This window comes from Harpegnathos saltator, unplaced genomic scaffold, assembly GCF_003227715.2.
Source record: "Harpegnathos saltator strain DR-91 unplaced genomic scaffold, Hsal_v8.6 scaffold26, whole genome shotgun sequence".
Lineage (NCBI taxonomy): Eukaryota > Metazoa > Arthropoda > Insecta > Hymenoptera > Formicidae > Harpegnathos > Harpegnathos saltator.
The window spans coordinates 692,021-764,109 of NW_020230050.1; the positions used below are offsets into that span (position 1 = coordinate 692,021).

Here is a 72,089-nt window from a genome sequence, read left to right on the forward strand (position 1 = left end):
CTTCAATATAGTCTCCATTAACTTCAATACACTTGGCCTAATGGCTCTCCAATAATTTTATTCCATCGCGGAAGTGTGTTTCTGGAAGGTCTGCGAAATATGCCTCTACGGCTGCTATAGCTTCTTCATTCGACAAAAAATGCTTTCCACGGAGGAATTGTTTCAGGTTTCAGAACAGATAGAAGTCGCTGGGTGCCAAATCTGGCGAATACGGTGGATGATCAAGCAATTTGTACTTCAATTCATTGAATTTAGACATTGACAAAACACTTTTGTGAGCAGGTGCGTTGTCTTGGTGAAAAATGATTTGTTTGTGCTGCAAACCAGGTCTTTTCTCACGAATTTTTGCGTCCAATTGATCCAAAAGGTTACAATAATATTCAGAGTTAATTGTTTTACCTTTTTCCAGATAGTCAATTAACAAAATCCTTTAGCATCCCAAAAAACTGATGCCAAAACCTTTTTTGCCGATCTTTCATGCTTTGTTTCTATTGTAAACGTTCCTGCCTTCAATTTAGGATATGGTGATAGATCCAAGTCCATAGTTATAAAACGATGCACAAAATCGGTTTTATTCTTCTTAAAACTATGATCCAAATGACGCTGAGAAATTTGCTTTCGAACGAGTTTTTGTTGAATTGTTAACGTATGCGACACCACTTTTCCAAACACCTTTACATTTGTAATTCTTTATACAAAATATGCCGTACCCGTTCATCTGAAATGCCTATGGTATGAGCAATTTCACGCGTAGTCACACTTGGATCTTCAGAAAAATAACATGTATTTGCTCAATGATTTCTGGTGTTGATGCGCTTTTTAGACGTCCACTACGTGGGTCATCTTCAATGCTTGTACGACCACGTTGAAACTCAAATGCTCATTTACAAACCATTGTTTTTGAAGGAGCAGATTCCCCTAACACATTTACCATCTCGGAGTGAATTTCCATTGCCTTTAAACCTTTTTCAACAAAGAACTTAATCACTGCATGCTGTTTCAAATTTTCCATTGCAAACAAATATACTGACACGTCAACTTCAATTGGCTTGTAAACACAGAAAGAATTGACAGATGGAAATGAAACCTAACCTAGGTTCATGTGAAGAGTGATTCTATATAACCGACTACAATTTATAATTCTACCGTTTACTTATAAATGTCGCTCCGCGAACTTTTCACGCAACCTATAGAATTATGCGAAAACTAACGAGAATTATCGCTAGATCTGCGGAAATAATCAGCACGTCGCTTCTATTTGGAACGACGTACGAGGGTAGTCCCAGAAGTACCTGACCTGACGTATAGATAGCGGTTGTTGTTTGGAAAGAATGACTATGGTAGAAAGTACCAACCTTATAAAGCTAAGTTTGAAGTTTGACGACGCTACGTTGTTTAGTATTTGTTTGGTAGCCATCAATAGTGAACGCTCTCGGGGAATTTGTAAACATGGAAAAAATTGATCATCGTTATGTGATATAATACTTTCATTTGAAAGGCCTCAGTCCAAACCAATATCAAAGCGGAGCTAGATTCTACTCTGAGGGAGTCTGCTCCTTCGTTACAACAGTAAAATATTGGGTGGCAGAATTTAAATGGGGCCGTACGAACTGTCAAGACGAACATCGCAGTGGTCGGCCAAATGAGGTGACCATGCCAGAAATGGTGAAGAAATCCAACAAAATGGTATTGGGATGACCGTCAACTGAAAGTGCGCGAGTTAGCAGACATGGTAGGTATTTCAAAAAATGCTGTACATCGGCATATTGACTGAAAATTTGGACATGAGAAAGCTGTGCACAGGATGGGTGCCGCGATTGGAACAAAAACAGCGTCGTGAGGATGTTTCAATCGAGTGTTTGGCGAAGTTTCGCAGCAATAAAGCCGAGTTTTTGCGTCGATTCATAACCATGGATGAAACATGGGTCCATCACACCTAAGACGAAGGAACAGTCAAAACAATGGATCAAGGTGGCTTGATGGCTATTTTGAGGAACTCGACGATTCCTACTATAAAACAGGGTATCGAAGCTATTGAACATCGCTGGGAAAAGTGTATTGAGCTAAAAGGAGACTATGTAGAGAAATAAAGATATTTTTTCCCAAATTTTTGTGTTTTCTTTGTTAGGTCAGGTACTTCTGGACTACCCTCGTATGCTGACATGTCGACGCGTTAGATCGCGAAGTTAGCACGTTGCCTCTCCCTCTAAAGTATAAGAAGCAATCAAATATTTCAACTTCTGGCAATAGTTCCCGCAATAATTCCTGGCAATAGTTAGTTTTATCAGAGTTCTGTCTCTGAGTGCAAGCATAAAAAAAAAATGTCAATATTTAACATTTTTTTTTGTAGATTGTTTCATCAATAATTGTTGAAAATATTTAACGACTGGAACTCTTTGTAAAACTGATCGCAGAGCATAGAATTCTGTGAAATGCATCTAAAACTGTCGTTAGAAGTCAAGAAATTGATCAGCACGTCGCTTTTATTCTGAACGACGTACTGGCACGTTTCATTAGCAATTGTATAATAATGTTTAACGGTCGGAACTCTTCATAAAATGATCGTGAGATATAGAATTGTGCGAAAACTAAGGAGAATTATCGCTAGATCTGCGGGAAATTATCAGCACGTTGCTTTTTCCCCAGAGGATGCATTGCAGTATTTAAAATTTACAAAAAAATGTTAAATGTTGAAATTGTTTTTATGCTTGCACTCAGAAACAGAACTCTGATAAAACGATAAAATTTCTGTTTAAGGGACCCACCTCCGATGACCTTGTCTGTTAGATATATTATCAAGGAGACCCTCCTGAGTCATAATCAAAAGGTTTTAGCCGTCGCTCATTGTTTATTAAAAAATAATTAACAAAAGAAATTTCATAAATAAAATATAATTTTCCGACATTGTGTACATACTTAAGGAATGAGCACATGTTATACATGTCCTATACATGAATATATTCACCGTTACTACTGACCTACAACTTCATCTGTTCTTTTAGTCGCAAAAAATTTTTTGGTAATTACGCAGAAATAGGGACCACCTCCCGATGTCAATAATTTTTACATATGTTATCAAGTTCTGTAATGTTATTCTGTTAATGAGTAATGTTCTGAAAGTTTTAACCCACGCTAATTGGTTTATAACAAAGTATGAACAAATGAAGTTTTCATAAATTTTCCATACAATTAATTCAAACACAGTGTATATATAGAAATGTAAGAAACAGTACATATAAGCGAGAGAGGGCTTCGCCCTTCCCCCCGCAACCGCTCCCCGAATAAATCCTAATCTAACCTAACTTATTGCGTCTTTATATATTTTTGGACATTGTTGAACAAGTTCTCTTAAGATCTATCACCTAACCCAGAGCTCGGCAAAAAATGCACGCGACGGCCGATTTTCGACTATCTCCGCCCACGCTGTCCCTTTACCTCGCCACTCCGCATGCTGCCTACAAGCCGCTCGAGCCTCAGGAGCGTGTTTCCAACAGTTTTCCACATCACCCATGAAGTACTATTGTTGACGCGTTTTTCTTTAAGTGGTATCCCCAGTAGGCCTAATTCACTGATGACTGTAACAACCCGTAACTAATTGAACAGAAGCGAAATAAAATATGTTAAATGAAAGAATATTTAATTCGTTTTTCGGCGTCTTTTATTAGTAAGAGCGGAAACGTCAATTTGCATATTGCATGTAGCGAGCCGCATAAGACGTGGTAAGGAATCGTCGTTTAAAGAAGAACGCTTCTCATTTTTTATAAACTTCATTTTTGAAAATGAAGTTTCACACAGATACGTGGATCCAAACATAGAATGAATGCGAAGTCCGAAATCCCGAAGCTTGGGGTATAATGACTTTTCCAATATTTTGTAAAGATCGACAGCGGTTTTCTTTAACCGTTTTGAACGAAATATCGTTTTGCAAATCGCACAATTCCTCCTGCAACTCGAGAGGCTGTTCGTCGATTGCCGCTGTAAGGGGATTCGCGAAAAGAATTAATTCCTTTCGAAGGTTTTCGAAGCAAGTAAAACGCGTATCGAATTCGTCTATGACAGATTGTATAAAATGATTATACTCCTTAAAATTACAGCTATTGCCGTATTCTTCGAGAAGAACTTGGCAAGAAGGAAAGAATTGAAAAAATATCATTATTTAAATGAGATTTTAATAACTGTAATTTTGTTCGGAAGGAATCAATGTGACTCACTAATTGACAAATATTTTGACCCGTTCTTTGCAGCTTTAAATTGAGAAGCCTAAGTTGATTCGTGATGTCGGTAATGAAGGCAAATTCGGCAAGAAATGTGACATCTTGTGAAACGAATATATACTCCTGAAATTTCGGGTTGTTTATTTCTTGCAAGAAAAGGAGGATCTCTTTTCTTATGGAAAAAAATATTTCTAAACATTTAGCAGCACTAAGCCAACGAACCGGGCAATGAAGTGGAACATCTTTGTGAACAGCATCATGTTCATGAAGAAGTAATTGAAATTTGTGATGAGTAAGGAACTTATTTCCACCTTTAATAACGTTAATTATTTTTGTCACAGTCTCCATAGCTGTGGATAATTTTACTACTTTACTACACAATGCCTTCTGATGAATGATGCAATGTATAACAGGGATATTGATATTTCGCTGCTTTAATTGCCCGGTGAACCCTATCTTTATACCCGTCATCGCTTTCGCGCCATCAGTTGTAGTCGAAGAACATTTACTGAAATCGACGTCAAAATTTTTAAGCGATTTTTCAACTGCTAAAAAGATATCAAGACCCGTTGTTGTGTCATGTAATGAGACGAAATCTAGAAGCTCCTCGGTATATGAAAAATCGTCTTGCACGATTCGAGTAAAAAATACTCAATTGGCTCATATGTCGAATATCGGTGCTCTCATTGATACATAAAGAAAAATATCTACATGACTTCAGAAGATCCTTTAAGAAGAGTGTCCTTTATAGAATCACTGATATCGATAATTCGTGACGTTATAGTTTTTGCACTAAGAGAAATGCTCGCTGCTTCGTCAAGAGTCATGGAATTGCCGAAAGCCTTTACCGCTTCGATAATACAGCTTTTTACGAAAGAATCTTCGATAAATAGTTTTGAATGTTGTGCTATAAGCAAAGAAATAGCGTAAGAGGCTTGTAGGGATTTTTGCGAAGATGAAGAACAAATAGAAGGTATTAAACCTTCCTGTTGAACTAATTTCAATCCGTCGATAATTTGTAATTTTTCAGCATTAAAATAATTTGAATATTGCATTAGAATAATTTGAATATTGAATATGATAACGTATGAAATGCCTTTTAACTGCAAATTTTTTAACTACCGCCGGTTCAAAACCGCAAAGTAAACAAATTGTTCGACCTGAAATATTACTGAAGAAGAAGTTAACTTCCCAAGATTCATCAAAAATTTGAACATATCTCTTTTTGTCCATTCTGGAAATTAATAAAAGAACAAGAAACCTATTAATCCTCGTCGCTATGGAACGGCTGCTGCTTCGATCGACCGATGTATCCGCTGTCATCCAGAGAGGTTTTTATATGATATGTAACACTGATTCACTCTTAAAAGTATGAGAGACAAATAATAACCAATTCTGCAAGGTCGCTACTGTCTTAAAAATGCTCCAATGTATCCATGTACGTTAGAAAACAAAAAGTTGAAAATGAAAAGAAAATCGTGTGTAAACAATTGCTGGCGACAAACGCTGGCGTATCTCTCGCACGTTGCGTAGGAAATACACACGATTTTCTTTTCATTTTCAACTTTTTGTTTTCTAACGTACATGGATACATTGGAGCATTTTTAAGACAGTAGCGACCTTGCAGAATTGGTTATTATTTGTCTCTCATACTTTTAAGAGTGAATCAGTGTTACATATCATATAAAAACCTCTCTGGATGACAGCGGATACATCGGTCGATCGAAGCAGCAGCCGTTCCATAGCGACGAGGATTAATAGGTTTCTTGTTCTTTTATTAATTTCCAGAATGGACAAAAAGAGATATGTTCAAATTTTTGATGAATCTTGGGAAGTTAACTTCTTCTTCAGTAATATTTCAGGTCGAACAATTTGTTTACTTTGCGGTTTTGAACCGGCGGTAGTTAAAAAATTTGCAGTTAAAAGGCATTTCATACGTTATCATATTCAATATTCAAATTATTCTAATGCAATATTCAAATTATTTTAATGCTGAAAAATTACAAATTATCGACGGATTGAAATTAGTTCAACAGGAAGGTTTAATACCTTCTATTTGTTCTTCATCTTCGCAAAAATCCCTACAAGCCTCTTACGCTATTTCTTTGCTTATAGCACAACATTCAAAACTATTTATCGAAGATTCTTTCGTAAAAAGCTGTATTATCGAAGCGGTAAAGGCTTTCGGCAATTCCATGACTCTTGACGAAGCAGCGAGCATTTCTCTTAGTGCAAAAACTATAACGTCACGAATTATCGATATCAGTGATTCTATAAAGGACACTCTTCTTAAAGGATCTTCTGAAGTCATGTAGATATTTTTCTTTATGTATCAATGAGAGCACCGATATTCGACATATGAGCCAATTGAGTATTTTTACTCGAATCGTGCAAGACGATTTTTCATATACCGAGGAGCTTCTAGATTTCGTCTCATTACATGACACAACAACGGGTCTTGATATCTTTTTTAGCAGTTGAAAAATCGCTTAAAAATTTTGACGTCGATTTCAGTAAATGTTCTTCGACTACAACTGATGGCGCGAAAGCGATGACGGGTATAAAGATAGGGTTCACCGGGCAATTAAAGCAGCGAAATATCAATATCCCTGTTATACATTGCATCATTCATCAGAAGGCATTGTGTAGTAAAGTAGTAAAATTATCCACAGCTATGGAGACTGTGACAAAAATAATTAACGTTATTAAAGGTGGAAATAAGTTCCTTACTCATCACAAATTTCAATTACTTCTTCATGAACATGATGCTGTTCACAAAGATGTTCCACTTCATTGCCCGGTTCGTTGGCTTAGTGCTGCTAAATGTTTAGAAATATTTTTTTCCATAAGAAAAGAGATCCTCCTTTTCTTGCAAGAAATAAACAACCCGAAATTTCAGGAGTATATATTCGTTTCACAAGATGTCACATTTCTTGCCGAATTTGCCTTCATTACCGACATCACGAATCAACTTAGGCTTCTCAATTTAAAGCTGCAAAGAACGGGTCAAAATATTTGTCAATTAGTGAGTCACATTGATTCCTTCCGAACAAAATTACAGTTATTAAAATCTCATTTAAATAATGATATTTTTCAATTCTTTCCTTCTTGCCAAGTTCTTCTCGAAGAATACGGCAATAGCTGTAATTTTAAGGAGTATAATCATTTTATACAATCTGTCATAGACGAATTCGATACGCGTTTTACTTGCTTCGAAAACCTTCGAAAGGAATTAATTCTTTTCGCGAATCCCCTTACAGCGGCAATCGACGAACAGCCTCTCGAGTTGCAGGAGGAATTGTGCGATTTGCAAAACGATATTTCGTTCAAAACGGTTAAAGAAACCGCTGTCGATCTTTACAAAATATTGGAAAAGTCATTATACCCCAAGCTTCGGGATTTCGGACTTCGCATTCATTCTATGTTTGGATCCACGTATCTGTGTGAAACTTCATTTTCAAAAATGAAGTTTATAAAAAATGAGAAGCGTTCTTCTTTAAACGACGATTCCTTACCACGTCTTATGCGGCTCGCTACATGCAATATGCAAATTGACGTTTCCGCTCTTACTAATAAAAGACGCCGAAAAACGAATTAAATATTCTTCATTTAACATATTTTATTTCGCTTCTGTTCAATTAGTTACGGGTTGTTACAGTCATCAGTGAATTAGGCCTACTGGGGATACCACTTAAAGAAAAACGCGTCAACAATAGTACTTCATGGGTGATGTGGAAAACTGTTGGAAACACGCTCCTGAGGCTCGAGCGGCTTGTAGGCAGCATGCGGAGTGGCGAGGTAAAAGGGACAGCGGTGGGCGGAGATAGTCGAAAATCGGCCGTCGCGTGCATTTTTTGCCGAGCTCTGGGTTAGGTGATAGATCTTAAGAGAACTTGTTCAACAATGTCCAAAAATATATAAAGACGCAATAAGTTAGGTTAGATTAGGATTTATTCGGGGAGCGGTTGCGGGGGAAGGGCGAAGCCCCTCTCTCGCTTATATGTACTGTTTCTTACATTTCTATATATACACTGTGTTTGAATTAATTGTATGGAAAAATTTATGAAACTTCATTTGTTCATAACTTTGTTATAAACAATTAGCGTGGGTTAAAACTTTCAGAACATTACTCATTACAGAATAACATTACAGAACCTTGATAACATATGTAAAAATTATTGACATCGGGAGGTGGTCCCTATTTCTGCGTAATTACCAAAAAAATTTTTTGCGACTAAAAAGAACAGATGAAGTTGTAGGTCAGTAGTACGGTGAATATATTCATGTATAGGACATGTATAACATGTGCTCATTCCTTAAGTATGTACACAATGTCGGAAAATTATATTTTATTTATGAAATTTCTTTTGTTAATTATTTTTTAATAAACAATGAGCGACGGCTAAAACCTTTTGATTATGACTCAGGAGGGTCTCCTTGATAATATATCTAACAGACAAGGTCATCGGAGGTGGGTCCCTTAAACAGAAATTTTATCGTTTTATCAGAGTTCTGTTTCTGAGTGCAAGCATAAAAAACAATTTCAACATTTAACATTTTTTTGTAAATTTTAAATACTGCAATGCATCCTCTGGGGAAAAAGCAACGTGCTGATAATTTCCCGCAGATCTAGCGATAATTCTCCTTAGTTTTCGCACAATTCTATATCTCACGATCATTTTATGAAGAGTTCCGACCGTTAAACATTATTATACAATTGCTAATGAAACGTGCCAGTACGTCGTTCAGAATAAAAGCGACGTGCTGATCAATTTCTTGACTTCTAACGACAGTTTTAGATGCATTTCACAGAATTCTATGCTCTGCGATCAGTTTTACAAAGAGTTCCAGTCGTTAAATATTTTCAAACAATTATTGATGAAACAATCTACAAAAAAAAATGTTAAATATTGACATTTTTTTTTATGCTTGCACTCAGAGACAGAACTCTGATAAAACTAACTATTGCCAGGAATTATTGCGGGAACTATTGCCAGAAGTTGAAATATTTGATTGCTTCTTATACTTTAGAGGGAGAGGCAACGTGCTAACTTCGCGATCTAACGCGTCGACATGTCAGCATACGAGGGTAGTCCCAGAAGTACCTGACCTAACAAAGAAAACACAAAAAATTTGGGAAAAAATATCTTTATTTCTCTACATAGTCTCCTTTTAGCTCAATACACTTTTCCCAGCGATGTTCAATAGCTTCGATACCCTGTTTATAGTAGGAATCGTCGAGTTCCTCAAAATAGCCATCAAGCCACCTTGATCCATTGTTTTGACTGTTCCTTCGTCTTAGGTGTGATGGACCCATGTTTCATCCATGGTTATGAATCGACGCAAAAACTCGGCTTTATTGCTGCGAAACTTCGCCAAACACTCGATTGAAACATCCTCACGACGCTGTTTTTGTTCCAATCGCGGCACCCATCCTGTGCACAGCTTTCTCATGTCCAAATTTTCAGTCAATATGCGATGTACAGCATTTTTTGAAATACCTACCATGTCTGCTAACTCGCGCACTTTCAGTTGACGGTCATCCAATACCATTTTGTGGATTTTCTTCACCATTTCTGGCATGGTCACCTCATTTGGCCGACCACTGCGATGTTCGTCTTGACAGTTCGTACGGCCCCATTTAAATTCTGCCACCCAATATTTTACTGTTGTAAACGAAGGAGCAGACTCCCTCAGAGTAGAATCTAGCTCCGCTTTGATATTGGTTGGACTGAGGCCTTTCAAATGAAAGTATTATATCACATAACGATGATCAATTTTTTCCATGTTTACAAATTCACCGAGAGCGTTCACTATTGATGGCTACCAAACAAATACTAAACAACGTAGCGTCGTCAAACTTCAAACTTTAGCTTTATAAGGTTGGTACTTTCTACCATAGTCATTCTTTCCAAACAACAACCGCTATCTATACGTCAGGTCAGGTACTTCTGGGACTACCCTCGTACGTCGTTCCAAATAGAAGCGACGTGCTGATTATTTCCCGCAGATCTAGCGATAATTCTCGTTAGTTTTCGCATAATTCTATAGGTTGCGTGAAAAGTTCGCGGAGCGACATTTATAAGTAAACGGTAGAATTATAAATTGTAGTCGGTTATATAGAATCACTCTTCACATGAACCTAGGTTAGGTTTCATTTCCATCTGTCAATTCTTTCTGTGTTTACAAGCCAATTGAAGTTGACGTGTCAGTATATTTGTTTGCAATGGAAAATTTGAAACAGCATGCAGTGATTAAGTTCTTTGTTGAAAAAGGTTTAAAGGCAATGGAAATTCACTCCGAGATGGTAAATGTGTTAGGGGAATCTGCTCCTTCAAAAACAATGGTTTGTAAATGAGCATTTGAGTTTCAACGTGGTCGTACAAGCATTGAAGATGACCCACGTAGTGGACGTCTAAAAAGCGCATCAACACCAGAAATCATTGAGCAAATACATGTTATTTTTTCTGAAGATCCAAGTGTGACTACGCGTGAAATTGCTCATACCATAGGCATTTCAGATGAACGGGTACGGCATATTTTGTATAAAGAATTACAAATGTAAGAGGTGTTTGGAAAAGTGGTGTCGCATACGTTAACAATTCAACAAAAACTCGCTCGAAAGCAAATTTCTCAGCGTCATTTGGATCATAGTCCAATTTTAAGAAGAATAAAACCGATTTTGTGCATCGTTTTATAACTATGGACTTGGATCTATCACCATAATCCTAAATTGAAGCAGGAACGTTTACAATAGATTGAAGCTGGATATTCAGCTACAAAGCAAACAAAGCATGAAAGATCGGAAAAAAAGGTTTTGGCATCAGGTTTTTGGGATGCTAAAGGGATTTTGTTAATTGACTATCTGGAAAAAGGTAAAACAATTAACTCTGAATATTATTGTAACCTTTTGGATCAATTGGACGCAAAGATTCGTGAGAAAAGACCTGGTTTGCAGCACAAACAAATCATTTTTCACCAAGACAACGCACCTGCTCACAAAAGTGTTTTGTCAATGTCTAAATTCATTGAATTGAAGTACAAATTGCTTGATCATCTACCGTATTTGCCAGATTTGGCACCCAGCGACTTTTATCTGTTCCGAAACCTGAAACAATTCCTCCGTGGAAAGCATTTTTTGTCGAATGAAGAAGCTATAGCAACCGTAGAGGCATATTTCGCAAACCTTCCAGAAACACACTTCCGCGATCGAATAAAATTATTGGAGAGCCATTGGGCCAAGTGTATTGAAGTTAATGGAGACTATATTGAAGAATAAAATCACTTTTAGAATTAGGTATTCTTTATTTCAGTTTTGCTCCGCGAACTTTTCACACAACCTGTATATCTCACGATAATTTTCAAGAAGAGTTCCGGCCGTTAAACATTATTAAACAATTGCTAATGAAACGTGCCAGTACGTTGTTCAGAATACTAGGTGCGCAACTAAGTTTCCGGGTTTTTTTGATCAATGAAAAATGGAAAATTTCAAGAGAAATACAAAAATGGTTTATTCAAAGTATCGTCCCTCGCTAGTTACACATTTTTGCCATCTCTCTGGCAATACATGAATACCGCGACGATAAAACGACGCGTCTTTGGACCGAAACCATTCATCTAACCAATTTTGCACTTCTTCGAAATTGGCCAAGTGTTGCCCAGCCAAGTCATACGTCATCGACCGGAACAAGTGATAATCGGAAGGGGCCAGGTCTGGCGAATACGGCGGGTGCGGTAGCAGATTCCATTTCAGCGTTTTGATGATGTCCTGGACGATAGAAGTGCAATGGCACGGAGCGTTGTTGTGCTGCAATATCACTCATTCCATTCTGGCCGTTTTTGGAACAATGCATGGTTCAAATTGATCAGTTGTTGTCGGTAGCGATGCCCATTGACAGTTTCGCCCGGTTTCAGCAGCTCATAGTATACGATTCCTTTCTGGTCCCACCAAACGCAGAGCATTGTCTTCTTTCCGAAGCGATTTGGCCGTGCCGTCGATGTTGATGCTTCGCCAGGTAAGCCACGATTTTTTGCGTTTGGGATTCTCGAAATATATCCACTTCTCATCGCCAGTAACAATTCGATGCAGGAAACTCTTTCTTTCATGCCGCAAAAGCAAAATTTCGGAAGTGGCTCTTCGATTTTCCATCTGTCTCTCAGTCAACTCATGCGGCACCTATTTTCCTTCCTTTTGAATTTTTCCCATAGCATGTAAACGTTTGGAAATACCTTGGCGAGTCATGTTTAATGCCTTCGCAAGTTGATCTTGTGTTTGCGTATCATCTTCATCTAATAACGCTTGCAGATCGGCGTCCTCCGGCTTGTTTTTGGTCTTCCGGAGCGCTCCTTGTATTCAGTGTCGAAATCGCCACTTTTGAAGCGTTTAAACCAATCTTCACAGGTAGTTTTCGATGGTGCATGTTCGCCGTAGGCCTCCTCAACCAAACGACGTGCTTCAGCTGCACTTTTTTTCAAGTTAAAGCAAAAAATCAAAGCTTCCCGCAAATGCTGTTTATTTGGCACAAAATTCGACATCTTCGTTGTTAGAAAAAATATTTTTGTGTTGCGATATGTGTTGGTATTACGACTGGTTATTATTAACAGATGTCCAAGCTATAAAAAAACACAACTTCAGACATGTATGTCGACTACATGTGTCGTTAGCGCCATCCATGTGTGAAACCCATTCATGTGTGAAACTTAGTTGCACCTAGTAAACCTTAGCGCACCTAGTAAAAGCGACGTGTTGATCAATTTCTTGACTTCTAATGACAGTTCTAGATGCGTTTCACATAGTTCTTTGCTCTGCGATCATTTTTACAAAGAATTCTAGTCGTTAAATATTTTTAAACAGTTGATAAAACAATTTACAAAAAAAAATGTTAAATGTTGAAATTTTTTTATGCTTGCACTCACAAATAACATTACCTAACTGTCGCTCTCTGATTCGCCAACTCTGATTCGCGCGTCATATAGTCGGTTCGTTTATACCCGCATGTTTATCTATACTTAACTTACCCGATAGGATAGCCTACCTTTAATCGGCTAATTTCGGGATATTAGTCTTAAAAGATGGAGTTATAACAAAAAGTCGGGACATTCCTATCGATATATTGTATCATAAAATATTAATATATATCTTTTTCTGCTTTTATCACCGGGTGAGTCAGTTAAAGATTTACAGATTTATATCACGGAAATATTTTAGAAAAAATGTATCAGACGAAAGTTATATGATTTCAAAGGGATCATAAAACAACTATATCAGTTTGTTTATAGATGGCGCCACTTTCGAAATATTTAATGATCATTATTTTTCTTAAATAAAAATCCCAGTTTTTTATTATATCATCTTTTTCTACCAATTAATTTGAACAACAATTGAACAATTAATTTTTTGTTTGAAACATATTTTTATTTACTTAATATTTTTTGAGATATTTAAGAAAAACTCAGTAACTTTTTCAATATTTGACTTATAATATTTCGCTAACTGTTTGTCGGAAGAAAAAGTAGTGCTGGACTTTTTACTGTATTTGATCTTAAGAATATATTGTTACAATAATGCCCTAACTTTTATTAACTTGTCGACTTTTGGAAATTTCAAAATCATCAAATTAACAAAAGTCAGGGCATTATGTAACAATATTCTTGAGACTAGTAGAGTAAAAATGTCTATATCTTAATGAGGGGAGGAGGTAGTATAACATATCAAATTCATCGTAATTTGAGAGTGAAAATCCTAGTCTTTCCCTTATTAATATTAAATTTGTATACTGAATATAAACGTTCCCTGAGCTGCTCATAGTGAACGATCATCATTTTTGTAAGCGTAATTTTACTTCTTACGCTCACGTTAAGTTTGTTTAACTCTATAACTTATATATTGGTATATCCTTAGAGGAAATAATACACAAATATGAAATAAATATTAAAGAATATTTATAGATAAATTATTTTGTATCACAGATTCAGTATTACGTGGGATATAACCACAGCTGTAACATTTATGCTATGTGTTAAATCGAATCCACTGAAATGATAATAAAAGTATATATGATAATAAATGATAATAAAAACTAATAAAAGTAATGTTTTCATGCCTTCGTAATTTTCGGACTGATTTTACGTAACAAAGATAAACGTCGCATTGACTCGTTTTTTATTTGGAAATATTTTTGATTAAGCTCGATCAAGTACATTTTAAAAATATCATATTTATATTGTTGCGCTCACTCTCGCACTCGCACTTGCACTCAGCAATGAATAAATGAAAACACTCGCGTAAAAATAACAAGCTTTACTATATACAGCGCAGCTCACTTAAGCTTTAAACAAGAATAATTCTCTGATCTACAATTCTCGCGTCTGTCTACGATGACAGCTTACCAGAGACTCTCTGTCAGCTGTTGTTGTTTTCTTCTTATCGATTTTCCGTCGTCCAGAAATCTTCGTTCAGTTGTCAAAATCAGCATCAGATGCCTAAGGCTCACGGACAACGGACGCTGCCACAAACCTTGTGGCTCGGACACAACAATATATAGAAAAGAGACTCCGTTGATATGTAATTATATAAAAAATATAAAGAGAATTTGTGTGCGCGCGCGCGCGTGTGTGTAAACCTGTCTACTTATCTTCTAATATCTCATAGTGTCTTATCTAATCCATACATTTATTTTCCAGTATCATATGGTGTTTTATCTAATCTATTCTTATGGTCTCCTTCTTCTTCTTTTTCTATTTTAATCTCCTAGGAATTGTTTATCCTAACGAGTCTCTATCTTTTCCTTGGTCTTCTTGATGATCTTCTTCCTCTTGACGACATGTCTCTTACCATTCTTAAGAAACTGTCCTGATTCCTTCTTGTAACGTGATAATTCCATTCTGTTCTTCGTGTTTATACCCACTCGGTGATTGTCTGTATTTCACATTTCTTTCTGATTTCCTCATTCGTTATGCGATCTAGCTTCTTTTCTCTGGCAATTTTCCGTAGTGTCTGCATTTCTGCTCTTTCAAGGGTTGTTTCATTTTGGCAGTGTCCGGTCGTGTCTCTACCTCATATGTCAGTACTGAATGTATGACTGATCTATATATTCTTACTTTGGAGTTTGTCTTTAGGTATTTATTATACCATATAATGTCATTCAGACATACCGAAATTTTTGTTATTTTTTGTGCTTGATGTATTACTTTCTGGGTGAGTGACCCGTTGCTAATTATAAGGATGCTTAGGTATTGAAATCTCATCATTTATTCCATTTGAATATAGTTGTAGTTTACATCGGAGTAAATTTCTGCTGATTGTCATCGTTTTCGGTTTGTCGATATCTGTAATCCAAATTTCGCGTGCGTTGGAAAAAATATATAACACATCGATCAATAAGTCCCGGGACTAACCAACAAATGGCGCCTCTAATAACAAATCCATATCATTCTCAGTTAGTACCAACCTTTAGAAGTTACGTGCCAAATTTTCATGACGTTCCGACATTGTGTCATTGAGTTACAGTGGTTTTAGTGACGTTACACCATGTCACAAGCCGATGGTAACGATGGCCAAATTGCATGAGTTGAACTTCGAATTGCTTCCGCACCTACCGTATTCTCCAGATTTGGCCCCCAGTGATTATTGGCTGTTCGCAGACCTCAAAAAAAGATGCTCCAGGGAAAGAGATTTGGCTCCAATGAAGAAGTGATTGTCGAAACTAACACCTATTTTGAAACCAAAGATCGTTCTACACGGCTGGCATAGAAAAGTTAGGAAAGCGTTGGAATGAATGTATCGCTCTTGAAGGAGACTATGTTGATGAATAAAGAAGAATTTTGGCAAACGAATGTTGTTTTAGTAGTTAATCCCGGGACTTATTGATCGATGTGTTAGGAGTCGTTACAAGTCGTCCTCGTTATCAGCGATTAATGTTATATCGTCCGCGTAGCGTATTAATCGGACCTCCTTATTTCCCATCCTGTAACTTCTGGGGCATCTTTCTAGTGTTATTCTTATTATTTCATCCATTATTATATTGAATAGAAGAAAGCTCAACGAGTCTTCCTGTCTAATGTCTTTGGTTATATTTATTCTTATGGTGTTTTCTAATATTTTATATGATCTCTCGTTGTATAATAAAATCAAAAGAGACGCATTGATATTCGATTTCTTATAAAATTGAAAAATTTATTTTATTCTTATTATGTCCCTTTTTGTAAACATTTTAAACTATCATATCTTGCGGTGCTTGTATAAACTGTTTTTCTTTCGAAATCAATAATACAGCTTGTAAGATTTCTCTCGAAATCAATAATAATATGCGGTTTGGTGCCACATGTGTCATTTTTTTTATTGGGAAAAATTTCAAAATATGTTACGATTACGACTGGCGTAATTAATGGCTGGCGAACCTGATTTTACGCTGAATTAAGTTATCAGTTTTGATAACAGTGCATAACAAGTCATAACGATGTGAGACACTTATTATCGGACATTGGCAGCTTCGTATATCTATGCAAATGCTATCTGCTGTTCAAGTCTCGTCTTATCATTTATGGAACTTTTCCGGATATTATGATTGAATTTCTTGCAGTCAGCTGTGTCTATAAATTCATTTAATACTATTTAATTAATACTATTTAAGACTTTATTTAATCGGGTATACATATTAATTATTCTATTATTAATAACAGCAATGAAATTAATAATATTAATTTCATTACCATTATTAAAAGTATTAGTTAAATTAATTTTAATATTTCTACGTTAATATTATTAAAACATTTGTCTTATTAATTGTGAGACTGATCGAGATATACAATAACATGGTAGCCAGTATGCCTTCATTAATTATTTATTTGATATTCGATATTAATATAATATTAAATTTATGTTATCTTTTCTTTTTCCAGGCTCGACATTGGGCAAGTTTACGAATGTTTCAGTTTCAAATTGTCGCACAAGTGACGAAAAGTGCATTTTAAAACGTGGCAACAATGCGACTATATCGATCAAATTTATACCAAGTAAGTTTCCAAGAAGTCGAATATTTCGCATTTACTTAATACAGATAAATTATTTTGATATAATTTATTATAATATTTGAATTGTATACTCAATTAAATCATATTATAAATTACATTTTATGCGTAAATTTCCTCATATAAAAGCTAATTTAAATTTGATTTAATTTTGCTTGAAATTTTATTTAAATATGATTTAACATTTGTATTTAACGTTAAAGCCTTATTAAATGATTTTAATTGTTATTTGCTCTATTTCAGTTATTTCTGCGTTTCATTTTAATATATTTTCTTCATAGATATGGACATTTCATCAGTCGATGTGCTCGTGTATGGTGTGATGCTCGATATTCCTATACCTTTCCCAATAGAAAAACCTGATGCATGTGAGGATCCTGACAGCGGAATACATTGTCCTTTGAAAAAGAATCAGGAATATTATTATACGACCACAATGTTCGTGCAGAGAAAGTTTCCTTCGGTAAGCGTTGTTACCGTTATCATTCAAAGTGAGTCTCGTCAAAGCAGATTAATGAATTTCCTTGTTTTTTGCAGGTGAGCGTAGATATTAAATGGGAACTTGTGAATACGGACAAACAGAAAATAGTGTGTATCTTATTTCCGGCCAAAGTTGCGACATTCCTAAGATAACACTTAGATTGGTCTGAAAAGATTGTTAGAGGCACTACATGATTTAACACTTTTATAATTTTAATATTTTTAAATTCGATATTCCTTTTAATTGAATATTTTCTTTGATTAAAGAAATGAAAAAAGATTGACATTCCTATTTTCGATAAAGCAAAATGTAATAATAAAATTGATTTAAAATATTTATATTGTAATATGACATATATCTTTATGTGCGTTTTATATGTGTGCATATAAACGATTGTGCACGTTCATTTGCGTGATATTTCGGAATCAACCGTAAAGACATATTAAAATATAAAATTAGAACTCTTTGTCGCGTGTTAAAGCTTGTCAAAAGATGTAAGCGCGGAATGATAAACGAAAAGAGAAGGTTGAAAAATATTTTCTAGATTCTTATCTTACAAGATGTTTCGTAATAATAACCATAAGCAATTTAAAGCTATAAACATTTTTAATAATAAATGAATAGAAAATATGTTATCAAGAAAGTAATCTATTTTTTATATAGAAATTAATTATTGATATAGAAATTAACATAAATTAATTTTAAGACTCTTAATTTGCCGATGTGGACATTTTGATTAATAATGTTAAATAATCATAATAAGTTAAAATACTATAAAATAAGTTAAAATAATGTAAAAATAATAACATATTTTCCAAATAATATTGACGGTCGATTAATACACAGGTTAATAAATAAAATATTAAGTGTACAAATCAGTAACCCAAACTCTTTTAAGCGGCTAAGAAATTAAGTTTAAAATAATCAAATTTTCCCGCTCTTTTACGGTTATGTAGTATTGACATATAGCTATTAAAAATTACATTTAGTATGGCGGGAGGCTCAACACAATCTCAAAAATTATTCAGTTCACAGTGAAAAATGACAACAGATAAGATGCATATCCGACACTGCATTCTTTACGAATTCCAACAAGGAAAAAATGCTGCAAGAGCATATGAATCAATTTGTTCTTTTCTTGGCGAAGGTATTATATCGTACGATGTGTGTGCATTTTGGTTTAGACGGTTTAAATGCGGCGATTTCAGTCTGAGTGACAAAGAACGTCTTGGAGGCCCTTAGAAGTGCGGCAACGATGATTTGGAGCAACTGCTCGCTGGGAATTCAGCACAAATGCAAAAAGAGCTTGCAAAGCAGTTAGGAGTAACGCAACAAACTATTTCCAAATGCCTACACAAGATGAAGAAAATTCAGGAAGAAGAAAAATGGGTTCCACATGAGCTCATTGAAACCAACAAAAATCAACGAGTGGCAGTGTTTTTCTCTTCTTAATAAGCAGCCTTTCTTGTGGAAAATTGTTACGGGCGATGAGAAGTGGATACTCTATGACAGTTCGAAACGCAAAAAGTCATGGGTAAATCCCGGCGAACCATTAACATCAGTCGCAAAGCCAAAATACGTCGGAAAGAAAATTCTGCTTTGCATTTGGGATGTGAAAGGCGTGATTTATTATGAGCTCTTAAAACCGAATTAAACAATTACTGCAGGCCGCTGCTAACACTAATTAATCCGTTTGAGTCAAGAATTAGAACGAAAACGTCTATATAATTGCAAAAGAGAACATCCTGTGAAATTGTTGCATGATAACGCTAGGCCACATATTGTTTCTATGACAAAAGACATCATAATAAATTTTGGCTGGGACATCTTGTATCATCCGATATATTCACCAGACATCGTTCCTACCGATTACCACTTGTTCCAGTCGATGCAATATGCCTTGTCTGACACGCATTTCAAATCAGTGGATGAGATCCGAAAATAGCTTGACGACTTTATCGTATCCAAAGACACAACATTTTTCCGACATTCATCAACTGTTTGAAAGATGGCTTAAAGTTATAGAAAACAACGGCGAATATTTTGATTGGTAAATTTGTTTTACTTTCTTTTAAAATAAACCTTGCTGAAAAATTTGGATTATTTATTTGTACACCTAATATTTCAAAAATTTCCCCTTTTCTCTAATGATTAGAGATTAGAGGTGATTAGAGAGCTAATAAACAGCCATAATATTAATAAAGTAGTTAAAAAATTATACGGAATACTAATTTTTCAAATATTCACTGATTGTTATAGCTAACAAAAATTTCTCGGAATATTTTACAACTTTAATCATACATTCATTCGCTAATATTGTTTAATTAACCCTTTGCATTTGGATGTCCTCTTTCAGGGGACATAAAGATGTTATTAGTGATTATATACAGTGCCTACCAAAAGTTCCGGGCCACCTAAATAATTTTTGAGTAGTTTGAAATGTAGAATTGAAATGTATAGGGTTACAATGGGATCACAAAGTCTATTATTTAACCACCAAAACACCCACCTCCACACCCCCTTGGGACGGGGGAAGGGGAGAGCCAAGAAATCTTAAATGGTATGTGCGGTTGAGTGAGGGCTCGTTCGAAAAGGCTTTCTGAGATGAAAACAACACGAGATCGCCGAGGCCTCTACGATTTTTTTTCGCAGAGTTATGATCATTTGAACATTTTTATTGAGATTTGCGATTTTTTGCGATAGCGAGGGTCCACGGCGACAACAGAAGAAAGATAAGGCTTCACGCGGGCACGCGCGTTCCTGTGCGTGCGTATGTGCGTTGTTGAAGTGCTCGTCCGAAAGTCCGTGTGCCATCGATCTGAACAATTGATAATCGGATGGAGCGATGTCTGGTGAATATGGCGGGTGAGGTAAAACGTCCCAGCCAAGTGCTCCCAAGGTGGCCTTCACAATCTTTCCAATATGTGGCCGAGTGTTATCGTGCTGGAAGATCACTTTGTCGTGTCTTTTTACATATTCCGGCCGCTAATTTTTCAATGCGTTGTTTAAACGGATCAATTATTGGTTAAGTTCGGCAGTGATAGTTTGGCTCTGTTTTAATAGTTCATGATACACTACACCCTTCTGGTCCCACCATATACAGAGCATTACTTTCTTGCCATGAATATTCCGCTTTGGTATCGATGTGGGTGGTTTTCCTGGATCGCTAATGGATCCTTCGTTTTTGATTATCGAAATATATCCACTTTTCGTCTCCAGTCACAATACGATGCAAAAAACCTTTTCTTTTTTGCCTGGCAAGCAAGATTTCAGACATGGCTTTTCGCCTCTCGATGTCTCTTTCTTTCAGTTCGTATGGTACCCATTTTCCTTCTTTGTAAATCTTTCCCATGGCTGCCAAACGCACAAAAATTATTGATCGATCAACATTCAAGAATTGCGCGAGCTAGTTGAGATTGACACGGATCTTCGTCGATTAGCGCCTGCAATTCCTCGAACTTTTTCGGCTGACCTGGACGAAGTTTGTCATCAACATTGAAATCATCACTTTTGAAACGTCGAAACCATTCTCTGCATGATTTATCGGTGGGAGCACTTTCACCATAAGCTTCTACAAGCATTCGATGAGCTTCAGCGGCTGTTTTCTTCAAATGAAAACAGAAAATGAGAACTTCCCGGAAATGATGCTTTTTTGGCTTGAATTTCGACATTTTCGAATTAGATGAACATGATGTTATTGTTACAAATCCAGACGTTTATCAATTGAATATTATTGCCAGATATCAAAACTAAAAAATAAAGCCTTTTGCAGACATTAGAGGTTAGAAAATTATATAGTACAGCAATTGACCGCCAGATGAACCGAATTAATTCACCATCTAATAATTGGACTTTGAAGAATCGATTGTGAGGCTATTTAAAAACAAATCGGATTAGTCAATGTAGTGCACTGCAACGTAATCATTATATCATGATGGTAAGATAATTTTACTTTCGTTCAATTAGAAATTTCGCGTAAATATGTACACAGTCTATTTAATAAATAACCAAACTGATGCTATAAAACATGAAGCAATAGTCGTATTGATATAAATCTTTTCTTTTTTTATTCGAAATATATTCCTTTTGCGTCAATATAGCGTTGGAAATAATTAAGTAATGAGCAGATTTTTTATCTCTCTTTTTATCTCCCTCTATTCTGCTTTCGAATCAGGCGTTGAAGAATCGCCTCTAGCACCATTCCCATGGTAACTTTGATTGTTTCAATATCACTGTATCGAGTTTCTTTCACATCGGCATTTCCAGTTTTGAAAACAGAAAATACTTGCATACTTAGTGCTAAATCTGGAAAATGAAATAGATGGTCGAGAACGCATATTTGTTTTCAAACCAGAAACTACTTGACAGTCTTGTACGTCAGTGCATTGATAAATCTTCCGTTTGTTTAAATTTGGAGGAAAAAATTCATGAATCAGATCTTTATCATAATTCCTCTGCCATTATTCGCAATGCCACATTTGAATAAATAGCGATATGTTTATGAATTTTTTTCATGAATTCGTCATTATTCGTCGACTACAGATGACTTGGCCGTTCGTTATCGTCCAAATTTTTCCCAGATAGACAAACATATTGACATATTGACAATATTGACAATAGTATGCAGATATTCAATATATATTATATAACACCATTGAAGTGGCATAACATAATATACTTGTTGTAAAAAATATATATTTATTACTCCTACTTTCCAGCAAAATATTAGCTTGTTATATTATTGATTAATTGTATCTTCTTGCCGACACAATACATGGTATGTTGTAATTTTTATAGCATCAAATTGCTTCTTTTATATATTACTACAATGCTTGAGGATGTATCTCTACGTATTTATGTTACACTATTTTTAATTTTCGAATTCAGTTTCTGTGTCTGAGTCCTCAATTGTCTTTAAAGCATTAGTACCACTCAAATACTTGTGTATACAAACAGAAACAATATTAGCTGGCAATGACAGCTAATTCAACTGCGCATGATATGCGCTGCATATTTATCGTTTATTGCCAAGTAATATTGATGCAGAACTTATTGATGAAATCTTAACTGATCAGTGATTGTCGATAATTAATTATTAGACAACATATAGCAGATTAGAATTGCGGTAACTACCAATGCAGTATATAATAAAAATTGGGACTTTATGCCATTTTTTTCGATAACGATAAGTTATCGAATCACGACCAACGACGAAATAAAAAATATAAAAAATAAAAAAATAGAAAAAATAAAAAAAATTAAAAACAAAAAATATAAAAAAATAAAAAAAATAAAAAAATGTGAAAAAAATAGTGTAAAATCCTATCGCTGTAGCCTCCTCGTAGCGTACTCCGGGTCGTGATTCATTTCACCAGCAAATGCACGAAAGTTAACTATGTTTATACAATTTGAAAATGTTTATTACAATTTCATTTGACTTAACAAACAATAATATGAAAGCATAATCTTAGTCCTTAAATCGATATAAGAGAAAGAATTTTCCGTGCCTATTAAACAGACGACAGTGCATCGGGGATTAAAAATTCATTAATTTGGACATTAAATTCGAATTCCTTGATGTCGAAAACATAAGATTAGTGACCTTTTAAATTTAATTATGTATTTCTAGCAAAGAAATAAGGCAAGTTCTTTGTGACGCAAAGCGCGTGCCTTTTTGGCGCGCGTGCCAGTTCTGAGATGGACACGGATGCGTCTTTTTGGCGCGCGTGCCAGTCAAGTGGTTAAGTAAATTGGTTACTTCTTGATAAGATCTAATTTTATCACCAAAACCTCGCATCATAAGAATATTAATTCTTTCCTTATCAGTTAAACGCATTGTGCAAAGTGAAAACAATTACACTAAACGAAGAATGAATAAAATGTTAGTGTAGGATAGATTATATCCACAGGTTGATGTTTCTGGTTTTGTTTTTTGAGACAAAGTTAACTTCGCACCAATCTTCTTTAGCAAATTTACTGAAGCTGCGCCAGCTCTGTGTGCGTAGCGTGCGTAGGCCTGAGTGCTCTGACGCTTGCTGAGACGCTCAGTTGCTAAGCTGCATACTAATACGCAAATACTACGACAGTGACGAACCGTGGGGTCCTTATTTCTGCTATGACACACACACACACACACACACATACAAGAGATGTAAATCCGACCGTGCAACTTCCACGTGGTACACCTTGGGTAATGCTAATGCCGGTGGTATTTTAAGTCCTATAACTGGAAAAGTTCTTATGGAAAGAAGATTTGTAATCAGTGTTTCGGAAACGTCTCAACGTCAGCTATAAGAATATATAACAAAAAATAGAGGGTTCCATTTATTTCGACTTTGATAACGTTTTTCAAAGTCGTCATTCCAAGGTCAAACAATTATCAATATCTGATAGCTTTTTTAAGGAGGAAAAAGTATGGAAACCTTTAAAAATCTCGAAAGATATAAGTTTTACAGAAAAGTGTTTCAGATAAGAATTATAAAGCTCAAAATGATGTATTTACCGATTTTACCAATTTGACCTTGAGTGGCGTTGCCAAGGTCAGGTCAAGGTCAACTTATTTTTTTTAAACAGAAACTATCACTTTTTATTATATCATCTTTTTCTATTAATTAATTTGAACAACTTTTGTCTGAAACATTTTTTTATTTATCTAATATGTTTTAAGATATTTAAGGAAAACTAGAAGACTTTTTCAATACTTAACTTACGATATCTCGCTAACCATTTGTCGGAAGAAAAAATGGTACTAGACTTTTTTCTATTTGATCTTACGAATATTGTTATAATAGTTCCCTAACTTTTGTTAACTTATTGACCTTTGGAAATTTTAAAATCATTAAATTAACAAAAGTCAGAGTGCTATTGTAACAATATATTCTTCAAACTAAGTAGAGTAAAAAAGTCTAATAGCATTTTTTCTTCCAACAAATAGTTGATGAGATATCATAAGTTAAATATTGAAAAAGTTTCCGAGTTTTCCTTAAATATCTCAAAAAATATTAGGCAAATTAAAAAATGTTTCAGACAAAAGTTATTAAAATTAATTGGTAGAAAAAATGATATAATAAAAAATTGGGGTTTCTATTAAAAAAAAATAAGTAGATCTTGACTTAACCTTGGCAACATTCAAGGTAAAACTGATCAAGATCAGTAAATACATCGTTTTGAACCTTATAACTTTTGTCTGAAACACTTTTCTGTAAAACTTATATCTTACTTACTTATATCTTTCGAGATTTTTAAGGGTTTCCATACTTTTTCCTCAGCCTGTATATAAATTCTTCAACATTATCTTTACATTGAACAAATTCAATATACGTACTGATCTTAACTGTGAAATATAGTATTCTCTGCGAAAGAATAAAAATACAATTACATGACTATGATATTCGTGTAAAAGAAATTCCCTTTGGTGAATACTGTCATTTATTATTGCTAATTTTTCGATATGAATTTCGATAAAACTGACTCTAATGTTTTTTTCCTATTTCTTACAGGTAGACATATATTAAGACTGCTGAATATTCGCCATAACCATATTGGATAGTGTAGTCAGAGACGAAAAATAATATATTGAAAATTCTTACGTGTTATTTCCAAATAAAAAGATATTTGTATGAAAAAATACTTCCAATCGCTAGAGTATACTTGTAAAATGTAAAGTTGTAAAATGCACCAAACGTTATGCTTCTTTCTTAATAGTCAACGATCATAAAATGACTAATATAAGATTGATCGTACGAAATGATTATGTACGAAACCTCATCAGTCATATGCGTAAGCAATCATTTCATATTCTCAGCCCAGCATTCGTATCATCAATCTTATCACAATCATTTTATGGTTGTTGATTGACTCTCAAAAAAGAAGCATAATATTTGGAGCATTTTATATGTTCTAGTGACCTAAAATATTTTTTTATTTGAAAATGTCATGCAAGAATTTTAAGCATGTTTTCTCGCTACTGATATAATCATTTAAGAATTTCACGGCGAAGGACCCATAAGTAACATTCGTAAGTATTGTTCCGTTTGAATAAAAAAAAAAAATAAGAACTGATTCAAATTTAATTAAAATTAAAAATTGCCGAATTTCTTAAAAATTCTACTTTCTAATCAATCAATAAATTGCACAATATTTAAAAATGATTGTATGGGCATATTAAAATTTAAAATCAAAACTCTCTATTGTACATTAAAACGTGTCGTAGTGTAAATAGGGAATGACGGAATAAAAAGAGAAACTTGGAAAATATCGTTTATATTCTTTTTTTACAAGAGTGTAACGTCTCGTAACAACAGCCGTAAACAACTTAAAATCTTAATAAATAAATAAATAGAAAATACAGGATCTAGAAAAGTAATTCGCTTTTTATGATTAAAAATTAGTTTCAAAACTTGTTTCGTCGTCGCGAGCATTTGGAGCATTAACCAGAGGCAAGAAAATATATGCTTAAAATTCTTATCATATGTTGAAATAAAAACATATCTATAAAATATTTCAAAATTTCTCCTTTGTTCTAATGATTAATATATATATATATATATATATAAATTAGATACAACCATATGTGGTTATAAAAATATGAGATAAAATTATATAATCAAGAACATAAATGTTAAATTTTTGACTGATTGTTATAGTGAAAGAAAAGTTATTAGAATAATTTTTAAATTTGTTAAATCAATTATATCATTTTATAAACATATCCTTTCATTTTATGTAGTTTAATGTAGTTTGCAACTTTTTTTAAGCGTGTATTTTCTTACTTTTGACATAATCCATTAAGGTGCCCATGACGAGGTACTAGGAAAATCTTAAGCCAGAGCTGTTTACGATGTGCGCTTAGTAGCAGCTACCTCGTTTAGTATGTTTTTACCTCGATGGTTAAAAAAAGCGAAACAAAATTGTTGATTTATTAAATCGATCTGAGTTTCATTAAGCATAACTTAATCATTTTAAGGAATGAAATATGTATATAGAAGGAATGGAATATGTATAAATTAAATTTGAAAAAACTGAAATGTAAAATTTTTACTAATATTTCTTGATAAATATTTACTTGAGATTACTTTTTCCAAAAATTAAATAAAAGTAATTGCTTTTTTGATTCAGGCAGCTCTGACGTGAGAAAAGTTGAGTAATATAATGACAATAACTTATCTAACCGCGTATTTAATCAGTCTAATTGATTGAATCGTATAATTTGTGTCGTCTTTTCATGTTACGTAGCTTTTGTTAGTAATCGTCGTCGAACGTTATAGACTAAAATCTCATTGAATGAATACGTCAGGTGTTGAACATATCGGTATTCGTTCGGTGCTATCTCGTTTCTTCATTGAAGATACTAACGCACATATCTCGGTAACTTTGGCATCCTTTCTTCAATCATAGATTCATCATTATCAACTGTCCGTCATCGCTTCATCCATCTGATGAATTGTCCTTTTACTACGCTCTCTAACATAGCTCTGTTGGCCATTTCTTAGCGTTTTCTGCGCCTGATATATTGGCTCGTACTCCCTCAATTGCGTCATGAAACCTTCGTTAGGATTTATGCAAAATCTTCTTTGTTGCACTATCGCATACGCCTGTCTAAAGAACGTTATTGTTGGTTATACATACTGATTTATCATGAGTCATGTGGGACGAAAGATTAACACGTTGACTGCTACGGAATTTTTCACGATTCCGGTCTAAAGAGCCAATTTGATTTAATCATGTTATATTATTAAAAACTTTAATAATAGTAATAATAAAAAAGCTTAAAAAATATCTTTTTTTAAAAAAACATTTTTTATTCTCTTTCCTGAGGCCATCTATTCATATTTACACTGTTATGCTACGAGTTTCCTCGTAGCTGTACAAATATGGCAAGTAATGAAGGGACGAGATAACTCGTAGTTAGGCGTCCTAGGCAAGTAAACAACCTACGAGATATCTCGTAGTTGGCAGTCAACGTGTTAATTGACAGGAAAACCGTGAGCCACTTTATATCGAGAAAGAACTTACATCTGTGAAAGACCATACGTTTCCATCAAATACGCCAAGACTAGTGCAGCAGATCTCGAGATGCCAGCATTACCATGCACAAGGACCTGTCCGCCAGAGTTCAGCCCTTCATCGATGAACGTCTTGACGTTTTGGAAGTGCTGTATGATATTTTCTGTTGCGGTGTCAGCAATATTCAATACTAAATATCTGTTAAGAAAATACACAGAATAAGTTACCAGAATGTGTAAGATGAATATCATTATATCTTTTAAATTTTAATTTCTAAACAAATAAATAAAGGACAAAAATGTTGATTACAGATATAATTTGTTTGTATCTAACAATATATATTATTATATACATATATGTAAATCAACAAAATATCAATTGTAACATTCAGATAATTTTTTGTGGTCATTTTTATCTGGAATTATTAACATAAAATAAATTGTCAAATTATAACTGTAATCAACATATTGATATATGTAATCAATCTGTATTTATTTGATTTCAATGAAAGTTTTATTATTATTTGGATGGATTTGTTCTTTAATTTTAATGTTGTACACTATCTCAGAAAAAGAAATACTTTTCAGTGGGGTATATCAAATAATTTAGATTAACTTTTATAAATACAAAATTTATCAAAATACAAAATATTAATTCTAGATATTCGATTAAATGCGACATTTTTTGTTAAGTTTATATTAAATATACTAAAGATGTTTTTTGTCAATCAAATTTATATCAAATATATTAAAAATTATTTAAAATATTAAGATATAATGATTCACTCTGCATAGTTGATAAAGATCAAGAATAAAATGAAGTTGTAATTCTATGTACAAATAAGAATGATACAGAAAATATTACAACAAATCTACTTATTACTAGCGTTATTATCACCGTTATTATTTCTTGATCGCATACTTGAACTTATCGGGGAAGTTGGGTCTGATAAAGTTTGCCTCTATGTCTTGCCTGACACAGACTATGTGAGTTATTCCATGTTCTAATAGGCTGTCCAATTTGGAACGACTGGCAGCACTGTATGGACCAAGAAATAAGCCAGGTATCACTTCCTGTATAATGGACAGAATTATATTATAATTAATGGTATATTCTTGGCTTTTTTAAGTAGAAGTAAATGGAGTACATTTATTATTTAGCAGTTACCTGCATTTGTCTCCTCATTGTATATGTCCATTCCTTAGGTCCATGTATGGAGGATGCAGGTAATTCTGGATAATCCTGATCAGTTCCTGATTCTTTGGTATTTTCCTGCAATATAAACAGATACATCAAACTGTTATTATTTCTGTATTACTGGATTAAAATCATTAACCCTCTATGGACTGAATTTTTGTTTTAAATATAAAAAAATTTATGGAATGGAAAATCAACAATTATAAATCTATATATGCAGATTTGCCAGTTTAAACAATTTATATTGTTATTATTATTATTATTATTATTATTGTTATTATTCTTATTTATATTGTTATTGGTTATCTCAGAGACATTATATAATTAAGATATATACGTCTTGTGAAAAAACTAAAATTATTTGGTAAAATGTCGATATATTAGCATGTAACCTGAAAGTTACACAGGCCCATAGAGGGTTAATTAGATTCTAAAGTTGCTGAACTTATTTAATCAGCTCTTGATTTATTAAAATGATAAAAAAAATTACCGTTATCAATTAGCATTATAAGTTGATGTAGTAACTATTGCTCTAAACTTTGTATCTCCTGAAAGTCTTATAAAAGTGAAGCAAGAAACTTCGAGACAAATTTGTGTTGTAAAAGTCAGAATCTAATCGAGCTAACGAGGAAATTATTCGTGAATGAATCGCAATGTATCTAAGTTTAATTCAATTTTAAACACAACATAACCTAGCGTTATTCGTTATGTTAATTTTGATATGTTAATAAATTATACCAAGCATACTTCGTTGCTATGGGAGCTTTCATTATCCACTGACAGCATCACCAGCGATATTTTGGTCGTCAGGAACCGAGAACTTACAAGAAAACAAAGTCACAGAAATGTTTTTTCCCTGCACTGTCAATCTCACTGCCCCTTTTTCGATCAGGATATCCGTTTTAGTTTAGATCACGATGCCGTTGTTTTGCTCAAATTTCCGTCTTCTTTGTTTTCAAATTGACTCGAATTTTTATTTTCTCTCAATCTCCGAAAAAATTTTGCGAGCGTACAATACAACGTTAATTCAATTTAATTCAATTAAATATATGGCTCTGGACAAATTGGGGTACGTCCACACGCCATTCCCCAGTTCAATTCAATGTTCGGTCGCGGACATGTGTGCTCGTTTTTTTGCAACTTTCGGAACGCATCCCGACTCGAGAAGAATGAGAGTCACTGCCAGGGGGTACAGACTCTTGAAAAACGAGTGCCAGGCGTCATCTGGAGCTGTACGGCTGTACCCGGACGTTGCTGAACTAAAATGGGTCAGGTGACACGGAGTGAGGATACGCGGTAGTATTCAAACCCCTGCAGCCGCGCACTTTCATATATATACTGTTTTGTGCAAATATGAACACAGAAAAAGAAATATTTTTAATAAGTATTTTACAAAACTTTATTTTTATGTCTACTTATACATGCTAATTAATCATTATTTTTGCCCTATTAATTAGCATGTATGAGTAGACATAAAATTAAATTTTATAAAATATTTCTTTTTCTATGTTCACATTTGTACAAGATTATATATGTGCATATTGAGTTGTGTAATATATATATAATTTCAAAATTATTAGGTAAAATGAAATGATGGAATTTTTATGTCTGTATAATTTTATAAAATAATTGTATAGAAAATACAAAATTATATATATCAGCGGCATACAACTATATACAACTACACAACTCAATATGCATATATTAGAAACAATATAAATATAAAACTACATATTTATTACAACTTTTATTTTGTATTTTTTTATTACCTTGTTTACAAATATTATTTTAAATGGTTACAATATTTTTTATAATAAAAGTAAAATTTATTGCATTTTTTACATTATTAAATATATTAAATTTGAAATATATTGATATATATAATAGGATGTTACACACAGTAAAATAAGATTCATTTATATATAAAACATTGTGCAGATGTTTTCATTAGTGAATAGAATTTCATTAGTGAATGAGAAAAAATGATTTTTTTTTTTATAGAAATAATATTAACATAATAATAATGAAATGAAACATACTTGTGGAGAACATTTTTAATTTATCGTCAACATTTGGAAGAAAGTCTTCTGTATATTTGACATGTCCTTCGTGATGTCATCCCATGTATTCCCACATCGCAGTCTGTTGATCCTCTGATGCTAGTGATAAATAATCCTCTTCTTATTGTGTAACATCTTCCATTGTGTCCTCAACCCAGGTAGCAAACTGACGTCAAATGACGTACTAATGACGTCTTAATGACGTCTCTAACGTCAATAAGACGTCATTAGTACGTTATTTGACGTCAGTCTGCTACCAGGGAAGTTTCTTCTTAAAACATAGATTTTTTCTTCTTCATTTTTTCTTGCTGTCTCTTCACACATGTTTATGGGCAGTGGCACAAGAGCAGAATTGTTTGGAACATTTTCTACTACACTAACATGCTCACAAATATTATCGTTATCGTTAATATCAACATGCTGTTCAAAATTTAAAGGCAAATGTAATGTTGGTACAGCATTATTGATTAGGCGTCGCCTAGATCCATAAGGCTGTACTATATTTTCTGGAAAATGTTCTGTACAGATTCTCAATTTGGCCAATGTTTATTTAGGCGCACCTATAATATCACAAATTACATGAAATATAAGAAATTACATGATATGAAACAATTATGAAATATTAAAAATTACATTAGAAAAACGAGAGCATTGCAATGTTAAAAATAATCATGGATATCTATATATAAGATAAAGAAAATATGTTTAAATTAATTAAAATATATTTAATAAATTTTAAATAAAAATATTTACTATTAAAAAATTGTCATTGCATCTGTTTAATACTTACCGATCAAATCAGTTTTGCCTATAGCTGTTAGCTAATATTCCCTTTTCGATGCATCCTCTGGGAAGTGATGTACTGATATTTGAGATATGGACTTACATTGCGGAACACAACACTTCCACACCATCTTGAACACCATCTTGAAGAAATGTACCTAGAAAATTAACGTTGTTACTTATATATAAAGTAAGATATTAATACAAAATAAAATATATTAATTAATATAATATTAATTAATAAAAAGACAAAATAAATCATGAAGTAACAAGCACATTCTCTCTCTTTTCTTTATTTTCTCTAAGAAATATTGTTATATTAACATGTAATATTAAAAGAGGTAGAAAACTGACCAACTCAGTAAATAATTTGTTAACAGTGTAACCAACGATTGGCAATAAATTTGAGCAGAATATGTTAACAAATTGATAGATTTACAACATCTATAATTTACTATTATTCTTTTTACCAAACCTGCTGAGAGACTGACAACACAATAACAAATAGACAATAGGAAGCAAGCAGGATTTGCAATATGTTCCATTTAAATATATTGAAATAACAGATCTTGCTCGATTTCTGACATCAATTTGTCATATTCAGTCATCAGATCCTGTGATATTTCTACCATTAAACTGCTGATAGAATCTGTAGTTTACTAGCAGAAATATAATCTGATAGCAAAATTTGATGACAGCATAGAAATCAAGTCTGTCGTTCTAATATACTTAAATACTACATAACATATAGCAGATTCTGCTCGTTTTTCACCAATCTGCTGTTACAATGTGTGAGCAGGCTCAAAAATAATAACAGCAGATTAGGGCCGTAAATAATTTTATATCTGTCGACACGTCACATTTGAATCTGTCGCCAATTTATAATAAGATTAATTTTATCTATACATATATATACATAAATACTTACGTAAATGTCAATATTATGACGCCACAAGCTCTTTGTCTTTCGTTAGTCCTTCTTCTTTCTTCCTATAACACTGAAATGCTCTTAGGTTTGTTCTTTTTCCATACTTCAGGACTGAACTCTGTGAAAAGTGTACACTGAAACGTTCTTTCTCTCGGAAGTGACGTTAGACTTGCTGTTCTTTTTCGAAGTGCAGTTGTCCTAGGTCTGAAATAGTTCTGAATTCGCTGCCCCAGGTCTTTAGACAGTACAAGAGTTCAGCCATAAAATTCTAGCGGAAATTTCAAATGAAAAGTCTGCCGTACTACGCATTTTGATGAAGAATAAGAAAGAAGAACGAGAAATTAGTAAGTAAATACATCTAACCTAACCTTTTTATCAGCCTTCTGAAATAAAATTACGTGTTTTTCTTAAATATATAAATTAGTTCTTCTCATTATTCTACGTATAAAGAAATATTAATCGAAAAATAAATTTGAGATACTTCCCAGTAAGCAAATTGCCCGCAGAATCCCAGCAATTTGCAGTAACATTGTATATAACGTTACGAACTACATATTTCAAAACATTACATTATTGAACATCGTAATAATAATATTGTGTTGATAATTTTTTGTTTAGTGGGTATATGCATAGAAACAATAACACGATGGCAGAAAATCAAAAGGACAACATTGGACATATTTCTAAGGATGACATCGGTAATATAATTATCAACAAAGAGGGATGTGTCACATGCACTTGTGGAGGTATGAAATTAATATATACTTATACTATACGTTACGTTATACTTTACGTTTTGATATGTAAATCGATAATTAAGTAAATAAATAATTGATTTTAAGAAAACTAAATTTATCTTATTTGCAGATCTGATATTTCAACTGCCTTACAGTGAAATTAATTTTACATGCGATACACTACAATGTACGGTTGCAGACAAAACAATATTTATAGAATTGCATGAAAATGCAAGAAATATACCTTTGAATAATAATATAGCTCAAAAACCATCTCAAGAATATAATAGAAAAGAAATATTTTCATAGAACGACGCAAGAACTAAGTTATTTTTAACTTTATATAAAGAACACAAAGAACTATTGGCAACTAAACATAAATTATTATGGCAAAAAATTGCTGAACTTATGCAATCACATGGATATAACACAACAGTTTCTCAAGTGGAAAATAAATTTAAATCACTTGAAAGATCCTACAAAAACATGATTACAAATAATAAACAAACTGGTAGAGGACGCGTATCATGCACATATGAAACGTAAGTAATAATTAATTTTACATTTTGTAAAAGACTTAAGCACGTAAAAAACATATTGTTTACTTATTACAGAGAATTGACTGAACTATTGGGATATAAGCATAATATTGAACCCTAGCGGTAACAGGCAGGCAAGGTTTAATTTTAAGAGAAGAAATACGAGCGAATACATTCACGTAAATATCATAATAGACATTTTATTTTTTTAATTGAATGTATACAATATAAATTTCAATTAATGTATCATACTTAAAATATATTCCATTACTGTATTGTCATTAAATAGAAATCAATTATGTTTGTGCAGAATTCTTTTATATATTCATTATGTGTATTTATTTAGATCTAACAATGACATTAATGTAGATGAGCCATCTAATTCAAACAACACCATTTTAAACGACAATACTAGTTATCTTGCCAGCCAGCCCAGTACAAGCGAAACTAATATCCATCCAATCAATACAACTGATATCAATACAAGCAATAGAACCGATACCAATATAACTCAAAACATTACACAACAGATTACACAAACATCAAACAAGATTTCTAGAAAACATATGGGTACTACTGGCAGATTGTTGCAAACGTGTTAGAAAACACTTCAAGATATCTCAAATAATATCGAAGAAGATAGAGCGGCTAAATTAGACATATAAAAACAAATGTTGGCTGAATATAAACATATGCGCAATACATATACAGAAAGTTTTAATAATATAAATGACAATTAAACACAGCAAATATAATAAGGGAAAAGAACAATTAAAAACAGCAAATATAATAAGGGAAAAGAAAAATAAACTTTTAGAGGATCTTATTTTAGAATTAAAACATAAACGGAATTAATACATTTCACATATTTGTTTATCAATGTATCTATTTAGTGTTTATTATATTTTTGTTACATATATTTTTCTTATATTTTTGTCACGTGTATTTTTGTTATACATACATTTAAATACAAATAATATTCCTTTTAAATTATTTTTTCATTGTCAACCAGTTTTTTTTCTATATTACTTATAAAAAATCCATATTATAATACATTTTTGTACATATTCTATAACTTATTAAAAATTTATTTTGTATAAAATTATAAACTCTTTAGTTTACAAATAATTGGTGGCATATTTCGTCACGAATGTGTACTCCAGTTTCAATCTCTCTTGGTGCTATATCTATCTCGGTATGTAGTCTTTGTGCTTCAATGTCAGGTTGCTCGTCATCTATAGGTGCTTCGAAAATTTCTAAATCGTTTGCATTTGCTATATTATGAAGCACGCAACATGCGTGTATCACACATGTCATTCGTGGTATATCTCGCAGTTTAAAATGGTACAATTGCCGAAATCGTTGCTTGAGACATCCAAATGCATTTTCAATTATGACTCTACAAGAACTTAATTTTTGGTTAAATGTCTTTTGCGCACGTGTTAAATGTCCATTGTCCCTATAAGGCACAATCAACTGTTTTAGACAAGGATACGCACTATCTCCCAACAGGTGATAATTATCTGAAAAGTAAGTTTATTTAAACATCAATTGTTATTAGTTTATACTTTTATATTTTATAATTTTTCAACTAACTTCCACAGAGTTCATGCAAATCATTGCGTATTGGTGAATTTTTAAATACTCTTGCATCGTGCACCGAACCAGGATATCCAATAAATACATCCATAAATTTCATATGATGGTTAACTGTTCCCTGAATATGTAAAGAAAAACATTGCTTCCGATTAATATATGATTCAGGATCTTCTGTTGGCTTATCTATTCTAATGTGGGAACCATCAATAGCGCCTAAAACAAATATCAACGTATGAATAAAATATTTTTAATATTTACATGATAAGAAAATGTAACATTGAAATATATATATATTCATGTCATATATGGAGTAATTGGTATATAAATATATAACATTGCAAATATAATATAATAATTATAAAATATTGGTCAAATTCAAGGATATGGTCATACGTCCCCCTCCTTGTCCAACAACTTTTGTATGAAACTTTTTTCATTATTTCGCTCACCGGTCGATTTATTCTCCATTAAAGGTTAAAATGGTCCACCCTGTATATAAGTGAAAATATATATGTAAAAAATTTACAGAATCCCAAAAAATGAAGAAATGCGAAAAAAATGGTTTCACGTTATTGGCTGTGATGTATTTTACAAAGGAGCAAAAATATGCAGTGACCACTTTACAAAAAATGACTATCATGAAATGAATGAATATAAACAAAATAAAATATTGAGAAAGACTGCAGTTCCATTAATTTTCGCGGAAGAAAATTGGTGAGAATGTTAAATTATAAATAAGAACATACATATAATAATCTTACGGGAAGATGCAATAAATCCATTACATTGAAATATTTTGTTTTGTAGTAAACATGTGGAGGAGGATACAGATACCAATTTAAGCACAGATATAAATACAAATATAGCAGAAAATAATGACATAGACAATGAAAGAAATAGGTAAGAAACACTAAAGATACACTAAGATATACACCTAAAGGGAAAATAAAGTTATCGTAATATATAAGATAAAACATTAATGTATGTGAATATTTTTTGTTTTATAGTGAAAATACGAGTAAGAATTCCATTACGGACACAGATGCAGATATACATACACATGTAGCAGAAGATGTTAATAACATAAACATCCATAGCAACCACAGTAATAATCACATTAGAAAAAGGTGAGATATCTAAAGATTTAATAATTTTTAATTATTAATAATTTTTTCTATCGAGTATTATTCCAACAAATTATAAATTATCAAAATTTTATTTTCAGGAAATTGTCGCAAGAGAATTTTAGAAACTCAAAAATTAAAAAAATATTTGTAAACACTTCTAAACATGCTACAAAATGCTTCTGTAAAACAGATTTTGTGTCTGATGCAAAATGGGAGCAGTTTGTAAGATATGCGTCATATATTCGAAATGAAACAAAAAATATGTGGCAAAAGAAACACCGTATGCAGAAGAAAGTTTTAACTTATAAAGATTTGCTTCAGGACCTGAAAAGTAAAAACTTTATAACAAATAATGGTATACATGCAATCAAAGTAAGTTGAGTTTAGCTATTTTCCATTCGCAGAAAGATTTGAAATTCACATTGTCCACAATGTTTATTCTTTTATAAGAAAGTTCATGATAACTCTCCAATCACAATGTGACTTCATCATAATATTGACTCTTATAGAAAGGTCCATGATAATGAAACAAATGGTAGAACAATACTTGATTTCTACATCATGTTAAAAATATGGTATAACAAATGTTGTGCGTATACATATACCCTCTCAATCTACAAATGCACTAATGATGTTATATCTTCGTTCTAAATAAGTTATTATGTATATGTCTATGCGTACAACCATTTGTCTCCTTGATTTCTTCTGTTTTTATATCTATATTTTGTACTTCCTTTTTCTTTATTTAGGATATATTGTCACCTGTTATGCAACAGTTGCTACTTACAATGTTAAATAAGAAGCGAAAGAAGTCGTTCCCCGAAAGTTTAAAAAGTTTTGCATGCACGTTACATTTTCATTCGCCTGCAGCATATTTGTATGTAAGAAAAATGTTTTTACCTCACCCCAGTACACTGCGCATGTGGACGCAGACAATTCGTAGTAATTCCGGTATATCTGAACAATCGTTTAAAACTATACTCGATAAGGTGCAAAATGCTAGAGAGAAAGGAAAAAACTTAGTTTTCAATATAACTTTTGATGAAATGAATATTAAGAAAAAAGTTGATTGGGACGGCAAAGAATTACACGGTTTTATTGAAACGGGTATTAAAGATAGTAAGTCTGACAGTCTGCCATTTGCTACCCATATCCTTCTTTTTATGTTAGTGTGCATAAATGATCATTTTAAAATCCCAATTGCATTTTACGTTATCGAGGCATTAAATGGTAAGGAAAAAGCAAATTTGTTAAATAACATTTTAAGTATTCTCCATGAAAAAGCAATTTACGTTGTTAGTATTACATTTGATAGAGCAACTTCTAATATTGCAATGTGCGAGATACTAGGCGCACAGTTAAAACACGTCAATTTTGAACATATTGTTCCGTATTTTAAGCATCCTATTGACAAATCTAAAAATATTTATATTTTTTATGATGCATGTCACATGTTGAAGCTTGTGAGGAATGCAATTAGTAAAGGGGTTATTAAAGATAAAGACAAAAATGTAATAAGTTGGAACTTTCTGAAAAAATTAGTAAATGTGCAAACTGTGGAAAAATTACATGTTGCCAATAAAATGCGAAAAAGACATATACAGTTTTTTAATGAAAAGATGAAAGTTAATCTAGCAGCATAAACATTAAGTAATTCTGTGGCTGATGCATTGATGTTTTTAGAATATGAATTAAAAGAATCAAGATTTATAGGAGCTTCAACTACTGCAACATTTTATAAAACTTTCAATGACATATTTGATATCTTAAATTCACGTAACATATACAATAAAACTGAAAATAAACATGCAATAACAAGAAATACATTATGTACTATTAAAGATAAAGCTAAAACTTTTATGCATTATATTGCTTCCTTAACAATAAATGATGTTCCCGTATTACAAAGCATCCTCAAAACAGGTTTCATTGGATTTATAATTAATTTGCAGAACGTTATTACATTAGCAGAAGAATTATTTAATGTAAATGCAATAAACTTTCTTTTTACTTATAAATTATCACAGGACCATATCGAAACTTTTTTTTCATTGATTAGAAGAATGCATGGTTGGAATAATAATCCTAGCGTAAAGCAATTTAAGGTGTCATATAGAAAGATATTGCATTTAGCGAATGTGTCAGTCTCATTGAATGCTAATTGCATTCCACAAGATACTGTATTGCTAACACTTTCACATGAATCTACGAATGATATACAGACAATTAACGAACATGTAGAACAAAATAAAGATACTATTTTAGAAGAAAGATCTTTAGAAGACAAACCTTCAGATCTTATCTTTATTGAGCATAATTATGTATTACATGATAAAAAAGTTAATGAATATGCTGAAGAAATCATTGCTTACATATCAGGATATGTTGCTAAAACTATTATGAAAAGAATTAATTGTTCAGAATGCAAGCAATTACTTTCAAATAATACATATAAACAGTTGAATATAGAGCGTACCAGTAAACTTATACAGATAAAGGATCGAGGCAACTTATGTGAAGTATCAAATGATGTGATTACGATATGTAAGATAGCATATAAAATAGTACGATGTAATCAACATAGACTATTTACAAATAAAAATATTCTTGCACATCTCATATGTGAGGCTGTACGCTCCATTCCTGTGCATATATTTGACTATAATAATCATATATTCGATCAAAGTCCACTTTTTGATCACCGAAACCAAATAATTAAATTAATTTTGAAAACATTTTTTAATTTAATTTTAAAACATGAAAGTACATCATTCGCAGATTCGATACAACGAGTTCGGATGAAAAATAATAAAATAACCTTGTTCAAAAATCAATAAATAAACAACAACTTATATAAAAATATATATATATTTTTTTAATAAAGATTATATTACTTTGTAATATTGATATTTTTATTACAACTTTTCCACACATATTCATGTATAAAATATTTAATCGTTTCAATATAAATGTTTACACGTAGTTTATAATAGTTGAAACACATTTATCTCTAAATTTTAAACGGTTTTATTTAACATTACACAACTTTTTTTAACCTAACATCATGTATATAGCACGTTATATATTACTACGCATCACTGCGCATGCGTGAGCAGAGAAAGAAAGATACTCGGCACTTGCTTTCTGTCTCTTTCTACCTGATCTTCAGTCTTCACAAGAGTACACGCGCAGTCTATTCTTACTATGTCTATGACCCAATCCGAGACGAACTAAAGTCACTTCCGTCAGAGAGAAGCCTGAGAGCGGACATGGCTACATTTAAGCCAGCGGCACACGGTGCTTGTTTTCGTGCTGGATTGGTTGCTGGATGAAAATATTGCGTTCTGATTGGTACATTTTCGAAGATGGATAGAAACGCACCAATCAGAACACAGTATTTTCATTCAGCAAGTAATCCAGCATGAAAACAAGCACCGTGTGCCGCTGGCTTTACAGCGTTATGGAAAAGTTGGCTGATTCGAAGCGCTAACTGGGTCCATTTTTCATGGACATGAACTACTAGCCAATGTCCACGATTTGTCGGTACTATTCCGTGCTATGTCGATAATTATTTGGTTCTGTTCTGTGCTATGTTCACGAGCGAGCTAGATTAGTTAGATAAAAACGAAGAATCGGTCTTCGTCTCACCACCAGCGAATAGACAATCGCGATGAAGCGAGCCAGCAGCGATGTTATCGTAAGGCAGACGTCGCCGTCCCCCCTTTAACCCCCTTGTTTTCCTTTCCACATTATTTTATATTCATAATTCGGGAAGAAAATAATTTCGAGAGTTCGGACGATTTCTAGCAATGACGCGACAGAGATAACGCGCGGCCACATTAATTTGTCATGACTTTTATATTACTTATAATTACATAAACGCCCATATATGCAAATTATAGATAATTATTACCTGTATGTTTTAATATTGTACAATATGGCATATAATAACAACAACTTCATTTCTTGCAGTATTTTTTTAAGATCTTCGTTGAGGTCATGAATTCATTATTTTCTTCATCAATCAGTTTTCTGCAAAAATTAAGATTTTTTAAATAAAATATAAAATGTTTCTCTTCTCTTCTCCCCGAAGAGTTAATTAAAAAATATGTACTCCACAGAGTCAACTAACAAATGTGTAGTCAGAAGAGTCAATTGAAAAGTGTACTCCGAAAAGTCAATTTAATAGTGTATTCCGAAGAGTCAATTTGAAAGTGTATTCTGAAAAATCAAATTAATATTGTAATCCGAAAAGTCAATTTATAATAGAATATTTACTTCGATGATTCAGCTAAAGAAAAAAACATTTACTTATTATTATATTCAGAGAATAATATTTAATTTATTATTTATACTTATCTTACTTATACTTACCCTACATATGCTTCTTTGAATAAAAAATTTAATTTGTTGACTGATTTAGATTCAGATTTGTTAAAATATCTCTTATGCGCAACTCTTTAACAGGTAGGTAGTAAAATAACTTTTTTTCTTTACGAAATTTATAAACTTTTCACGAATATAAAAATTGGAAGATTCTCAGAGAACAAATAACTTTTCTTGAACATTTAAATCAAAGGAAAATCTTTTCCCATTAATAAAGAATAAATAATTAATATCTCACACGAGAGGAATCTTCATCCTTGAAATAACCGCGTGATTTTGCTTTTAGAAAAGTATAATATTGATGTAATAGTAACAAATGCTACCCAATAACGGTGCAAATCTTAAATGTTTTTGAGAAATGCAGTTTGAAATTTAGTCTTTTCTGTTAATGTCGTTATAGCAGAAGAATTACCAATTTGCTTCAGTAGCGCAGTGGATCATGCTTTGTGATATGAGCGTAGAGGTTGTTCAAGTGTGTTATTTTTACTATCACAGGGAGAACTATGTAAAATGTATAATAATACGCAGACAAATTCTTTTGTTACGTCCTGCGGACTCCGCGTACTTTGAATTTGTTGTCAAGTAGGACGGATTGCATTTTATATTATACTACCAAATATTCACATTCCGCGACCCTCCGAGAACTGTGACGTCACACACACAGATTTCTCTTTCTTTTCTCTCTGCTTTAATCACCAGAGTTTCCTCTATTTCCGTCGGAAAAGATCCGTTGAGTCATTTTGGCCATATACCTCCTCTCCAAATAACCTTAAATAACTTCCTGTTCGGAGCAATAATTTTCTTTGAAGATGGACCGACCAGACAATCTTTCATGCTGTTATATGATGTTGCCAGCCTTTGATTTTCGGAAACTCACGCGTTTCCCACGTTATTCATAAATTCCTATCGCGCACAACCTCTGACTAACCCTAGCGAAACTTTGAAATCTTTTACTGCCATAGATACCCGATCCTTTATCATATTTATCTAAGAACCCTACTAAAACCCCACTTCCGAAAAGTTTGCAACAAAATCCTATACCCATATTTGGACATAAACTTCGGAGCCCCCACCTCTTGACCGAGGTGACGTTTTTGGCAAAGTGAAAAAGCAATGCCACTTCTATTTCTCCTCTCGACCGACCCGCAGCCAGGACAGAGCCTTCTCTCCAACACCCCTTCAGGGTCTCTTGATAACCAACCCTACTAGTCAGATCAGTGTTCTTCAGTCATCTATTCTTCTGTGCAACGATTTCGTCCACCCTTGAGACATTGCGAGAGATCCTGCTGAGACCAGTTTCTAGTCCTTGGCGCAACTTGGGTCCATCCTCACCGACACGCAGCAATTACACTTTTCATTGTCGACTAACATCATAGATTACCAGCAGTAAGTTATTTATATTTTCTTTTACCTGAGTGATCTCTCTCGTTTCATTTTTTTTATCTTTTCTTCTCTCTCTTTTCTTTTCCTTTCGTTTTCCTTTTCTCCCTATTCCTCTTGGCATCCCTCCTTAATTGTTAAATCCGATTTCAGTGGCTCAATCTCCTCAATCACAGTCAGAGATAATCACCACGGAAACTTGTACAAACCGCGAGGATTTTGAGGTCGCCTCTTTAATACAAGATCGTCCAGATTATGTTATCCGCCACAACGAATCGAACATTTTAAGATCTGCGCATTTTCCTCTTATGTTCCTTCCTGACTCTCCTCCAGTAACTTCTTCTATCTCATACTCTACAACATCCTTGAGTCCAGTAGACGACCGTTCTGCCTCAAGCTCTCCTCTATCTTGGAGCCCATCCCTGACACCTTCCCCTCTAACTTCTCCTCTACGAGGAGGCACGCAAGGCTTCCACGCAGTTTTACTGAGGGGCCTCATACCTATTCGATCTCCCTCAGAAGTATCCTCATCGCGATCCTCCCCCTCACCTCGTGCCTCTCCGTCGCTAGATTTTCCTCTATGGGAATATGTTCGGAGTAATCAAGAATCCTCGCTCAGACCGCGATTGTTTATATATCTATGTATACGTACACTTTATAAAAGCTTGTAATTCTTATTTCATTGTGAACATCCATCTAATTACTAATAAAACAAGTTGTTTGTAATTGTAAGCAAATCACGGTTTTCAAATAATTATTCTCAATCAAAAAATTCTCCCTCCCCTCAACCGTCGCTCATGGTCCTATCCCAGGTAAAAGGATTCAGTTCCTTAACCTAAATAAAGGACCACCGACGTATGTCCGCGCCAGATAAAGGGGTCATTCCGATCCTTGATCTGCAGCGCAGACTTGCGAGTACGTCGGAGCTTGCGAAAGCAAGTGTCAAGTTGCGTTCCTCCTCCAGGACGTAACATTAGTCTGATGTTATATTTATACCTTGTGCATTTTCTTTGTTTTCCTGCAATAAAAATATACCTTTATTTTTTTGTAGAATAATAAAAGCGTGATTTGTGTATTATATTGTGTGAAAAATAACCAAGGCGCCACCACCACACACACACACACACACATTGTACAATCATTTTTAGAGATCATGAAAGAAGGAGGGCGTACTAGGTGGCGACGGTACGCCGTGCTTTCGGGACCTGCATCTCATTTTTCGTTCCGAGGAGAGAAAAATATCGAGAGCGCGGTAGTCGCTAGACCGGGAATCGAACCCTGGTCTTTCGCTTGCCGGGCGACTGCTCTAAACCACTGAGCTACCTGACGCTCCACGCTCACATTCTCCTCTCCCTAGATAACGTTAAAATAATTTTTAGAGGTTAAACAATATTACTTTTAAGATTATTATTAATATGAAACGTAGATTTTCTAAAGCAATACTATATAGAAAAATAAAGAGAGAAACCGCAACATGTTTAGATTTATCACAAAATTATTCAAGCGATTCTGATAATGTATCAATATGTAATACTAATAACAATATTTCAGAACCCAATACAATAGTCATGGAAAATATAGAATTGCAATATAATAGTATGATAATAGTAAAACAGACTGTTCTAATACTTCAGATTTCTTGGATAATTTTGATGATATTACAGAATGCAATGTTTCAATAGATCTGACAAGGGGAGGACGCATCGACCGGGAAACGGTTTGGAACGAAACTTACGGAGTTAATAGTACTTGACTACTAATAACTCATAGTAATAGCATACGACGCAATACCTCTTCGTTTTCAAGAAAAAACGGTCTAAAGAAAAGAGCCAACAAAGTGTATGAGTTAGTAAGAAGGGTATTCAACGAAGCGGCGTAGCGCAACAATGAAAGTAACGGACTATCGAGCTGACGGCTGAGGTTCGATCCCTGCTGTATGGTTTTTTTTTATTCTGTAAGCATAAAAATGAAACAGAAAACATTAATAAGTAGTAAAACTACGTTTCTTAAATATATTATTAGGTGCGCAACTAAGTTCTCGCTGCTTTTTGATGAAAATGCAACTTTATTGTGAAAAAATGGTTACAAATGAATCATTCAAAATATTGTCCATCGCTAGCGACAACTTTTTCCCATCTTTCTGGCAGAGCTCGAATACCGTCACGGTAGAAGTGTTCGTCTTTTGAGGCTATCCAGGAATCAAGCCATTTTGAGATGTCTTCATATGAGCGGAACTGCTGATTAGCCAGACCATGTGCCATCGAACGGAACAAGTAATAATCGGACGGCGCAATATCTGGGGAATATGGCGGGTGGGGTAGGACTTCCCATTTGAGCGTTTCTAAGTAGGTTTTAACGGGTTTGGCAACGTGAGGCCGAGCGTTGTCATGCTGTAGAATCACTTTTTCGTGCCTCTGCTCGTATTGTGGCCGCTTTTCGCGCAGTGCTCGGCTAAATCGCATCAATTGAGTTCGATACCGTTCCCCAGTGATGGTTTCGTTCGGTTTCAACAGCTCATAATAAATAACACCGCCCTGGTCCCACCAAATACACAGCAAAACCTTCGCAGCGTGAATATTCGGCCGAGCCGACGACGTAGAAGCATGACCGGGCAGTCCCTATGATTTCGTTCTCTTTGGGTTGCTGTAATGAATCCATTTTTCATCACCCGTAACGATGCGATGAAGAAAACCCTTCCTTTTTTGCCGCTGGAGCAGTTGTTCACAGGCGAAAAAACGACGCTCAACGTCTCTTGGCTTCAAATCATAAGGAACCCAAGTTCCTTGTTTTTGAATCATTCCCAACGCATGCAATCGCTTGGAAATGGCTTGGCGGGTAACTCCTAATGCTGAAGCAAGCTCTTTTTGCGTTTGGCACGGATCCTCATCGAGCAATGCCTCCAATTCAGCGTCTTCGAAGGTTTTTGGCCTTCCTTCACGCGAACGGTCGTCAACATCGAAATCACCGTCTTTGAAGCGGCGGAACCAATCACGGCACGTTGTTTCACTTAGAGCAGCATCTCCGTAAACTTTTTGGAGTTCTCGATGCGCTTCAGCCGCCGTTTTCTTCGAATGAAAGAAGAAAAGCAACACTTCCCGCAAATGACGATTATTTGGCACAAAATCAGACATTTTCACACAACCAAAAGTATATGACGCAAAAACAAAATCACTAATGTGTCAAAGCGGTTTGTTTACCATATGTCTAAGCTTGGTTCATGACGTTTTGGTTATGTCACAATCGACCAGCACTTACTACTGGAGCCATCTCTTGAAAAACAGCGGGAACTTAGTTGCGCACCTAATAGTGTTTGTTAAATATATTATTAATGATTTAAATTGCAAAAAAACCGTAAATCTTATCTATAAAATATACATATAGTGTATGAAAAAATTTTTATATAATAATTGCAATGGAAATAGAAATAAAAATATTGTTATGAAATAGGAATGCTATTAACCCTTTGCGGTCGATGCCGCCACAGTGGCAGCATTCGCAAGTCGTCGTAGAAGTCGGTACCGGTGGGCTGGCATTCATGATCGCCTGGCGAGCGGCACGGCAAACGAGGCTAGCGATAATGAAAGAAAACTATCCTCCCGATGCTAAAGTCAAATGTTTAGATCAACTTCAGATATCCATGTTTATCGATCTCTTCGAAATTGGCTGATCGCAAAGGGTTAAACTAGTACGAGATAATTTTTCGTAATCTTATATCGTATATATAAAATATTTTTTTCTATTACAACTCTCTATGTTGTATTGAAGTTGTGTTGTGTCTTTATCTCTTGTGGCAATCCCCCTCCAAAAACTTCCTTCGTGTCATTCTAAACGATTCTAAACGATAAGAATGACGAAATGATTCGAGCATTAGAACAGTCGTCAATAGAGCAAGCAGCAATGTGCGTTTACTAGTGATACAGAGCAGTTTGGTGATCATATTTAAATTACATATATCATAACAATGTCAGAGAATCCTTCAACAAGTAAAATAGTTGGTGTAGAATCGCTAAAGATCTTTTCTTAAATCGCGAAAGAAGAAAGATCTTTTGAAAATGAAGATTTTAAAGGTGAATTCACTAATGCTCTCGTATATGCGAATTCTATTTACGAGAGTAATGAATTATTATCGAAAAATCCTCCAGCGAAAATATAATATATTTTTACTCCTATTTCCATTGCAATTATTATATAAAAATTTTCTAATACACTATATATTTTATAAATAAGATTTACGGTTTTTTTGCAATTTAAATCATTAATAATATATTTAACAAACACTAATATATTTAAGAAATGCAGTTTTATTACTTATTAGAGTTTTCTGTTTCATTTTTATGCTTACAGAATAAAAGAAAGAACCATACAGCAGGGATCGAACCTCAGCCGTCAGCTCGGTAGTCCGTTACTTTCGTTGTTGCGCTACGCCGCTTCGTTGAATACCCTTCTTACTAACTCGTACACTTTGTTGGCTCTTTTCTTTAGACCTTTTTTCTCGAAAACGAAGAGGTATTGCGTCGTATGCTATTATCATGAGTTATTAGTAGTCAAGTACTATTAACTCCATAAGTTTCGTTCCAAACCGTTTCCCGGTTGATGCGTCCTCCCCTTGTGAGAAAAAATGTAGTAAAAGATAATGAAAATAATTTTATTAATAAATTACGATTATGGGCAATGTCGCATAACATTTCATATTCAGCTTTACGAGATTTGCTACAATTATTAAAATCAGAAGCTAATATTTGTGTGCTTCAAGATTCCAGAACTTTGCTCCATACTCCTTGACACATATTCAGCAAACCTGTAGGTTCAGGCACTTATTCACACATTGGAGTTCAATCTATAGTTGAAAAGCTTATCAATTTGTTAGAGGAACAACCACAAAAATTAAATTTATTAGTTAACATTGATGGTTTACCTCTTAGCAAAAGTCCTAACTCTCAAATATATTCCATATTATGCTCGATGCATGAATATCCTCAATATATAGGAGTGATAGATGTATATCATAGTTATGAAAAGCCTAGTAACGTAAATGATTTCTTAGAAGACTTTACAGTAGAAGCTATAAAATTATCAGAAGAAGGTTTTATTTATAAAAACCATATGATACCATTTGCAATTAAAGCATTTATTTGTGATGTTCCAGCAAAATCACTTATTACTTATTGTAAAGGCCATACTGGATTTGTTTCATGTACAAAATGTACGCAAAAAGGAAAATATATAAAAGGAAGAGTATGTTACCCTAAAATTAATTGTATTAAAAGAACGGATGAAAATTTTCGTAACAGAGTCCAATCAGAACATCATATAGGTAATTCAATTTTAGAAAGAATACCTTTGGTTGATATGATTAACAGTTTTCCTTTAGAATATATGCATTTAGTGTGCCTTGGTGTAATAAAAAAACCAATTTGAATATGAAACTTTCGATCCAAATTGGATATGGAATTTTCGATAAAATAAATGCTCTCGTTGGACTATCGGCTATGATTTAAAATTGCACCAAAAATAAATGGCAATACTGTTTTATAAACGACTGTGTACAATTTAGATAATTTGTCTTTCAAACATTTTATGAACATTCTATGAACATTTTTTACATAGTATCAATAATCTTCTTCGGCTATTATTTGAATATATTACTGCATATTTTCTTCACATACGAGGTGTGTGAGAAAAGTAATAAGACTGATTTTTTATCTACCAAAGTTCTTATTTTTTTCAAACAACAATATTGTCCCCTTCAAAGTAGTTCCCTTCAGCAGCTATACACCGGCGGAGTCGTAGTTCCCAGTCTTGGTAGCAGCGCTGAAAGGCTTCAACTGGTAGGGCCTTTAACATGTCGGTCACATTCTTTTGAATATTCCCCAGAGTCCCAAAATGACGTCCTTTTAAGACATTTTTCAATTTCGGGAAAAGAAAAAAGTCACAAAGACTCAGATCAGGTGAATGGGGGGCTGTGGAATAAGAGGAATGCCTCGTCGATTTTTGAAATTGAAGGTCTCCCTGAGCGAAGTTCATCTTCAACGTGTTCTCGGCCTTCCAAAAATGATTTGTGCCAGCGAGAAACTTGTGCTCTTGATAAGGAATGTTCCCCATAGGCCTGTTTCAACTTTGCAAAAGTCACACTCGCGGATTCCCCAAGTTTAACACAAAACTTGATGGCATAACACTGCTCTAAATTCCGCTGTTCCATTTTCGTAACACACAACAAAAACACAACTTCACTGATGGCGCTCTCAAAAATCACGTGATGGCTGTACGGAGCTGAAACTCGGACTGAGCATCTGGAAGAGATGAACACACCGGTTCTACACAAGTAGAACAACACAGCGTTGCCAGATCGCTCGCAGTGTTGTCAGTCTCATTACTTTTCTCACACACCTCGTATATAAAATATTAAACCTAGTCTCATTTTAACATTCTATATATATGCATAAAATGTTTTTTCATCTTATCGGTATATTGTGCGAATATTCTAATGTTCTCGAAAAATATTTATATAATATTTATAGAATATATTTATATTATCTGGGTAAAATAACATGCTATATTTTTAAGAATCTTTGAGGTTTGATGACGTTATTATCATCAAGAATCTTATGTGTAACATAAATTGTAGATTTTCGTACAAAAAATTGTTCATATAACATACATATATATTAGCCCTTATGAAAAAAAACCCACAATTTTGGTTAACACTTAAAAAACGCTTAACTTTGGGTGTTAAACACTAATAAAAAGCACTCAACTTTGAGTACACACCGAATAAACGCTCAATTTTGGACGTTATACACCGAAAAAACACTCAAATTGGGTGTGATTTTGGATCGTCAATTGAAGGTTATACCCAAATGAGGGTTAACGCTCAACGAAAACCCTCAAAATAACACCCAAGAAAACTCTCAAAATAACACCCAAATATTCATATTCACATTTTTTATCCTATATTTTGCGACCGCTCCTATCACCTAGGAAGCAAATGTTCGCGGCGATCTATCGGTCGCACTCCGTCGCTTCCCAAAATTCTACAAAAACCAAAGTTGGGTACCAGACATGACTCTCGTGCCCACCAACACTAACGGTATAGTTAGCGACGGCGAAGCGACTCGATCGTTTACGAGACCGACAGCTCTTGTAATTAAAATCGGAGTAAGAAGTGAATCCTTTTTCTCAGAGTTTCTGGGAACAGGATGGGGCACAGCAAAGAAAAGAACACTTCTAGATTTAGACTATTGACGAAGTATATACAGGGTGTCTCAGAGCTTTGGGACACGGACTCCGTAGGGATATAGAGCTAAGTGAGAGAAACAAAAAAAGTCCTCTGCCATAATGTGAAAATCGTAATAGTTTTTTAATTATAACAGCGCAAAGTTAGGCGTTTTCCAGCGCGGCCTATAGACGCTCCGCGGCAAGCTATGTGCGTAGGGATTGAACAATAACGCAGCTCGCGCTGACCGTCGCGCGGCGTCAAAGCGCTAAGACGCTATCGCGACAGTCAGTGCGAGACGCGTTATCGCTTGCCGCGGAATGTCTATAGGCCACGATGGGCGTGGAAAACGCCAAACTTTACACGGTTATTACTAAAAAACTATTACGATTTTCACATTATGGTACAGGACTTTTTTGTTCTTCTCACTTAGCTCTATGTCCCTACGGAGCCCGTGTCCCAAAGTTCTGAGACACCCTGTATACAGTGGCGTGCAAAACTTTTGAGCCACACAATTATTATTATATATTCATTTCATAATGAGCGCTAAAAACTTTACACATATATATAAACAAAATGTATTTATTTGTCGTACAATTATATACAAACTCTTTACAAACTCTTAATAATCCTAATACTTTATTTTTACACAATGTCTTATTACAAACAGTGCAAAAGTATTGCGTCAAAAAGTTCTTATGTATAAGAGAAATATATTATTGACAAATAATAGAAAATGTTGTTTTTTTTAACTTAATACTTTGTTGCCATGTCTTTAGAAGCAATCACTGCAGTACAACGGCGAGGCATTGATGCTATTAAATTAGAAATGCGATCTTGAGGTAAATTTTGCCATTGAGTTTGCAAATCTTGCCACAATTCAGCTTTATTGGAGTGTTCCTTATTTCCTGTATGGTCGCGGACATAAAGGTTGTCACTTTTTTTTATGACTTTCGGGACACATCCCGACTCGAGAAAGATGAGAGCTGCTGCTCCGCTTGCGGAGCACACGTACGCAGTAACTCATAACAAAAGGCGAGAAATGAAATATACGTGGTATGACATAAGTATGTCAATAATCATTGCGTTTAGCGGAGAAAACCGCTCAGTGAGCGATTAGTGACTATTGGTCCTTACTGTTAGATTCTTACATTCAGACCAATAACATTGACAATTATTCAACAGTTGCTCAACCGTTGAGTGTCGTGAACGCACCCAATTCTTGCATTTTGAAAAATCAGTAGCGGAGGGATAGATATATAGTGCATGTTATTCAAATGGGAATACGTCTTTTGCAAGGTATTGAACAGGTATATACAAGGTTTTTCAATTGTTGCAGGTCGATGTTGGCAGCCTGTGGCGGCCATGTTGTTTTGGCGGCGTCTGTCTAACCTGTTGTTTATTATTCAGTCACTGATGCCAAATCACCATGACAAGTTACATGATTGAGCAGCACGTCCAAATGATAAAACTTTATTATCAAAATGAGTGTTCGTTAGTGTAAACGTTGCGCCCATTTTACGGCAGACGCGGTGGCCCTTCAAAGTCGACTCTCCAACGTTTGGTGGCCAAATTCGAGACGACCGGTTCGGTAAACGATCAGCCAACACCCGTACGTCAAAGGAACGCCAGATCGGCCGAGAACATCGCCGCTGTAAGTGAAAGTGTGCAGGAGAACCCGAGGCAGTCAATTCCTCGCCGTGCACAAGAACTCGGCCTTTCGCAGACTTCAACTTGGCGAATTTTGCGTCGGGACTTGGGCCTGCACCCGTACAAGATCCAACTGGCACAGGAGTGCCAGCTCAAAGTTAATGACCATAGACAACGCCGTTTGTTCGCTGACTGGGCTTCGGAGCATTTGGAAGAGGATCCCAATTTTGGCCGAAAAATCATCTTTAGGGACGAGGCGCATTTTTGGATGAATGGCTATGTTAACAAGCATAATTGCCGTATATGACACGACGTCAACCCACACGAGGTTCAACAGGTAGCAATGCATCCACAAAAAGTTACTGTTTGGTGCGGATTTTAGGCCGGCGGCGTCATTGGTCCGTACTTTTTCGAAAACGACGTTGGTGAGACCATCACCGTCAATGGCGAGCGCTATAGAACGATGATAACCAATTTATTTTGGCCCAAATTGAACGATATGGACGTAGACGACATGTGGTTCCAGCAGGACGGCGCTACGTGTCACACAGCGGACGCCACGATGGACATTCTGCATGAACGATTTGAAGGTATGGTTATCTCTCGCAGAGGTGACGTGAATTGGCCACCAAGATCGTGCGATTTGACCCCGCTAGACTTTTTCTTGTGCGGTTTTCTGAAGTTGCAGGTCTATGCCAATAAGCAATCGACCGATGCCCTTAAAGTCAACATAACCCAGGCCATCGCTCAAATTCAGCCGGATCTATGCGGCAGAATCATTGAAAATTGGACCACTCGGATCCGTGCCACCGTGAGAAGCCGCGGCGGATATTTGAACGATGTTATATTCCACACATAATGGCATACATGGGCCTTTCAAATGAAAAAAGAATTTCGTTAATACCTCACGCACAGCTTGTTTTATTCCATTACAACATCGACCCGCCCTTATTGGAAAACCCTATATATTAAATTTTAACTGAAATCGTATTTATTTAGTCACTAATCGCTCACTGAGCGGTTTTCTCCGCTGAACGCAATGATTGTTGACATACTTATGTCATACCACGTATATTTCATTTCTCGCCTTTCGTTATGAGTTACTTCGTAGGTGTGCTCCGCAGGCGGAGCAGCAGCTCTGATCTTTCTCGAGTCGGGATGTGTCCCGAAAGTCATTAAAAAAAAGTGACAACCTTTATGTCCGCGATCATACGTAGCTTGAGTTCTTGCCACAAATGCTCAATAGAATTCAAGTCCGGTGATTGCGAGGGCCAGTTAAAAACTCGCATTTTTTTCATGATGAAAAATTCTTTTATTAGTTTTGATGAATGTTTGGGATCGTTATCTTCCCATGTAGGGTTTGCCGGAGTTACAACGCGCCTGGCATTTTGCGAGAGCTATGGCATGTATCTGGCAGCCGAAGCTCTGGTAGCCAGTACTGAACCAGCGCTGCCAAATATCTGGCTTCTCGAGACTCTGGTGTTATACTGAACACCGACGCTGGGCCAACGTATGACAGTCGACGGTGAGTCGGAGCTCTGGCAGCCAGTACTGGGCCAGCGCTGCCAAATATTTGGCTACTCGAGACTCTGGCCCAGCAATGGCCCAGCGCTGGCAATGAAGCACTAGCTCAGCACTGGAGCTGTATTCCGTACACGCTTACCGACAATTATCGGTATTGTTAGCAAAGTTGCGTAGCTTTTCTACGTTCTACAAAAGCTGCGCAGTACTATTAATAATACCGATAGTTGTCGGTAAGCGTGTATGGAATACAGCCCCTGGCTATCTGTACCGAGCTAGCGCTGACAACCAGCGACAAATCCGTAACGCAACGTTGACATTGAAGCTCACTTGTACGTTGCTAGACAACCACATCGGACATCCAGGGTTATAACAAAGCGGCATACAAGCTACAAAGGAGCATACAGATTGCATTAGTAAACGTAGTTTAAATTAAATAACGCAGTTTAAATTTTCACTTAATTTCATTATAACACAAGTATAGGTATGTGGAGAATATGTCTATTTATTACCGGGAAAAAAAGTGTCGTGAGTTAAAGAAAAGACGAAACGTGGACGAACAGGGAAGCACATTAAGGAAGAAGCATGCACGGATAAATATTAGTGCTGATAACAATCATAATCATGATCGTGAGTCCTATAATAATTTAAGCAATGACACTGTGAATAATAACATAGAGACAGATGAGGTTATATTTCGGGATGTGAATAGTGAAAATAACCATGAGATAGAAATAGATGAAATTAAGTTTGCGAATACTAGTAACAGTAAATTAGCTTTGACCGAAAAAATACCCAAGAGAGGAATTAAAGAAAAAATCTTATAGTGGACATTGCAAAATATAGATACACTGAGATTACGCGTAGCAACGAATTTGTTAGGGATATTAAGGAAAGAGGGACAAGTGTCGTTACCAAAGATAGCGCAAGCTTTATTAAATATGACGCAACATAGACCTTTACAAATAATGACAAGCACTCGGAAAACAGATAATTCGTACGCATACTTAGAGATAAAGAATGGGTTAGAAAAAATAATTTCACCAAATGTGTATGATGAAAATAACATTTCGATGTTAATTCACATAGACGGGATGCAAATTTTTAATAGTTCAGTAATTCAGGTGTTGCCAATTATTTAAAAAATTTTTCATGCCAATTATGTAAGCAAGCCTTTTGTTGTCGCTATTTATTGCGGAGATTCTAAACCCGAAAGCAGCACAATTTATCTAAATGATTACAGAAGCAGAAAATTTAATAAATAACGGTGTAGAAATTCGTGGGAAAAAATATTCATTTGAAATAAAAGCTATAATTGCAGATGCTTCTGCGAGAGCATTTTTAAAGTGTTGCAAGCCACCAAACTCATATTATGCATACGAAAGATGTATTACGAATGTCTGTTAGTAAGAAGCGTTTACAGAAAGGAGTCTACCCAGAGATGGACTGTTTGAAACGAAATAATGAATCTTTTTTGAAGCAACATCAGCCAGAGCACCACAAAAAAAATATTAAATCAGCATTGCTGCAATTAACAAAATTTGACATTGTTAATTCTGTAATTATAGATAGTATGCATCTTTTGTATCAGGATGTGATGAAATTTTTACTTGAAAAGTGGCTTGTGAAAAAAATGTTGCGGGTCTTAGAAAACGTCAGAAACAAAATTTAAAAGATATATTGAATTCAATCAGTCGAGATATATCACATGAGTTTCAGCGTAAAAAATTTGATATTGATACAATAGCCAGATGGAAAGCAACACAATTTAAATTCTTCCTGCTATATTGTAGTGCGATAGTTTTGCAGGATGTACTTTCGACAAATTATTATAAACATTTCTTGCTATTGTTTGTAGCTTTCCGTATTTTAAACAAACGACACATAACGTTATCACTTAATGAATACGCGAGAAGCTTATTAAGAAAATTTTTTTACTTATTACCGTCTCTCTATGGAGAAGAGTCTCAAGTTATAAATATGCATTATTTAATCCACATAGCAGACGATGTACAAATTTTAAAAGTACCACTGACAAGCAAACCTACCTTTGTGTCAATCGCCGATTTTATTTAAACTCAGTACACTTGTAGAGTAGGAAAAAATAATAGACACGTATTTTTTAATATCGGCAATGCTGCAATTTTAAGGGTGAAAACACCCTCTGAAAGGTAATTTGACATATTTGGTTTTGAGCGAATATCTTCGAAACCATGAGAAATAAAAAAGTTTCAAATAAAAGTTTAATGGTAATTAACGTTCTTAAAGACAGTATAATCAAATTTTAGAATAATTTGGTATTTTGCAAAATACCCCCACCACCATCAATTAATTTTGCAAAATTAAAAAAATTTTTAGGATAAAAATTAAAGATAGTTTCACGCCAAATTCAACCATGTATAGCAAAGTTGGTTTCCGAAATGCCATTTTTTGAAAATAATCTGTAAACAACTCGCTATGGTGGTATTTTGCAAAATATCAAATTGTTACAAAATTTGATTATACCATTTTCAAGAACGTTAATTACCATTAAACTTACCTCAAACAATTTTTTATCTTTCACGGTTTCGAAGATATTCCCCCAAAACCAAATATAGCGAATTACCTTTCAGGGGATGTTTTACCCCTTAAAAGTAAGATTAGGCATGTATAAAAAAATACATGTCTTTTACAAGTAAATCTACCTTTGTGTCACTCACCGATTTTGTAGAAACTATTGGGTGAGTGCAAAAGTTCGTGCGGAGTTTCAATAGATGGAGTTATAAGCGTCGTAAAGTGTTGTCATTAATACTTCCATCTACATATTATATAACGTTGGAAAGGTGACATCTTCAGCTGTTATTAAAAAAAAAATCATTTGTTTTCATACAAACTGCTTCGAGAAATATCACTTTAAAAATGAGTATCGATAAGGTGCATTTACGGCATGTTATACTTTACGAGTTTCGGAAGGGAATAAACGTTGCCGCAGCCGTAAAAAACATTCAGGATGTTTATCAGGATGAAGCACCAGCTAAACGAACTGTGGAAAAATGGTTTGCTAAATTTCGGCGCGGAGAATTTAACCTTGAAGACGAGCCACGCTCTGGTCGACCTTCTGACATTGATGACGATGTTTTGCGTACTTTAGTGCTCAATAATCCGCGAATTTCAACAGAAGAAGTTGCTACAGCACTAAACGTTGACCGATCAACCGCTTTTCGGCGTTTAAAAAAGATGGGATTCGATTTGAAGCTCGATATATGGGTGCCCCATTTGCTGACCGAGAAGAACAAAATCAAGCGAATTTCTGCAGCCGTTTCTTTACTCGGGCGGCTCAATAACGAGTCGTTTTTGGATCGACTAGTGACGGGCGATGAGAAATGGGTCTCTTGTATTTACAAATATCTCTTGTATTTACAAAAACGAGTAATTAATTCGTTGCATTTAAGCTCAGGTTATTAGAGATGTTTTTAAAATCTAAGGAAATGATAAGGGATTTTCATCTCGCTGAAAACAAATCCGATGTAAAAATTGTAGAATTAAAAATGGGCTTTATACTCCATTTGTGAGCCGTAAGCCACGTCCTCCGTCTGTCATCTCTGAATACGAACGCTCTTCGGGGCTATCGCGTGCCTTGGTTAGGCACGTTTACGAAACAACATTATCAAACTTCAATCGCTCATTCATAATCAACTATCTTCTCCTCGGTTTATAAATATGTTTAAGTATTCGTGGTACAAAAGTGGATATTTACAAGAGAAACTACATGAGTTTAATAATCCCGTAGATTATTGTTTCAAAAATTGTGAAGCTACATGTGGATTATGCAATAATATTGTAATTATAAAGTGTGCTTGGTGTGCAAATTTTTTGTGCATAAAAGAATTTTTTTTAAATATCATTTCTGCAAAGAATACAAATATAAAGAAATTAACATAAACGAGGTGTGAAAAATGACGTCGTTGCAAAGAAATAGAAGACATTAGTAACACATGTGAAAAAAATGAAAATAGGAATAATAAAAAAAAGTACAAAAGAATAATAAAAAAAATAAAAAAACCGAAATTTCAAAAAAATACCGAAAAAACAAAATGGGAATAGATTCTATCTCCTCGTCGGTTATTCCTGGGTTCGGCAAAGAGCAAGATGGGGTACAATGGTGGAGGCCACGCGCGATTACTTTGCCTTCCCAGTCTACCTCGTGGCCGTCGTTGAGGATTACTTCCGGGGTCGGCGTCTAACTTGGAGGGACGCCGATGGCAAGGTGTGCGAGAGGGGGATGAGTTGCGGGGTTCCGCAGGGGTCAGTCCTGGGCGCCTTACTGTGGAACCTCGGATACGATTCAGTCCTCCGAACTGCTCTCCTCCCCGGCTGTAGCATGATCTGCTACGCAGACGACACGCTCGTCTTGGCCGGGGGGAGAGACTGGGGGAGGCCGTACGGACGGCCAACTTTGCTGTGGCATGTGTCGTGCGTTCCATCCGCGAGTTGGGTCTGGTGGTGGCCGAGAGGAAAACAGAGCCGATTTTCCTGTACGGGAAAGGAAAAAAAGGCCACCCCAGGCCCAGATCCGTGTTGGAAGAATCAGGGTCTCAGTCGAGGCCCAGATGAGATATCTGGGCCTCATATTGGATGGCACCTGGTGCTTCAAAGAACATTTTAATCGTCTGGTCCCCCGGTTGAGAGTCATCTCAGCCAATGTCAGCAAGCTAATGCCAAGGGTTGGGGGCCCAGATGGGAAGGCACGTCGCCTCCACGCTGGCGTACTGAATTCGGTGGCTCTGTACGGGGCGCCGATCTGGGCGGAAGCCCTGGCCGTCAGTCGCCCGCTGCAAGCAACCTTTCGTAGAGTGCATAGGACGCTGGAGGTTAGGGTGACCCGCTGTTACCGAACGGTTTCCCACGTGGCGGCGATAGCTCTGGCGAGCATGCCCCCCTTAGAACTCCTCGGTCTGATGTACAAGAGAATGTACATCAGGAAGCGGGAGCTCATTAGGGCGGGGGGTGGGGGGTAGACCCTCGCCAGGGCAGTGCGGGAAATGAAGCACCAGGCTCGGCAGGTCCTCCTCCAGAGATGGCAGAGGATTCTGGCAAATGCCAGGTATAGGAGGAGGACCGTTGAGGCCATCCAGCCCTGCCTATCAGAGTGGGTGGGCAGGGCACACGGGACCCTGACCTTCAGGATGGCACAGGTGCTCACCGGACATGGATGTTTCGGTGAGTACCTGTGCAGAATCGATAAGGAGCGCACGGCACAATGCCACCACTGCGATTACGACCACGACTCCGCGCAACACATGTTGCAGGACTGCCCGGCTTGGACGGAAGAGCGCGGACTCCTAGTCGGTGAACTGGGACCGGACCTCTCGCTCCCCACAATAGTGGGGAGAATAGTGGGAGACGAGAGAAGGTGGGAGGTTTTTGCCTCCTTCTGCGAGATGGTTCTCTCGCAGAAGGAGGCCGCGGAGGAAATCCGCAGGGAGGCGGAAGGGCGAGGCAGAAGACATAGGCGGAGGGAACGCCATCGCCTTTGGAGAGCGGGGAGGAGTAGGAGCAGGGAGGAGGATATCGACTCCTCGGAAGAGGAGGAGATAAGGAAGATGATCCGTCCACCATCTCTACCTCCTCAACCTGCTCCTTCCCCTCCAAGGGGAAGACCCCCAAAAAGGGCTCCTGCGAGGCACCGCGACGCCCATCCGAGGGCGGCAAGGTATCCGCCTGCAGCAGCAACAGGAGCAAGGCATCCGGTCAGGAGAAGGAAGGTGGCGGCAGTAAAAACGTTGCCAGTTACCCCATCAACACTGGCAGCAGGAGAAGTGAGGAGGGGTGTGAGAACTCAAAACCCACCCCCTCTCCGTCGCCCCCTGGCTCCTCGGACAGGAGTCGGGTGAGGATAAGGGAGGAGAGTACGAGCGCGACTGTGGCGCTGTCACAGTCATAAGCGCCTCTCCCCCCTTGTAAATATGGGAAGGTAAGAAAAGGATGTGGTAACCCCTTCCTTCTCCTCTCAAATGAAGGGGAAGGAGAGCCCGGCGGCGTCGCCGGGCTGGAGGGTGGGGCACTGGGCGGAGATTCCCAGGGCCCCAATCAGCCCTCCAACGCAGGGCGGCCGGCTAAGGAGGTGGATCAGTCGGTCGCACAGCATGTATTGGCGGCGCCCCGCCTGGCTAGGAACGGTGGTTGAAGCGCAGGCGTTGCCGGCTTCCCCCTTCCCAGCCACAGAGGTGGGGCGTGAGAGGTGGAAGGGGGAAGCGGTGGTTGAAGCGAGCCTCGGCTTATTTCCCCCTCCTCCTGGGGGAGCGGCGGTCGAAGATGAGCTATGGCTCGCTTCTCCCCTCCCCCACTCATCCCTCGGGGAAGACGATGAAGTCATCTGGACTCGGGGCCCCGATTCGCAGTTACGTAGGCACCGAGGCCCCGAACCAAGTCCCTTCGCAGCGCCACCCGGGGAGGTTTTAGCCGTAGGAGTCCCCTGGCCCTTCCCCGAGGGTCAGGGTATCCATGATGGATTTCCTCCTCGTAAAAAAAAAAAAAAAGTGGAACCTCTTCTCCCGTGGACGCCACCTTGACGTGATGGGGGAGCTTGCGTGTCCCAATGACGTACAGGGCTGTACCGGCAGGGAGTTTCGACCCCCTGGCAGGTTTTACCATGCCGGGGTGACCTGTACGGAGGGACCAGAATAAGAGCGTCCATAATCTCCTGGATGGGCAGCTGCCTCCAGGTTTTACCTAGGGACTGGAGGACCGTACTCATACGATTCAAAGGCCCTACAGCGGGCTCGTTAGCCTGGTGAAGGCAGCCGGTCTAGGGGAAGGAAAACCCCTAAATCAAACCCGAGTGGGTAGAGCTCGTAACAATCCTACATATAATGGATACTATTATGACGACTGAGGGAAAGAACATTTCGGAATTCGGAGCCGAAAACCGGCGCGAGGATGGGGGTATTGTCCCCCCCCCGTGTCGTCATCCTACGACGGGCCGTCACGAGTGTTGACCACAGGCGCTCGTGAGGAAGTGGATACCGTGAAGCGTCGCGCCGGGGACATGGTCCTGACCCCCGACGCGTCGTCAATAGACGACAGGCCAAGATCGAAGACCAGCTCTACGAGGAGCAGAAGTCGGAGCCCAGGTGAGAGCAGTGAGAGCTGCTTCTCACCTGCCGACGAAGACCACGACCCGGACTGGTTTGATGTGTCCTACTCTTGACGACAACGCCAGAGAGACCGCCTCCACCGGGGGGCGAGTAAGGGGCCGCGCACCGAGGGAATCAAGTCCCTGGCGAAGATCGGCCAGATGAGCGGTTCCCACCGGGGGACTCGTTTCGTGAGCCCTCGGGACGAAGAGGGGCGGCCACGCACCGGGGGAGGAATACCCTCACCGGAAGGTGAGAAGCACCTCTTCCGCCGAGAGGATGGTGAGGCGGACCCCCGCGTTGAAGTAGGTCCGTCCAATGAGGGAGTGATCTCGGCCCAGGGCGAGGGGACCACGATGACTGGCGGGACGCCAGTGAAAAATAGGCCGGGCCCCCTCTCTAGTAAGAGGGGGGGTCGGAGCGCTACAGGGGGAGGGGACGCAGTCGCGGATGCGGTCGGTGTAAAGAGGACAATCGTCTCCGATGTCGTGCTCTTCCAAAAGTCGAAAGTCGTCGTGAGGGACTGTATGGGGAGGTTTGCCTCCACTTCAGCCCCCAACATTGCCATTCCCAGTACCAGCGAAGAGGCCAGAGGGATCAGCGGGTTAAAGGCTACCGCCACTGTGGCCTCTGTCTTGGACAGGGACAAGGTAGACAAGGCCGAGACCCAGGACAGTGGGAAAAGAACGAAGGGAACGACGTCGAGCGGCAGTTCCGTTGTCTCCGTGAAGATGTCCACACCGAAGAAGCAGCCACCTCCCGAACCAATCTTGGTCCGCAAGAGGGATCCGCGTGTAAGACCGCCTACGACTGGGCTAGGAGTAGGCCTGAGGGAGAAAAGGGAGGAGGAAGCTGCGAGAAAAAAGATCGAGGCGGAGAAGTCCCTGGAGAGGGATATTGTGGACCTCCTCAATAGGGGGGTGTTGCAGTCCTTGTCGGACACGCGACCCCTACAGGAGGTCTACAAAGACGCCAGTTCGGCCGCACTGTTACGGGACAGCAGCAGCAGAGTTAGCCTCGGAGGCGGGCCGTGCACTTGGCGCGATTCGCCTGGTGGCACGAAGGTCTAAGACATTAAATGGGACCTTCGTGTCACTTATGAATCGTGCTGTGGCCGCCTCTGAGGCGATCCTCCAGACCCTTATTGTACGGATAGCGGCTAAGGACGGAAGAGCTGATGATAGGTCCGGTGTTGAGGAAGAAATGGAGGCAATAAGGGAGGAGAACAGGAGATTAAAGGTGGAAAATCGGAGGCTGATGGAGGAGCAGAGTGCGGCGAAAATGACCATCGGCGTCGCACAGGAACCAACCCAGTCTAACTCCAGGCGTAGAACATACGCGAAGGCGACAGCCGGCAGTAGTTCCTCCTCATCGGAACCCAACGGTAAGGAGGCACTTAGACGGAAGAAGACAGAGCGAAAGAAGAGGAAGGTGGTTAAAACACCGGTCATAGAATCCTCTGACTCCCCAATGGAGACGGAGACGGGAGACCAGGTAGGTATACCAGCTTATGATGATAATCTAGATTTGGACAAAGGAAAGGAACACGCCACTGCCCCGTTGCCAGCCCATAGACCTCCAGTTCAGGGGGTATCCAGAGGGAGCTGGACGAGGCGATGGCGGTCAAAAACCTGGATGTAGAGGCCAGGAGGGCTTACAACAGGCTAACGAAGGAACTCCTCCGGCTCGTAGATACCAAAGAGGGCCTGAACCCGGAGGGGAGAGAACATGGGGCCCTAACGGAAAGGATCGAGGAGGTAACAGTAGAAAGGGTAGTAATGGAAAGGGAGGACCCTGGGAAGATGACTCCTAGACCGGTGGTGCGAACCACCGTTACAGATCCCACTCCTCCTCCAACCAGAGTGGCGAAAGTCAGTCTGGGAGGGAGGGGGGAGGAGCGGAGGGGCGGGGGCCAGTGGATAGAGAGTCTGAAACCCAGAGAAGGAAGAGAAGGAGGAAGGAGAAGAGAGAGAGGGAGAGTCAGGAGAAGGGGACTACCGTGAGGAAGGAGGAGGCAAGGAGACTGGAACCGGCGAAGCCGGGGCCAAGCCATCCTCACCCGAGGGAAGGAAAAATAACGTATGCCCAAATGGCGAAGCAGATGGGGAAGAAGGATCGGGACAACGATGGTCAACAATAGGCGGGGCCCAACAACAAACCCGCCAACCGTTCCCAACCCGCACCAGCGAAGGACGAGGAATGGACCGTGGTGAGGGGTCCTAAGGAGAAGAAGAGGATGAGGAAGAAGATAAGTAAGGGGGATATCTCCAAGCTCTCTCCTCCTCGGCCTGTCAAGGAATAGAAGAAGGTGGCAGTGGTGCCGAAGTCGCCCAGATCGGCGGCCATCACGGTTACTTGCCCGCAAGACTCCTATAAGGAGTTTATGGTTGAGGTCAGGCGCTGGATCAAACCGGCGGATGTTGGCATTCCGGGTGCCCTGAAAATACGCACGACCCGTACCGCGGCCTTGCTTATAGAGGTGCCTGGCCTCAACTCTGGACCCTCCGCCGACGGACTTGCCGAGGAGCTTGAGAAGTTGGCGGCGGAGAAGGGACCTGGCTATTGCGTCCAGAGGCCGGTGAAGACCGCGGCGTTGCGGCTCACCGGTCTGGACGCGACGGTCGGGGCCGAGGATGTAATGGCCGCTGTGGCCCTCGCTGGGGGCTGCTCACATACGGAAGTCTCCGGGGGTGAACTACAGCTCACCTAGCGAGGCACGGCCACGTCTGTGGTGCGGTGTCCGTTAGCGGCAGTCTCGAAGGTCGCCGCCGCGGGGCGGGTTCAGGTGGGCTAGACCCGAGCCGAGGTGACGGCGCTGCCCGCTCGCGCGGCTCTCTGCTTCCGGTGTATGGAGCAGGGGCACGTGCGCAGGCGATGCAAGATCGCCGTCGACCGCAGCGATAATTGCTATCGCTGTGGTACCCCTGGCCACCGCGCCAAACAATGTAAGGCGGCTACAGCACACTGTCCCGTGTGCGCGGATGCGGGCAAGCCAGCTGACCACAAGGCCGGAGGACCGGCGTGTAAGCCTCTAACGGGCAGGCAGAAGAGGAGGAGGGAGGCCAACATTAGGAGGCAGCCCGGAGCCTTGAAGGGGAGGAGAATGCTTCCTCCTCTCCGGTGAAGGACGACAGGAGAGACCGGAGAACCTCTCCACGGACAGCCGGAGCCAAGGTAAGGGAGGAAGCCAAATCGGCCTCCTCTCCCACGAGGGACGGGGACAGGATGGCGGTGGAGGCGACCAACGATCGCACCCTGGACCCCACCGCTCCAATGGAGGAGTAGGCTCTCTCGCATAGAGAGAAGAGGAAGAGGGGGGCCCTGGAGGCGACCCCCCTGCGGTGACACCGGAGGCGAGGCAGAAGGAGAAGGAGGTCAAGGAGCCAGCAGCCCTACTGGAAAGGAAGGACAAGGTGAGGAAGGTGGAGGTCCCCAAGACCCCACCCCCAACAACTGTAATACGGAAGTCGGAGGACACGCCATCCCCGGCTCCCCCTGTTGGCATCCCCCTCTCGTACTCCCGAGAGGAGGGGGAGGCTAAGGTAGGGACACCCCTGTTAGGAACTTCCGAGGAAGCACCCAAGGAGGGAATAGAGCAGAACGCCACCACGGAGACACTCATTGTGGAAGCCACCACCAACGGCCATAGTTCCCCCGGAGGAGACAGGAGCAGCGGAGTCGCAGCCAGAAGTCTCCCCAGGGGAAACAGAGGAGGATCGCCCGGAGGAGGCGTGAAGGCCTAGCTTTCACGCTCCTCAGGGTATCCCAAGCCAACCTGGGCAACGGCGCCCGTGCCCAAAATCTGTGGATGCACAAACTTGCGGAGATGGGCGCTGGCCTAGGGTTGGCCACAGAGCCGCACTGCGTTTCGGCCGGTAAGCCAAACTGGCTGGATAGCAATTGCGGTTTAGTGGCCGTGGTGGCCAGACCCGCAACGGGCGCCCCTCCCTGTAAAATCAGGAAGAAGGGGCGCTCGTTCGTGGCTGTTGACTGTGGGCCCATCACTGTGGTGGGGGTGTATTTGTACCCCCACACTAATAGGGAAGGCCTAGATGAGCTCGCCCGCGTTAGGAGGGTCCTGGACAGGGTCTGGGACGTGATACGGCAGTGCCACCCCCGACCCACAATTGTCGCCGGGAACTTCAACGCCCATTCGGAGGAGTGGGGTTGTGGTCCCTGGCAAAGGGACCTTCGGGACGAGGCCATGGCCGAGTGGACGGCGGGATTGGGCCTCGTGTTGATGAACACGGGGTCCACCAAGGGCAAAGCCCCTGGCCCCGACGGAATTCCTGGCCACGTCTGGGCTCTCGCCCTCAGCGACGGACACCTATCCGCCGCCACGCGGGAGGCATTAGAAGGGTGCTTCAGGGAGGGAGTCTTCCCCCAAGAGTGGAGGAGGGCCAAGTTGGTCCTCCTCCCCAAGGAGAGTAAGGTGCCCGGTGGGCCGCCGGCCTACAGGCCAATTTGCCTACTGGACGAGGCGGGTAAGATGCTGGAACGCATTATCGCGGACCGCCTCGTCCAGCACCTGTCCCTGGAAGGGCCAGACCTCCACGACAACCAGTACGGGTTCAGGCCCGGACGATCGACGCTGGATGCGCTCCAGCACGTCCGGGACCTGACCCGTATCGTCGTGGAGGAGGGGGCGGGGTGTTGCTCGCGGTATCGTTGGATATCACTAACGCGTTCAACACCCTGCCCTGGCCAGAGATAAGACGGGCGTTGGAGCACCACGGTGTTCCCGCCTATCTCCGGCGTATCCTGGCGGTTTATTTCAGGGACAGAGACCTCGCCTACACGGGAAGAGGCGAGGTTGAAAACCAGCGACAAATGGAATGCAGTGTTCCGCAGGAATCCATGCTGGGCCCTCTGCTATGGAACATCGCGTTCGACCGGGTGCTGCGAACTCCCTTTACCCCGGCTGTCACGTGGTCTGTTACGCAGATGACACGTTTGTGCTGGCCGAGGCGGAGGATTGGGGGGAGGCTCGCCTCAGAGTGGAGGCAGCTCTACACTCGGTAGTGGGAACCATCAGTGACCTCGGGCTCAAAGTGGCCCCCCAGAAGACCCAAGCCATGCTTTTCTATGGACGGGGTCAGGGGAGGCCGCGACGGGCCCGGGTCCTGTTGGACGGTGTCCGCGTCCGCGTCGAGTCCACGATGAAATATTTGGGCTTGACGCTGGACAGCCGGTGGGATTTCGGGGCCCACTTCAGGCGCCTAGCCTGCCGGGTCCGCAAGGTAGGCACGGCATTGGCCGGCCTTATGCAGACCCAGGGGGGCCCTGGATAGCCGGCTCGCCGCCTATACGTGGGCGTCGTACTCTCGGTCGCCCTATACGGGGCGCCTATATGGGCGCCCCGACTCCTGGTAACCCGCCGCAACCGGGACCTGCTTCGGCAGGCCACGCAGCCGGTGCTAGTGAGGGCGATCCAGGGGTACGCTACCGTCTCACACATGGCGGCGGCACCCTGGCTGCCCCCCCCCAGTGGAGCTCCTCGCCGAGGAGAGGTATCTCCTGTATTGGCGAATAAAGGAGCTCCGCGAAAGGGCGGAAGGGCCATCGGCTAGGGATCTGAGGGCCCTGAAGACCCAGGCTAGTGACCGGATCCTCGACAAGTGGTCGGCCGAACTGGCCGATCCGCGAGGATTCGGTCGCCAAACGGCCGAGGCTGTCCGCCCCTGCCTACCGGAAATGGTGGGCAGGAGGGGGCGCGGACTCTCCTTCCACATGGTGCAGGTGTTGACCGGGCACGGATTCTTTGGGAAGTACCTGCACCGAATAGGGAAGGAGAACATCACCGAGTGTCATCACTGCCCGGAGCCGGAGCTCGACGCGGCACACTCTCGTGGAATGCGAGGCGTGGAGCCAGGAGCGCCGAGTCCTGGCCCGGACAATGGGGTGCAATACGGAAGATATCTCGCTCCCGCGCATGGTTCGGGCCACGTGCGGGAGCGAGGAAGTATGGGGGGCGGCGGCCTCCTTCTACAAGGATGTCATGTCCCAGAAGGAGGCCGCCGAGTGAAAGCCCCGGCCCAACCCCGACCGCAGGGTGCGGAGGGGTAGAAGGCGGCGCTCCCCGGAAGATGGCAGCGGCCCCGAGGTGGCGCCGGCCGATATGAGGCGGCGACCGGTTATTCGGAGACTGCCCCCTCGGCCGCCTCGGGGCCGGCTTCGGACGCGCGGGGGAGGAACGTCGGGAGAGGGTGTGAACCCCCGCCCGCACTCCCTCGCGCGTCGGTAGAGGTAGGAAAGGGGGGAGCGAGGCCCTCTGGGAAAGGGCTTCGCTCCTCCGCTCCCTCCGGAGTGGGAACTCCGAACGGGATGGGGCGGGGAGCGAGGGTGGGTGTCCCCTCTCTCCCGTAATCGTAACCGGAAGGCCAATACGGTCGGTATAGCCGACCGGGGCGCTGCGCCCTGAACCTTGTCCTTAGGGAGAAGGTGGCGCGGCACGTGGGCGTGGGGCTCGACAACGAGCCCTGGGGCCGGGGAGTCGGGGAGGGAATGCTGGCGCAGTTCCCCTGACTCCCCCCATCTCCGTCCGACTAGTAGACATCCCGCAGAGGTTTTAGTGAGTAAGAGTCTCACATAACCCTCTGCCCCTCCCAGGGGGCGGAGGGTACTCATGAAGGGTTTCCTCTGCGTTAACAAAAAGAAAAAAAGGGGTTTCGATCCCTAGCATGTTCTACCATGTCGGAGTGGTCTGTACGGAGGGGCCAGACTAGGAGCGTCTGACCAGGCTGGTTGACTAGCCTGCTCCCCCGTAGGCGCCACCTTGACGTGGTGGGGGAGCTTGAAGGTCCCGATGATGTACAGAGCTGTACCAGCGGGGGTTTCGACCCCTGGCAGGTTTTATCATGCCGGAGTGGTCTGTACTGAGGGACTGGACCAAGAGCGCCCGACCAGGCTGGTTGACTGGCCTGGTCTCGACCAGACTGGTCGTAGAGTGGGTGGGAGGAGAATATCATCCCTGAAGGCATTGCACGCCGGTGCTCCGGCAGCCAAAGAGATCGGACCTCTCCCTTGCCCACCTCGGACCGACCATTACGGTTAGACCGAGGTGGAGGGACGTACCCGCACCCAGGGCTTCACCCCATGGGGATCCTCCCCCCATGGTGCCTGGGAAGCGGAGAGGTGCTCAGGGCCGCTCGGACGTATTCCGAGGTCGGGGTCGGAGCACCCTATCACGTCCTGAGAGGACCCTACTCTCCGAGGCATTGCACGTCGGTGCTCTGGTAACCAAAGCGAGTGGACCTCTCTCCCTCATCCTCCATGGTCAAGGCTGGGGCAGATGGAGGACCCCACACCCGGGTCTGCGCATCATGGGGTATAACCTCACGGTACCTGGGGGGTGGAGGGGTGACTCGGGCCGTCCGGACTTATTCCGAGGTCAGGGTCGAGTCACCCTAGGGCGAAGTGGGGAAAGGACCCCACTTTCTGAGGCATTGCACGTCGATGCTCCGGCAGCCAAGAAAGGTGTACCTCCCCGCTTTCCTTCGTCCGCTCGGCTTCGGCTGGGCGGAAAGAGGAATCCACACCCGGGTCTGCACACCATGGGGCTTGCCCCCTTGGTATCCGGGGGGTGGAGGGGTGTCTCGGGCCGCTCGGACATATTCCGAAGTCTGTGTCGAGACACCCTTGTGCGCCATCATAGTGGACCCATCCCCGGAGGCATTGCACGCCGGTGCTCCGGCAGCCGAAGGAGGAGAACTTCTCCCTCATCCATCCCGGTCACGGCCGGGCGGAGGGAGTAACCCACACCCGGGTCTGCACACCATGAGGGTTTGGAAACCCTCATGGTACTCGGGGGTGGAGGGGTGTTCCGGGCCGCTCGGATGTATTCCGAGGCGGGGCCGGAACCCCTGTGTGAGCCCGAGGGAATGCGACGCATCGCCCTAAAGCGGACCTTCAGCGCGAGCACGCTGGCTGCCATGGGGGAGGCGTTCCCGGTGTGGTGTGACACTAGTGAACTACCTCCTTCCATGGGGCCCCCCGCGTGGCGGCGCTCTGCATGGTGCCCACATTGTCGGAGGTGTGGACCCCCGAAAGCGGTCTGGCCATCAGCAATGGTGGTCAGGGCGCGTGTAGGCGGCGGGAGACCCATGCCAGCGATGGCAATTCCGCTGACCTGCGTCATATGGTGCTCCTCTGGTGGACTCGGAGGCTCTCTCCCATCTGGGGAGTATACGGGCACGCCCGGGTACCAGAGCCGTGCAAAGTTGTGGGTTTAAAAACAAAAAAATGACCTCGCAATCCCACAATTATAATGAAAAAATAAGAAAGAATATAGACCTGGATGAAAATATGACGACCCCGGTAAGTAAGATGGAGCTGGAGATCCTCCCCAGCACGTCGAAGAAGAAGGAGGGAAGTGCCTCTAGCATGAGCCACTATGCCACAAGTAAGATGGTTGAAGGAGAAGAGACAAAACGTCATTTCCGTAACACGATCAGAAGAGGAAGGAGTAGAAGCACACGAAACACTAGAAGTTGTGCTGGAAGACAAGGCCAAGACTCTCCAACGAGATCCAGGTCTAGAACACCAAACCGCAAGGCTGATTCTTTACCCGCTGACAAATCGCCGGAGAGAATCATTGACAGATGAGCGATCCCCAGAAAATCTGACGGGGAAACAGATGAAGAAGCCTTCGCGGCTAAAGCTCTCCGTGGCAGAGGGAGACCGGAAACCACGGGAGAGTACAGGAAAAAGAAGATCTTCATGGAAAAGGAGGAAGAACTTCAAATCAGAATGAAGGAGAATGAACTCCTCGAGGCCATAAGGACCCCGTCTGTGTCCTTCGCCAATCTGACGAACAACAGGAAATATGTGACAGAGGTCAACAGAGTGACGGAAAACCTGGAGTTTGCTCCGACGAAGGACTTGTCTGTGTCTGTTTTGGACGCAGTCAAGCAGGTACTTGAAATAGCAGTCAGATCAGGTAATATTAAAGGGACATACGTTAAGGTCCTAAGGGATGCCGCTGCCACCGTTGCAGCAGGTGCTATGCTACTAACTATAAGGGTAGCAGAAGGAGGTGGGGATAATTTGGATATCCTGGAGGAAGTGCGGAGCGAAAACCAGAGGCTTCGCACTTCGTACGAGGAGATAAAGAGGGAAGTGGAGGAGTTAGGAGAATCCCTCCGCAAGATCCAAGAGGCACCTCTACCAGTACCAAGGACTTCACCTCCAGCACCTACACAAACTCCAACTCCGATACATACTTTCGTAACGGAGGAGGAAGCGAGGATGCCGAAAACAAGCGGCTACATCTCTCCCCCTGCTAATGATATGGAAGTGGAAGAGGTACCACCACCATTGGCAGAGGTGATTGAGATCCAAAAGGAGCTGATCCACACGGATTTCAAAGAAGTTTGCCCCTTACCGAAGCGGCAAGAGATCGTCCGAGCCGGGATAAGGCAAAACAAGCCGGGGCCGAAGATAAAGGAGGACATCCTAATAGACACCAAGGTTAGGATTAAAAAACCTAATGAGACAAGATCTTGGAGGGAAGCACCCCCCTAGAAAATAAAGTAGCCAAGATAGTTGCAAGAGTGCTTGACGAGATGGCAGCAGGGAAGAACAAGGGAGAGGAAGTAATTCTTCATAACCCCACGGAACCACCCAAACCCCAAAGATGGAAAAGGGAAAGGAAGAAGGAGGGAAGGAAAGAAGGGATGACAAAAGCTCCTGCAAAGAGCAAAGAAGGACAGAAGCCTCAGCAGACCATTCCTAGAATGACTAGGAAGGAATTCTCTTCTCTCCTCCCCTCCCCAAATAAATAAGGGGGAAAGCGCTACCACACAAGAAGTGTGGACAAAAGTAGCAGGGCGGAAGGAGAAAAAGAGGGAAAAAAGAGCAGAGGGCAAGAAGACTCAGGCCCAAACTCCAAAGCCCAAGTTGAAAAAAGGGGGAAGAGGGGGGAAAGAAAAGAAGAAAAAAGGAAACGCAGGGTCCCGAACACTGCGGCAGTGGTTATCACTACAATGGATGACAAATATAAGGAACTGTTGGAAGCAAAGGCCAAGATTGACATAGAGGCACTGGGAATCTTCAAAATCAGGACTAGAATAGGAGTGACAGGAGCCCTGATTTTGGAGATCCCGGGGGAAAAAAGAAGGGAACAGGCGGACCTCCTGGCTGATAGACTACGAGAAGTAGTAGAAAACAGAGCCAGAGTAAGCTGCCCCCAAAAAATGGGGGAATTAAGATTAATGGGACTCGAACCCCCAACGACAGGAAAAGGTCAAGGAGACCCTGGCCAAAGTCGGAGAATGCGAACCCGGAAATATTAAAACCGGCAAAATAAGAGCATCTCCGACCGGATACAGGTCCCTCTGGGTTCAATGTCCCCTTGCAGCCGCATAGAAGGCTGCAGGTAGGGGAACATTGACTCTAGGATAGACGCAGGTCAGGATTGAACTCCTGGACGTAAGGCCCCTCCAATACTATAAATGTATGGAGAGGGGCCATGTCCAATCCAAATGCTGCAGCGAAGCAGACAGAAGTAAAAACTGTTACAGGTGTGGGAAGGAGGGACATCTGGCCAGGGACTGCGAATCCCTGGCCAGATGCCAGATATGTTCAGCTGGGGGAAAACCCGCTGAACATAAAATGGGGGGACTAGCATGCCACCCTCCGAAACAAAGGAGGAGGAAAGGGACACAGGTACAGAAGGAAAAGAGGCCCGTAAACACTGTACCTCTGTCCCTCCCAGATAAGGAGAAGAAAGGAGAGGAGGAAGACACCCTTCCCACTACCCCTCCGTCCATCGACCCCCTCCCAATTAACGCACAGGGAGTGGAGGAGATGGATGTGGAGAGGCGAGGGGAGAAGAGAAGCCGTCCAAAGGATAGCGAAGGAAGTGATGAGCAGGAGGAGCTGGCAGAAAAACTATTAATACAGCTATAACGGCTACCCGGCTCCTCCAGGCCAACCTGCACCGAGCCCCTCAGGCAATGCCTCTTTTTACACATACAATGGCGGAGCGCGGTGCAGGACTAGACATAGCGGCGGAGCCCAACCATGTCCTCAGAAACCATCCTAGATGGTTTGGGGACGATCTGGGCTTCGTCGCTATAACATGGAGGACGGATAACCCCCCCCCCCAGCTACTCGACTGTAGAGGGAAAGAAGATACGTGGTGGCCAGGTGGGGGCCCTCATAGTGGTCGGGGTCTACCTCCCCCCAACAAAGAGCCTGGACTTGCAGAACCTTAAGTCCAGGCTCCAGGATATTGGGAGGGCCGTCAAGCGGTACTTTCCAGGACCCGTCATCATCGCCGGGGACTTTAATGCAAAGTCACCCCTGTGGGGTTCTCCCCGGGATGTTGACGGGCGGGGGGAGGAAGTTGAAGAATGGGCCGTGGGATTAGGCCTGCACCTACTCAACGAGAGAAGAAAATCCACCTTTGTTGGGTCGCAGGGGGAGTCGATAATCGACCTCACATAGGCAACCTCTGCGGCCCGAGGAAGGGTGCAGGCCTGGAGGGTGGCGGAGGAGCTGGAGTCACTATCAAAACATCTAATTATTGAGATTGAGCTCTCCGCTGCCCCCAACGGATTACTACGGCCCAGACTAAACAAGGACACTCGACCAGCTAGATGGGCCCTAAGCCAGCTAGACAGGAGGTGTTGATCACCAATTTTGAGGCTATCACCTGGCCACAATGGCAGGAAGGACAGGACCTCAACTCGGCGGTGGCCGACGTTATAGGCCTGATCACACAAGCGTGTGATCAGGCCATGCCTATGGTAAGGTCCTGCCCAAAAAGGTCCGTCTAGTGGTGGACCGAGGAAATTGCTGAATCGAGGCAAAAATCGGTCCGCCTCAGGCAGGCCTTCAGGAATGCCCGCGATGGCAAAGAAACCCCCGAGGAGACTAAGGCCGCCCGTATTGAATTTTGCTTGGCCGCACGCGCGTTACGTAAGGCCATAGGGGCGGCCAAAGGTCAAAGGTGGGACACCCTCCTCCGATCCGTGGGGGCGTCCATACAAAATAGCGATGCAGAAGTTAAGGCCATGGACGCCCCCGCTTATGGAGACGCTAAACCCCAGGTTCCTCGAGAGGGTTATAGGGGCCCTATTTTCGATGAGGGATGGGGATCCCCCCATAAACCCCTACACCAC

At 39.5% G+C, this 72,089-nt stretch overlaps 4 protein-coding genes and 1 long non-coding RNA gene across 8 annotated transcripts; 2 read left to right on the plus strand and 3 right to left on the minus strand.

Moving 5' to 3' along the window:
* Positions 1-26,807: 26,807 nt before the first annotated feature.
* LOC105183972 (serine/threonine/tyrosine-interacting protein) lies at positions 26,808-30,030 on the minus strand. Of its 3 annotated transcripts, none has more exons than XM_011142461.3 (5): positions 29,665-30,030; positions 28,897-29,001; positions 28,651-28,802; positions 27,739-27,927; positions 26,808-27,321 (listed from the first exon to the last, which is right to left on the minus strand). In XM_011142461.3, the coding sequence occupies exons 1-5, from the start codon at positions 29,710-29,712 to the stop codon at positions 27,132-27,134; spliced, it is 684 nt and encodes a 227-aa protein (XP_011140763.1). In that variant the 5' UTR covers positions 29,713-30,030; the 3' UTR covers positions 26,808-27,131. The 3 variants fall into 3 exon arrangements, with proteins under 3 accessions (XP_011140763.1, XP_011140771.1, XP_011140781.1); XM_011142469.3 differs by having other exon boundaries at positions 29,674-30,029; XM_011142479.3 differs by lacking the exon at positions 29,665-30,030 and adding an exon at positions 29,417-29,617.
* Positions 30,031-30,818: 788 nt separating this feature from the next.
* On the minus strand, positions 30,819-32,833 carry LOC112588647 (uncharacterized). The gene is made up of 3 exons (XR_003112980.1): positions 32,698-32,833; positions 31,777-31,927; positions 30,819-31,546 (listed from the first exon to the last, which is right to left on the minus strand). It is a non-coding gene; the product is annotated as an uncharacterized LOC112588647 (long non-coding RNA).
* Positions 32,834-32,864: 31 nt separating this feature from the next.
* LOC112588645 (uncharacterized) lies at positions 32,865-38,521 on the plus strand. Of its 2 annotated transcripts, XR_003112979.1 has the most exons (10): positions 32,865-33,041; positions 33,316-33,443; positions 33,565-33,976; positions 34,049-34,152; positions 35,459-35,503; positions 35,578-35,802; positions 36,101-36,286; positions 36,380-36,472; positions 36,580-36,699; positions 36,798-38,521. XR_003112979.1 is itself a non-coding variant. In XM_025299294.1 (9 exons), the coding sequence occupies exons 6-9, from the start codon at positions 36,120-36,122 to the stop codon at positions 37,078-37,080; spliced, it is 663 nt and encodes a 220-aa protein (XP_025155079.1). In that variant the 5' UTR covers positions 32,865-33,041; positions 33,316-33,443; positions 33,565-33,976; positions 34,049-34,152; positions 35,459-35,503; positions 36,101-36,119; the 3' UTR covers positions 37,081-38,521. The 2 variants fall into 2 exon arrangements, 1 of the variants encoding a protein (XP_025155079.1); XM_025299294.1 differs by lacking the exon at positions 35,578-35,802.
* LOC112588646 (protein ALP1-like) lies at positions 35,057-36,075 on the minus strand. Its single transcript, XM_025299295.1, has 3 exons — positions 36,022-36,075; positions 35,570-35,785; positions 35,057-35,496 (listed from the first exon to the last, which is right to left on the minus strand). Exons 1-3 carry the CDS (start codon positions 36,038-36,040, stop codon positions 35,087-35,089), a joined length of 645 nt encoding a protein of 214 aa, XP_025155080.1. The 5' UTR covers positions 36,041-36,075; the 3' UTR covers positions 35,057-35,086.
* Positions 38,522-57,438: 18,917 nt separating the features above from the next.
* LOC105190414 (uncharacterized) lies at positions 57,439-57,846 on the plus strand. The gene has a single exon (XM_011153166.2). The coding sequence runs from the start codon at positions 57,439-57,441 to the stop codon at positions 57,844-57,846; it is 408 nt and encodes a 135-aa protein (XP_011151468.1).
* Positions 57,847-72,089: the final 14,243 nt, after the last annotated feature.

Excerpts from the sequence above, each read along its gene's own strand:
- LOC105183972 (XM_011142461.3), bottom strand. The coding sequence starts at position 29,712 with ATGCTGTCAGTGGATAATGAAAGCTCCCATAGCAACGAAGTATGCTTG. Across the intron at positions 29,002-29,664 it reads ATAGCAACGAAGTATGCTTG|GAAAATACCAAAGAATCAGG; the intron begins GTATAATTTATT and ends TTTATATTGCAG. Across the intron at positions 27,928-28,650 it reads AACTTCCCCGATAAGTTCAA|ATATTTAGTATTGAATATTG; the intron begins GTATGCGATCAA and ends TTTTCTTAACAG.
- LOC112588646 (XM_025299295.1), bottom strand. Across the intron at positions 35,497-35,569 it reads TTTGCATGAACTCTGTGGAA|ATAATTATCACCTGTTGGGA; the intron begins GTTAGTTGAAAA and ends CTTACTTTTCAG.
- LOC112588645 (XM_025299294.1), top strand. The coding sequence starts at position 36,120 with ATGCGAAAAAAATGGTTTCACGTTATTGGCTGTGATGTATTTTACAAA. Across the intron at positions 36,287-36,379 it reads ATTTTCGCGGAAGAAAATTG|TAAACATGTGGAGGAGGATA; the intron begins GTGAGAATGTTA and ends TTTGTTTTGTAG. Across the intron at positions 36,700-36,797 it reads AATAATCACATTAGAAAAAG|GAAATTGTCGCAAGAGAATT; the intron begins GTGAGATATCTA and ends TTTTATTTTCAG.
- LOC105190414 (XM_011153166.2), top strand. The coding sequence starts at position 57,439 with ATGAGATATCTGGGCCTCATATTGGATGGCACCTGGTGCTTCAAAGAA.